Here is a 72089-nt window from a genome sequence, read left to right on the forward strand (position 1 = left end):
AAACCAATGTAAGTGGATGTGCACAAACACATAGACACGTGGTGAGTGCCCTGGTGTCCCAATACCAGGGGGCTCTAAAATCATACCCCGGAATTGGGAGAATAAGATAGCTTAAAGTTTACAAATAGATTTTTTATACTATCTAATATACTAACTGATGTCTTTTTTTGATAAGAGATTTTTATTGCCTTTTTGTAAAGATTAAAAAGGGTACAGAATAGAAGAGAATGACTCTCATTTTCATTGACACATACCGTATTTCCCCATGTATAAGACGCACCTTTTTTCAAAACATTTGGGGTCTAAAAACTGGGTGTGTCTTATACAGTGGTTGTATATTGTAGAGGGGTGGCACGTTTCAGGGGAGCGGCAAAAAATGCAGCTTTAAACGCCCATCAAACGTACCCACAGCAGTTAGTACTTCCCAGTCCCTCCCTGCAGTCACACTGACGATTAACCCCGCCCCTTTCCTCATAGCGTTCACCCTGCTCAGCAACTCATCTAACAGTAAGTATAAAATTAATATTTGGGCTGCTGAAAGTTAGGGGAGGTGGGGGTTAATTTAGGGGCAGTTATGGTTAATGGGGTGTTTAGGTTTAATTTAGGGGCAGTTATGGTTGATGAGGTCTTTAGGGTTAATTAAGGGGCAGTTATGGTTAATAGGGCGTTTAGGGTTAATTTAGGGGCAATTATGGTTAATTGGGTCTTTCGGGTTAATTTAGGTGCAGTTATGGTTGATGGGGTCTTTAGGGTTAATTTAGGGGCAGTTATGGTTGATGGGGTCTTTAGGGTTAATTTAGGGGCAGTTATGGTTGATGGGGTGTTTAGGTTTAATTTAGGGGCAGTTATGGTTGATGAGGTCTTTAGGGTTAATTAAGGGGCAGTTATTGTTAATAGGGTGTTTAGGGTTAATTTAGGGGCAATTATGGTTAATTGGGTCTTTCGGGTTAATTTAGGTGCAGTTATGGTTGATGGGGTCTTTAGGGTTAATTTAGGGGCAGTTATGGTTGATGGGGTCTTTAGGGTTAATTTAGGGGCAGTTATGGTTGATGGGGTGTTTAGGTTTAATTTAGGGGCAGTTATGGTTGATGAGGTCTTTAGGGTTAATTAAGGGGCAGTTATGGTTAATAGGGTGTTTAGGGTTAATTTAGGGGCAATTATGGTTAATTGGGTCTTTCGGGTTAATTTAGGTGCAGTTATGGTTGATGGGGTCTTTAGGGTTAATTTAGGGGCAGTTATGGTTGATGGGGTCTTTAGGGTTAATTTAGGGGCAGTTATGGTTGATGGGGTCTTTAGGGTTAATTTAGGGGCAGTTAATGGATGGGAGTGATGAGGATGATGAGTATGAATTTTATGATGAATAAAACTTGAGTTCAATAACTTTATGTAATATATTTTTTTTTTCAAATTTCGGGCCCCAAAATTAAGGAGCATCTTATACATGGTGAAATACGGTATTTCTAAGTGTTAATGTTACAATAAGGCTTGTATAAAAATATAGACAATATTCATTTAGTTTGGGATTAGTCATTGTAACAAATTGCATGTAGGAAAAGAAAAGCAATATGATGGTAGCTGGTACCAACCAGCAACTTGTGCTAGAGGAAGTGTGGAGATGAAGGGTCTATGGCGCACATAAGGTAGACATGTCCCCATCTCAAGACATATTGGTCATTAGTGGTTGTTAAAATAATTAAATTGTGCACACAGTTGCATGTACCAGAAACTCCTGAATTAGCCCTATTGGGCATTTTTTCACCAACTTTCTGACCCAAGTAAGGAAATTAATTAATGCGATATGTATAGTAGATAAAGCTATAATCACTAGACATTGGAAAAACCCCATGAGAGCATGTTTTACAAAATGCAGAACCAACACCAAGCATTTCATCATATATGGTATACTTGGTTACATTTGAACCATCAAACAACAATCAATGTGTACTTCATCTGACAATGTACTTTCAATTATACTAGGTGTTGTTTTTAATCAAAAGTTGCCTTTAAATACTGTCCAATTACATGTGAAGAACCCTTCTCAACTTGCAGGCACTGTCCTGCCAAGCTACTTTACTTTCCTACTTTTTTGGGCAGTTGGTATCATAGAAAATTTGAAGAGATGCTCTGATCTCCCCTGACAATCCCACCAAGCAGTAAAATCAATTCAACAGCAAAGACCTCAGCTCCTACATGGCCACTTTGTGTCACTAGGTGACCACATCACTTTAGCACACTTCCAACCCCATCTCACCCTGCCTCCAGCCACTCTGCCGAACTAAGGTGTCTTAATTTGAAGATTTGAAATGTTGGGGGCTATGAGATACCATATAGTTATTTATATCAGTTGTGGATTCACTGATATTCAAAAACACATCATTGAGATATCTGAAGACTATTTATAGATCTCAATGATATTTTAAGGAATATTTGTTGCAGCACAGACCTCCATTGCAGCTCCAACGTGGCCTCCTTGCAACTCTGGAGATGAGCGCCACAAGCTGACTCTTTGGGTAAGGTGAGAGGATGGTCCTGGCCCATGCCCACTCCCTCCTTCACCCACATCTGTATGTATTTCTGGCTGTACAACTCCCTATTTCTAGTTACACCTTACAGCTTGGTGTCCCAATTTAGAAACCTGTACATAAACTGTGAGTTATGCCATAAACTAAAGAAACACCTAGATATACATATTTAGACACATTCTTATGTGTTGCAGAGCTGACCTTCTTCATGACCTAACGGGTTGAAATTGTTGTAGCAAGTTTAATAAATAGTACGGAAAACAGGAAAGATGACAAATGTGCACAGCAAATTACATTTTACAGCTGGTTGGCTGAACGCTTTATAATTAATGTCTTCAGAAATGGCCTTCATATGTTGAAAATGCCAAACACAACATGTAAGCTGTTTTGATAATCTGTTTATTAATGTAATGTTTACTTTTTATGACAGAGCCTCTTTGATTGTTTAATTATTGCATGAGAAGGAGATTTCCATCCTCTGACTTCAATTAATAATCTAGATTTTTCCCTTTAATGTTTAGACATCTTTATGAGACACGTGTGTCATTAAAGCTGTACAAGTAAGTGTTGTGGGGCAGAACATCAAAGAACACTTAAGCCATTTCCCAATAACAAAAAAAATACCAAACACCCAAACGATTTCTGATTATGTGTTTTGCGGTCAAGTTTTTGAAGAATAAATGACAACAGAATTTCACTAAAAGTCTGAAGAACCTTTTTGAAGTTCAAATATGTTTTCTTGGAAATTGATGTAAATGGTTGATCAAACATTATCTTGAATACGATAATCTCTACAGTCACATAAAACCCAATACTCCCCTTTATATATTTAAGAAAATGGGATAAAACCTTGGACTGACAGCTTTGCAAACTACCTTGAGCCCTCCCTCTACAAGAGGAGTGTCGTGGCGATGGGCAGAGTTGCCCACATGAGAGGAGGGGCTACTCACATACAGTATAGGGCATGGGTAGATGTGCACATGGGTGGGACTAGTCCCAGATATCTGAGATTTGTGAGGTAGTGGAATAGAGCAAGTAGTGGATGTGCCTAAATGCTGCTCCCGTGACCTGGAGATTGAGGCCTATGAACTGTAGAACTGGAGAAACGGTGCTTCCCCAAGAGCCTACAGGCAAAACCCAGAGAGTTTCCAGCTATGACCAACACCAATAAATAACTGAATAGGACACGTTCTACTACTAGTACTTTAAGGTAGCCAAGCTGAATAAATAGGGAGAGAGGCACTGGCGTAACTACAAGGGTTGCAGAGGCAGCAAATGTGATGGGGCCCGTGCATCTAGTGGCCCAGTGTAACCCCTTGTCCCTATCTCCTTGTACTGGTTCTATATTGTTTGGAAAGGGGCCTTTTGACCAGGACCGCACCATTCTAGGTCAGAAGGGCCCTTTCTAAACTATTTTGAACCGTCACGGGGAGACAGGAACTTACCGGGGTCACGTGACCCTGCGGTGAAACCGAGGCTGCTCGCTGCAAGAAGCCACAGAGAAAGCTGCAGGAGTGGTGAGAGGTAAGTGGGAGGTGGGATATATATATGTGATGTATATATGTTTCTATACAGTATATTTATATGTATGGATGGATGTGAGCATGGATGGGCATATGTGTGTGTGAGCATGGAATTGCTCTTGTGTGTGTGTGTGAGCATGGAAGTGCATTGTTGGGGCAATGATGGCACAGACTAACTATTGGATGTTTGGACAAAGAGACAGAGAAAGTTCAAAAAATGAACTTATATGCGTCAAACTTCTAGTCCAAGTTCATTCGCATGCCTATTTTTTTGTTGCATGTATGATGTTATCTTTATAAAAGGATAATATAGAGAGGCTTTCGGACACAAAGGCCATTGACACAACCAATTGGTAAACACCATATTCTACTAAACATTGGGTTATTCTTATTCTAAGGTAAAATATGTAATTACGGACACGCTATTACTGTCACAGAAACATTTAGTAGTTCTGCTTTCTCAGACAAGGGCAAAAGTTTTTTTTTAAATTACTGGGGTTAATCTGATTCATTAATTGTTTGTCTTAAATTACATTTAGTAAACCTTTGTATTTGTATCTGGACCAAGGTATTCAGTGGCGTAGCCCAGGTGTCTGTTCTTTGTCCTCTTCTTTTTAATTTGTTTATTAATGATCTCCCATATTGCATTGAGAGCTATGTCTCAGTGTTTAGCGATGACACAAAATTAGGTAGGGTAGTACAGTCTAACCTTCAGTGTAGGAGGATTTAGAACAGACCAATTTAAAGTTTTGCATTATGGAAAAAATAACAATTCATCATATACTTGAATGGTATCTCCCTGGGAAAACTTCCAATGATTTGGGAAAAATTGTAGGCAACAGTGCACAGTGACAGTCAGCAGCTGCATAAGCCAATAAGATATTCCCATGTAGACTTGTGCATTCGTTTTCAGGCGAACATGAAAACGAATGCGAAGAGTGCGTTTTTATGTTCGCAACAAAGAAGTGAAGATAGAGGCGATAAAACGTACACGAAGACACACAACACGAAGAATCTTCGTGTTAGTCTTCGTCTTCGTCTACTAATCTCCCTGCTCCCTTCCCCACCTAGCCTACCTTATCTCCGCAGCATCGCAGGGGTTGACGGAAGCGTAAATCCGTAGGTTCGCCGCCAGGGGCTAAGGGGCCGTGCAAATGACTCTATTGGTCGCCTGCAGGGTCCTCCCCTGGCATCAACAATTGCCAACATGTACTGTGATATACTGAAGCAGAGCATGATCCCCTCCCTTCAGAGACTGGAAAACACCCAAACACACCTCCAAGACGACCACTGCCTTGCTAAGGAAGCTAAGGGTAAAGGTGATGGACTGGCCAAGCATGTCTACAGACCTAAACCCTATTGAGCATGTGTGTGGCATATTCAAATGCGGCATCTTCAAATGCTGGAAATAATGGTGGCCATGCACAAAATATTGACACTTTGGGCCCAATTCGGACATTTCTCACTACTTTACATTGTAGCAGAGTGTCATTTCTTCAGTGTTGTCACATGAAAAGATATAATAAAATATTTATAAAAGTGTGAGGGGTGTAATCCATTTTGTGAGATACTGTATACAGCAACCCAATCAGAGAGAGAGATATCTCTTTTACAACACTGCCCAAAACAATTGCTCAAATCTATCCAGTTGTTCAACCTTTTTTGTTACCATGTTTTTTAATGAAAACTATTTTTTAAAGTTACAATTATAGCCTCTTTCTAATTTAATGAATCAGTATACAAAATGTATTTTGATGCTACTCCCACTTGGCAAAATGGAAAATCTTAAAATAAATACAGACATTTATCTTACCTGGACTTGTCTGCTGTTAATTCGTAGCTTTACAAATCGGCTCAGCTTCCTGAGTTACCTACTTTGATTAATTATTCTTGAGGGTTGTTTCGTTAAAACAGCTTGAGTTCTGATAATTTTCATGTTTCACCATCTAATTGTTGGTTATTTTCTTCCTCTACAAATGCATCTACTTTGGCAACTTGAGTAGAAAGTGAGGAAACATCAAAGTGGTAATTATTTTGTTATTAGAGTATGATCAGTGCACCCAGCCTTTTATTATGTTCTGTACACAGACTTGGACTGGCCATCTGGCACACGCCGCTGGCCGATAGCACCTCATACTCTTACTGCTACTCTGCAAATCAAATCCTGCAGTATGTGACTGGCCGCAGGATACATGTGGCCACATGTTGTGGCTGCCATACATACATCATTTAGCTCTGCAGGTAGGGAAGTGCCAGGGCCCTTTTGATCCCCAATCCGGCCATGTCTTTATGTGTTGGCCAAAGACTAAGTAGAATTTCTTGTAACACATAGAAATGATTCACTCCGGTTCTATAACCCATGTGTAACAGGATGAACTCATTTACCCTTATAATATTGGTTTTCTAACATGAAGTAGGAGTAACCACCCAGAAAAGAACTGCCTGAATAAAGTGTACTATATACTCTTCTACTACATTTAGCTAGATACATACACTACTGTTCACAGGCATGGGGGAATTTCTAGATGTACTAACATGATTGCAAAAGGGTTATCTAATGATCAATCAGCCTTTTAAACTTATACTTGGATTAGTAAACACAAGATGCCGTTGGCACACAGGAGTGATGGGAGTGATAAAGGACCTCTGTACACCTATAAAGAGATTCCATTAAAAATCAGCCACTTCTTGTTACAATAGTCATTAAAACATTAACAACGTCGGCACTGTGTTTCTTCATGTTCTTTTCTTCATGTTATTTTTAAAAACAAAATTTGCTTTTTTTTTCCTCAAAAACAAGGACATGTCTAAGTGACCCCAATCTTTTGAATAGTAGTCTAAATACAAAAGCCTTTATAGCAAAATTATAGGAAAATTGGAACCAATGGACACCTCGTGGCTCTTTTGGCCCCCATTTAAATTACAAAGAAGTTTACTAAAGATGGAGTTGACAGGAGAGTTTGAAGGACAATAGCAATTTAATGTACCTCACTATACTTTACATAAAAAAGGATAACTCTGGCAACATTAGCTGCAAAAATAGCTTATATAAGCAGGTTAAAATCGGTAAGATGTGTGATAGGACCAGCTTAGTCCTTATTGCAGATCAATTAGCTAGGGATGGCTGTTTCTAAAGCAAAGTGAATTCAGGTAATTGAAACCACAACTGTTCTGCTTTTGTTTTAGTGTCCCATTCATAGAGTAAGAATGCATCATGCTTGGGGACTAATTCTTGGTGTTTTAAATGCGGGGTTTTGGAGGAGATCTGTTTCATGGCCTCTGGGTGTGTCCGGCTGTTGGGAGGTTTTGGGGAGAAGTCCATCATTTCGTGGTTCGGAAGTTGGGCAACCTGTTTGATTTGACGGTGGAGTGGGCCCTGTTTGGGATTCTGCCGCCGCCAGGGGGTAGGCCTTTCTCCGCCAGGGTGAAGACACTTTTGTTGACTGTATCGGCGGATAGCAAGAAGGCTATCTTGGCTCAATGGATACAATCTAGTCCACCGACTCTTGCTATGGCGCTGAGTCAGCTTGATTTTCTTTTTCGTATGGATTGGCTAGAGGCGACCCTGCATAGGGAGGTGAAGGCAAAGTCCTTTTTTTTAAAAATGGTCTGCAATTCCACTGTTTTAACATTCTTGAGCTGCGTTTGGGGCGGTGTGGGTTGTTCTTTCTGTTGTTTCTCCACACTGTATTATGGATTACCTGCACTGTATGTTTTATGTTCATATGGTTTGATCTGCTGTACTGTGCTGTTTCCGCTGTGTGACCTTTGTTCTTTGTTTTGGCTTGTCTACATTGTATATTTTGTAAATGCCCTATCCTCTTTGAATAAAACAAGAATTTAATATTTTTTGTACTCTCTATCAGTATCCATTATTATCCAATAATAAGCTTCTCCTGCAAGATGAATGTTGACAATAAAAAGTATTACCATAATGTATGGTCAAAGTGATTCCTTATGTTGGCCAATAAATAAAAAGGTACAGCCACATAAGCTTTTGGGACATTAGATGTCTCAACTTCAGATGGAGGGGATGAACTTTTATAAATCTCTATACTTGGTTGACGTATTATCAGGGGTGAAAAAATCACGGTCACAGGGGTCGCAACTGAGACTGAGCCCACCAATCTAGGGGCACAGAGAAGCTGTTTGGCACTGAAAAATGATTTGGTGGCAAAGCAAGCACTCTGAGGCATGTTGTTTGGTAAAATCAGGGGAGGGATTTTTGCACCAGGCCCCGTGGTTCCTAGTTACGCTCCTGCATTTTATATTGAACTTTTGAAATGGAAATTAATAATGCAATTTATCATTTTAGGATTATGACAAAGAAATCATAACACTGAGATGGGAATTGTTGCCAGGATCAAAAATTAATGACAGTTTATATATTTGCCACGGAAGTTGTCCAACTATCCATTGTTGAAAGAGGAATATTTGCCCAGCTATTAAAATATAATTTTCAAAGAAAACAAAGATTAGCTAATCTTCATAGCTAATTATTTCCGATGGGCTTTGAGAATATATAGCACTCGCTGGGCAAAGGATCAGAAACACATTTGCACTGCTACAAAGGTACCAAACGGTTGAAAGAAGGTAAGTGCATTTTTTGACGATATCTACAATACTAACTCCAATCATATGCACTGACAACACTCATGAAATGGACTTTTCAAGTTTGTTGTGCAAGGAAGACTCATGGTCTTTCTGAAAATGCAGAAGGTAAGATTCAGTGAGAAGTAACAATGTTCTCAAACAAAGAAGCAAATAATGTGTAAGGACAATGTACATAATGTATAATAGTAATATAATATTTTATAATAAGACTCTATGTACCATTAGCATGGCAAGAGGAAGAAAGTTAGGGTGTAAAGAGAGGGTCAACAGAACAATAGGGCTGGGATAGAGGAGCAGCAGAAGGTAAATGACCTAAGTAGTTCATACACAGGGCTCTAATAATTTTACATGCTTCTGCCACGATGACATGGAATTTTCAAGATACAGGTATTATTGTTCATGTTGACTAGTTTTGTCCAAGATAAATTGGTCCCTTTTCATTTTGAGACCATAGATATCTGTATAGATGTAAATAACATATACACCATACAGTAGGGTTTAAGTATACTGTAATGTTTCTTGAACTAGAATAACATTTGTGCTGCAATTTTAAGGACAACAGTGAGTAGCATATTCTGTATAACAATACTAGATTGCTTTCTGGACAGCAGGTGGATTTCAATGAAACTCTTGACTGCATGCATTAAAAAGTCCACAAATCCATTAGGTGAACAGAAGGGGAAGTGGTTGTGAAGTCTACATGTTTTGATACAACATTGTCAAGGACTGTTAGTTGTATTCATATGTACTGGACTTGTGCGGTTTCTGTTGTAAGTGATATAATGTTTAACGTCTTGTCTTTCAGAGTAGCAAATCATGGCTCACTTACTTGCCTGTTTGGGGAAAGCACTGGTTCTTCTGTCAGTTTTGATCCAGTTTTCTACACCTCTCCCTGCCCTCGAGAGGTGAGGAACACAACACTGTATTAAAAGAAAATGTTTATTGTTCTTTTATACACAGTACAAATAGTATTATGTCTAGATAAGCACAATATATCTCTGTGCATTTCAGCAGAAGTCGTAGACATGCAGATGGTCTATTCACCAGTGAATTAAGCAAGATAAAGAACGATGTGGCCATGAGAAGCTTCCTCAGGTCTCTCCTCACTTCCAAACGCAGGTATGCAGCCTACGATATCATGGCAGCCTAACAAATTAACGGTCTACTAGCTCAGAAAAATAGCTGACTTTGGATAAACTGTTACTGAACAGCACATCCTCATTTGGTACCCACATATTAACCTAACATCACTTGACTAGCTCAGTTTTACAATTTATTTTGTGTCCAACAAACCTGGATTCATTAAATACTGTTAATAGAGTGAAGAAAGGATCCAGTTATAAGACAATTTCCTACAATAGAAAAAATATACCAGCGCAGATAACATCATCTGCCCATCCAGCCCATAGTCTACCCTTGTGAAACCTTATAACTGTATGTTTCAATACATTTTCACTTTTATTGTATTTATTTTGGGTTACCTTCTGATTAGGCCTCACTTTGGCTACTTTGTTTAAGGCTGATTTAGGATATTTATATGTTTTTTTTGTTTTACTTGTTCAATGATGGTAGTGTATCAGAATCCTACTTTCTGAATGGCTCTCAGGAGATTGATGGAAAACTCGAACAAGCCTGCTTCACTTGGCTGTACCAAAGCTTTCAGAGTCAGAGGTAATTATGAGAAGGAAAGATTCTTCTTTTGAAGTTTTGAGAATATGTGCAAAAAGATGTCTTATCTCATTACTTGTATATTTTTTAGGATATATTATATTTTACATTTTGATATTGGACACAGAATTGAATGGCAAATTCTACATTTATATGTACAATGCATGATACATGTTTGGGGGATTTAAGAGCCAGATGGATGTTATGAAGGGCAAACCAGATTTGTGACGAGCCAAAAAAGAATTAAATTCATATACAAAATTAAAAATGTTTGGAACCAGCAATAAGATATTAAGACATTTTGGATCTTTAAGTATATCTAGGAATCCTCCATAATGTAGCCACACAGATTTGTTTATTGCACAATTGTTACCATATATAGTTGTTATTATATATATATATATATATATATATAGCTGTTTGAATAAAGTTTCTAATTTTTAGATTGCACACAGGTTTTTGGTAATATATGCTTCAAAATATTTATGGGGGGGAATTACGACATTTTTAATTATTGTCAACATTTTTCATGATAAAAAAATAATAATCCTGTATTTACCTATTTTGACATGTGATTGCTTTTTGTTAGTATCTGAAATAGTGTTAAAGGTCTCAAATGTTTCATGGTCACTTTATCCATCCTTGTGTATTTCAGCTTCTCCGATAGTGATGCTTTGGAGGCTACTCAGAAAAGCTACAAGTCGTTATGTCCAGCCATTGCTCACCTCATTAACAGCCTTAATGACTTCACCTCCTTACCAAAATTTCTGCCATGAATGTAGGCGCTGAAATCTTAATGGAGTACAGTGATGCTGAAAATTGATATGAAAATGTTATTTATATTTTAATTATGCACCATTAATCAGGGCAATATATTTTCTATCAAAGTATGGGTGTGGTCTGTAAAAATGTATGTGCAACTATAACGAATAAAGCAAAGTGAATATATTACGGCCTTGCTGGTCACACTGTGTCAAATGTAGTTGCCAATCAACAGCGGCTCTGACGAGACATATTCTGCCTACTCCCTGCCCAGTTCCTTGCTACTAAAGGCTCTCTAGCCCTGTCCTTACGCATCGCTATCTTGCCCCTACATGCAGATACCCTTATGCAAAGTCACTCACCAACAATAGGGAGAGCTTTGAGGAATCTACAATGGGAACAATGGGCATAGTGTCTAGATAGATAGATAGATAGATAGATAGATAGATAGATAGATAGATAGATAGATAGATAGATAGATAGATAGATAGATAGATATACTGTTAGAAATCTGGGCAATGTGTTATTGCCAGTGAATTAGTAAATGTAATATAGTGTGGTCTGTGTGTTTTTCTGTCCTAACCTATTTTGAGGGGTTGTAGATGGAAAGCATGCAAAAGCTAATGTAGGAACTGATTCCATTGGATAAAGCTGTGTGAATAAAGCTATAAATCCCTGTTCAGGTCCATCTTTAACCTGGAGGAAAAGGTTCAGCTGTCCTTAGCCCAGGCTTGCCTTCAATGGTTACCAATGTGTGGAGGTGGATTTTTTTTGAGCCACATGAGAAGCTCTATGCGCTAACACTTGTTTCTTCAAGGTCTGCCTACCATCTGCTACTACAGAGCACTAACATATTAAGCCAGGGGTGTCCAAGTTTTTTCCGCAGTGGGCCACTTCATCAGAATTGTATACGTGCGCGGGCCGCACTCATTTTTCACTGTGACAAAAAATATGGCCTTTAATAAAATATGCAGATTAAAATAAAGTAAAATGACACAAAACCTTTACCCTTCCTCTCACTGATTTCTGGGCCTAGAAAGTTTTGCGACTACAAATTCAGGATTCCCTAGATTTATTCTAGGGATGAACTAAAATGAAAATTCTGGACCAAAACATTCAGGGTTCACTTAGCCAAAACCGAAAATAGCCCCCACCTTTAAAAATAATAATAAAAACTCACAGTTTTAATAAAAGTAGGTAACACACAACTGGACAAAATTAGCAATATGACTTGGCAACCAGTAAATGCTGGCAACCCAGGCAACCAGTAAATGCTGGTACCTAGGCATGATGGGACTGTGCTCGCTGTGATTGCTGTTAGCAATCACACTCCTATCATGCCAAGTCAGCCAGTACATGGCATGATAGGAGTGTGATTGCTAACAGTAGTTACAGTCCCATCATGCCTAGGTTCCAGCACTTACACATCCATCCAGTAAATGCTGGAACCTAGGCATGATGGGACTGTGATTGCTGTTAGCAATCACACTCCTATCATGCCAAGTCAGCCAATACACGCTGGTACAGGGTGGCTGTAAGTGATGTGCAGACCCCATACTGCTGGCAGCATCAATACAGAAGGGGGGCAGCTAGCCAGGTTTCAGCATGTACTGGCTGACTTGGCATGATAGGAGTGTGATTGCTAACAGCAATCACAGTCCCATCATGCCTAGGTTCCAGCACTTACACATCCATCCAGTAAATGCTGGAACCTAGGCATTATGGGACTGTGATTGCTGTTAGCAATCACACTCCTATCATGCCAAGTCAGCCAGTACATGCTGTTACAGGGTGGCTGTAAGTGCAGACCCCATACTGCTGGCAGCATCAATACACAAGGGGGGCAGCTGGCCAGGTTTTTAGCATGTACTGGTTGACTTGGCATGATAGGAGTGTGATTGCTAACAGCAATCACAGTCCCATCATGCCTAGGTTCCAGCACTTACACATCCATGCTATCACACACACACACACACACACACTCATTTATTCATATAATCATTCATTCACAGATTCATTCCCTCAATCACACACACTCATTCAAACACCCTCCCCACCCCCTTACCTGGACTGCAGCTCCTCGATGCCGCTTACAGACTTCAGCAGGGGGCGCGGCCTCCCTCTGCCTTCTCTGCTAAAGCACAGAGGAAGTAGGATGTCACGTGAACTCCGCTTCCTCTATGCAGTCCAGAAGACCCTCCCACAAGTAAGTAGCAGGGCTTGAGGTGCGGCTCGCGTAAGATCGGTTGCCCTGGCTGCCGATCTTATGCGGGCCGCACCTCGAGGTCTCGCGGGCCGCATTTGGCCCGCGGGCCGCATGTTGGACGCCCCTGTATTAAGCCATATCTCAGAGCCCAGGCCTCCATTTCCCTCACATTCACCACCTAGGAAAAAGGTAAAAGAGGTAACTTTTAGAGCAGGTATGATTAGGCTTGGGGAGGCTCCAAGGAAAGCTTGCCTCAGGCCCAATTGTATGTAAAGAAAGCCCTGTTCCTCTCTACACTCCAAATTGCCTTAACATAAATTATGCATTACAACACTAATAGGAATGGATATTGCCTAGATTTATGAGGAATGGTGTGTCACAGTATGATAAGTTGGAGAGGTTTCTTTCCAGCAACCATAACACCAGTTTCCTGTGTCAATGATGTAAAGGGTCACTTCACATTCAGAAGTATAAGCTTGGGAACATACATTTAATGATCACATTCAACAGGATATATGGGTGGTACATGAAGGATAAGGACAATTCTTACAGCCTTGAGGGAACATGGTCTTAAATTCAGGGCTGAACATAGAGATTCGAGTACTAGGTGATCCATGGTCCTTGCACCACCTGCGACATGCTCCACTGGTCAGTAACATATGGGGGAAATGGTCCTGCATATAGGCACTGTAAAATACCATAGGCGCCAGTTTTATTTTACTTGTCTGAAAATCCTTCTTCTTAATCCCACATGACCTATTTTATACAGCTGAATGTCCTTGGCATAGACGGGATTAATAAATATTTTCACGTAAAACCACACATGTCCAGAGAGTTTAGCTTGATTCTATTATTAAAAATGAAAATACCCCTTTACTAAACCATAAAGATGTTTTTAGTGATTTGGTCATGTTAATAAAGCAATTGTATTGTTATTCACAAGAGTCACACATATGATTTCAATGTTATAATACTTCAGGAAATGTCTTTGTCGCTGAAAATAAAAGTTTATTTGTATGAAATAGAGGCTGTACTTTGGCAACCACTTTATAATATGCATATAGCCCTACATATTTAATTGTACACTTTAGCACATTTTTAACCTATATTATTTGTGACCAACATATGTTATCATGGTGCCTTGCTGTGCTAATAACTAAAATGTTTAATTTTTACTTAAATAAGCATATGCCATGATTGAAATGTGCTTATAGTTTTTACTAGTAATATCAGCACAAAAACTGTGTGGCGGGAGCTTCATGGAATGAGTTTTCCATGGCCAAGCAGCTGCATGCAAGCCTCACATCAGTACAATGCCGAGCGTCGAAGTTAATGCCGCCACTGGACTCTAAAGCAGTGGAAATGTGTTCTGCGGAGTGACAAATGCCTGGAGAATTTTACCTGCCTGACTATGGTGGATAATGGTGGAATCAACCAATTGGTTGATGCCAGAGGAGGCCCCTGCAGTTGACCAATAGTGTCGCTCTCACAGCCCTTTAACTCCTGAACCTACGGATTTCCGCCCCCGTTAACCCCTGCAATGCTGCGTAGATAAGGTAGGCTAGATGGGGAAGGGACCAGGGAGATTGGTAAATGAAGTGGAACAAGAAAATTCTTCGTGTTGTGTGTCTTCGTCTTCGTATAGGTTTTGCTGCCGCCATGTTCATTTCTTCGGTATTCAGGCTGAACAATGAAAACACACCCTTCGTGTTCGTTTTCATGGTCGCCCGAATACGAATGCACAAGTCTAGTATGGGGCTGTTTTTCAGAGGTTGGGCCTCTTACTTCCAGTGAAGGGAGATCTTAATGCTTCACCATACCAAGACAAATAGACAATACTATGCTTTGTGGGAACAGTTTGGGGAAGGCCCTTTTCTATTCAAGTAAGTTCCATAAAGACATGGTTGGATGAGTTTGGCATGAAAAAACGTGAGTAGCTATCAGAGAGCCCTGACCTCAACCCCATTGAAAATCTTTGGGATGAACCGGAACGGAGATTGCGAGCCAGGCTTACTCATTCAGTGCCTGCCTCACAACTGCTCTACTGAATGGATGGAAACATTCCCACAGAAATGTGATGGTCTGGAAGTGGACTGTGAAAATTACTAGGAAACAAATATCCTTTTTATTATGATCTTATTAGTCAAGTTCTGGGAGGACTGTAAGTATTCTTTAAGCAGGCTGTTGGATCATTCTACACTGCTGTGATCATATATAAGACTCCCAACTGTTGCCACCAGCATGTCATGGGTGATATCCCTTCTTTTTATTGGATTAATATAATACTTAAAAGGCAAGAGCCGGACTGGGAATGAAAAGCAGCACTGGAAACATTTGGAAACCATTATTTGTATTAAAATGACAGAAAGCAAAAGTGTTAAAATGCCCTAATAAATTAGACATAATGGAATCAAAACATTTGCTACTGCAAAAATTTTTCAATGAAAAAGTTCCATTTTATTCAGTGATCACATTATTCTTGACGATATTCTTGTAAGAAACTTTTATTTATTAATTCATGTAAACATTTTTTTCATATTTAAGAAAAGCTATGATTGAGAAAAATATTTTTTTTGTTTTTATTTCCTTTTATTTGCCAACCTGCCCCCCAGTTATGCACATCTGCCCCTAGGCTTGCCACTCTGCCCCCAGAAATGCCTTATACCCCCCTATATGCCACTCTGCCTACCTGAAATGACTTTTAACCCCCTATATGCCACTCTGCCTCCAGAAATTCCTTATAGCCCACTATATGCTACTCTGCCTCCAGAAATGCCTTTTAACTCCCTATATGCCACTCTGCCTCCGGAAATATCTAAACTAAATGGCTGCTGCGTGCTGATGCCACTGGCCGGCGCTACTATAAGACTTTAAAAAAAAAAATCTGTGTGTGTATGTAAATATGTCCGTGGAGGGGATCAAACAAAAAAAGAAATCTGTGTCTGTATGTAAGATTGTGTGCGTGTGTATGTAAGATTGTGTGTAAGTCTGACTGTGGAGAGGGACAAACAACATAATGTTTTTTTTATTCTTGAATTAAAAAAATCTGTAAGGTTGCGTGTGTGCTGGGTGTATGCACATGTGTTTAAGTCTGTGTGTAAGTGTGTCTGTGTGTGTAAGTGTGTAAGTGGAGAGGGACAAACACCTGCCCATAAACACACACATACACTGCCTTTACACACACCTGCCCATAAACACACATATACACATACACAGTGCATTTACACACACATATGCACGTACACTGCCCTTTCTACACAACTGCCCATATATACTGCCTTTACACACACCTGTCCATAAACAGAAATATACACATACACTGCCCTCACACGCTGAGCAGGGCTGGTTGGGATCACAATCTTACACCTGCCTCGGCGCGGCCCAGTGTACCCATATGTTTAGAAGGCACTGTGCCAATTGGTCCTGCAGCTGGGGGGGATAATCTAGGGGGGGCAATTGCCCCTGTAGCAACACCTATGGTCATTAGTCAACATCTTTGCATAAACTCTTAATCGGCTGTTTGCGTTTTATTTTCAATTTGCTTAATTGTGTTTCCTGTACATTCTAAAAATTAAGCAAGAAATAAAGAATTATTTAGAAATCCCATCCAGTTTTGTTATTAGGAAAAACAAATATTGATATCAAAATTTTGAAATTGAATATTGAAAGCAAAACTTCTAACGTTCTTGATCATAAGACCATGTCCACTTGTGTTATCCTTTCTTCATAGTTTTCAACAATCTGAAATTACAATGCAAATCAAGGTAAAAAAAGAAAACAATAAAAAAACAGCTGCCACCATAATCCCTCAGACTGGGATAAAATATATGCATAATCCAGCAGCAAAGATAAGATTTATTTTTTATCTTGTTAATGTTAACCCAATATTTATTAATTAATTTGTAATTTACAAACTCAAAATTATTTTAAATTCATTTTTTATTCAACACTTCCAATAAATCTAAATATAGTGATGACGTTATTATCCGAAAGAAGGATTGTTGACTAAACATGCCATGACTTTTTTTCTTAGGCATTTCTTATGAAAACTGATTTTTTTGTACAGACATATTTTGGTCTATGTATTGTACAAAAGGTTTCCTTTTCATTTGTGTTGCCCAACTGCTTTAATGTGTTTGTATATATATGTATCTATATGTATATATAAGTTATACTTACATAATATTGTTATAATACCTGCTCTTGATGGTATGAGCGTCTTCTTTTAGAACGATGAGATAGCTAACCATCTGCATAGTGGTTGTTCGCACCAGGGAGGAACTAAGTGTCAGTCTGCTTATCGACATAGCAATAAATAAGTGAACAAATAACTAGGATGGAATCAAAGGTTAATTCTGTATAGCAACGAGTAATAAGTTTGCTGCCTATTTTAGTACCAGCTAGAGGCCAGCAGATTCCCTGGACTATTTACCTAGGAGGCAGACACATTTCATTTTACAGAGTCTGGATTTTTCTGTTAAAATGGGGTCCATGTTGGCCCTATTTGTGTTGCTCCTAATTCCTTTGCAGTGTTTGGCACAAGGTAAGCAGGATGGAAGGAGGAGAAGCAGGAGTGGGTAGGGAGTTTGTGAACTATAAAACAGAGGTGGGAGGTTACTTTGATCTGTATATGCACATGAATTCAGGGTATTTAGATTGAAAGATCCATTTATCTATTTGTTTTAACAGTGTCAGAGGCAATTTAAGGTTTAGACTGACCCATGAAAGGCTGGTTGATATGAATGTACTGATTTGAGTGTGGGATATATGTGTGGCTTGTGAAAAAATAATGGAAAATAGACATTATCTTTTTCCAGACAGCCCGGGGCAAACTCAGCATTTTGCTAGTGTTTTTGTATCTTAATCAGAACGTGAGCCTTTTTTGAGGATGGCTAATCTTATGTGATTCTTTGAAAATGTTCATGTTGTCTATTTAACTTATATAGCGGTTTATTCATTTATTAATTGAATTAATATGTGTGTTTTATATAATCCACTGCTCAAATTGATATACAAGAAATATATTTTAGTGTTATGGGTTTTTGCTTCCAAACGCTATAATAGTGTATTCTGTGACTGGTATGGTATTTATCCCTGTTGTGGCCAGTTTTGGATACAAAGAGTCTCCTTACCAATGCTGAATAATATAACATAGAAGGTATGGAGTTTTTTAAAGCTAGGCCGCCAAGAGCCTCTCACACCCCTTCCTGCTAAACCCCTTGTCGGTGTGGTGCTATGCTGCTTAGGGTGCCCCTCATTAGGCTCTGTCGGATGATGGAGGGAAAATGCCTCTGACGTGTGTCACAGATTAAGTGCAAAAGTCATCTATTATTTTCCAAATTGACCTAAAAGCGTATTGTCCCTAAAACCCCAATTGTAACTAGCCCTTATTCTGCTATCAAGCTTGGGTGATGGAACTGGGGTTACCAACAATTAAAAATGAAATGTTTATCAGTCTGCTGGTTAACCACATAATAAGTAGCAGCCAGACCACAGTGGTTCCCAGAAAAGTCTAGTTTAGAAATGTATGAAAACCTGCTCTAGTGGAGTTACTAATGTGAAAGTAGATAAAATAAAGGTAAATAGTCTACAGCTTCTGTAGATACAAATTGTGTAAATGTTAACATTTGTTTAACCTATGCATAAAATGTTCTAATAAAACATTTCCGTATAAGTTGTTGAGGCCTGGCCCTATTATATAGAACTGAGCTGCACAACTCCAATCCTTGAGGGCCATAAATAGGCCAGGAATTCGGGTGTATCCCTGTCTGAAAAAAGTAGTTTAATTGTTATGACCTTTGCACCGTACTACACCATCATGAAAATAGAGGCCACATAAAAGAAAATGATCATTTTTTTGTGAACTGTTTATATAGTGAGAAATAAGAGAGAAGCCAACACACACTTCAAAATGATATGAGTGCGCTAATGTCATTAAAAAAGTATTAGTACATTAAAAGGCTGAACACACAAACGTTTGGTAATGACCTTTTCATTAAGATGCCTGTGCTGAATCTCTTTGTGGGAGAAGGGTTTACCCCCTTAGGTGACTGGGGCTGTTGTGCCATTTTTAGCGTTTCTTTGTTATTATTCCACTTTTTCCATGTTTAGTGTAGCCACACAGAGTATATACTGTTTTCTAAGGACTGGTAGGGCTTTTTCTTTATACTACTTTTTATAGTCTTTCATTTAGTATGAATAATATGTAAAAAATAAATGGAAACAAAATAGTTGTTTTTTTTCTTAATTTTACTTAGGATTTCTTCCACAAATTAAGTGACACTGATAAAAAAATGTCCCCAATTTATGTCCAGCAACAGCACCTGAGTAGAATGAGATCCCACACGCATAGGTTTTTTTCTTTTATAAGTGAAAGAAATGCTCCCTTATATACTACATTATTTTTACTTAATTTTGAATTACATTGATGAAATGTTTACGACAGAACTTATTATGAACAGATTGAGGAAGTGGTACATATTATTGGAAAAAGTAAAAACCACTATTAAGATAAAAGCTGTAGACTCATGGCAAAAGGAACTAAATCTTCAGATAGATAGAAAGCAATGGTTAAACAGTATGCAGGAAATTAAAAGAACTACTCACTGCTTAAATATGAAGTTCTGTTACGATGGTATTTAGTTCCTGTTAAGATAGCAACATTTACCCCAGGAACTCCATCTGACTGTTGGAGATGTAGGCTGGAGCAAGGCAATTTTAGTCACATATGGTGGAGCTGTTAATAAATATTGACAATAAAAAAAAAAAAAAAAGCAAAAATATCACAGTGTTATGGTCTTCCCTAAAAACACAAAATATCGGGCATAACTTTACTACAGGCAACACCATTATAGCAACACCGTTATAGCAACATATTGAGACAAACAAAACAAACAATCGTCTGGTCTGGTGTATTACAAAGTCTCAACCATATCAGAAGCATTATAATTTCTCAAGTTCCCACCCCACAAGCACATAAAGTTCTGGCACTTCCTTTTAATTACTGCTTTAAGAAGGAATCAAAGCCCTGTACTCCAGTCCTGACAACATTTTGATAATTTCTGAGCTAATAACCAAATCCTTTCCCAAATTATTTTGTATTTGGGTAATCTGTTGTTTCAAGAGTAAGTAAGGTGCTCCACGAATGCATGTCATGTATAGTTTATATAATTGACAACATCATTTTGGGAGGATTGACTTTTGCCTTTTTATTTGTTTCTTTTTCTTTTTTGGGTTCTTCTTTTTTTTTTTTCTTTTTCTTTACAGGGGAGTCGCGCCCAGTCACAGTTGCCGTCTTTTCCGTGTGTATCATAAGACTTTCTCATTGTGACACTCCTCTTACTATCATGTCAGAAAGTCAGGTTCCTTCTGTATGATAGCTACGCTGTATACCATTGACCGCTCCCAGACTCCGCGGTAGTTAAACATTCTTGTATATATGTTCACTTCGGGCACTCTGATGCCCTGGTTAGACCTTTGCTGGCACTTCATACGCATTACCCACATTGTATGCTACCTTAATTTTTTTCTTTTCTTTCCCAACGATGATGTACTGTTGTCTTCACTAATGTATGAGGGTGCCTAATGATTTTATACAGTCTGCCTTACTGCATCTCCTATGGTTATTGCTACTGAGATTGCCTGTATTTTGCCCATTGCTTCTGGGGGATATGTCTCCTTTCATTCCCTCCATGATTGTGGACTGTAATCTTTTTATTTCTACTTTATGTTCTAACCACTTGTCACTGCATTATTTGTCAATCGTGTCTTTTAATAAAGAAAAACTTTAAATTTTAAAAAAATAAAATAAAATATATATATATATATATATATATATATATATATATATATATATATAATAGGCAACATTTCCTCTCTCAAGGGAACCTGATCTTGATTCTAGCCACGCACTATAGAGTTTTTGACAGCATATAAAATAAATCATTTCAACCTATGATTTATGTTCTGGACTTCATTGGGAATCACAGTAGAACTGCTTCTAGGATGTGCAAGATGTCCTGATAAGTTTAATAAAAGGCAAAGGTCACCATATGTGGAGAAGTGTACCTTGTTCCTGACCAGTGTGACCACATCCAAAACACATGTCTGACCTATTTGGAAAAGATGTGTGCAGAACAACAGGTGTACTTTACCACCTAAATAATATTTTTTTTCTGTTGGTTTCCTGTTATCGGAGAATTTCAAGGCAATCCTTTCAATAGCTGCCTTGTAATCTTCTATGGAAGCCCTCTCAAGCTATCGTTCCCCAAGTGGTGACAAATGTTAATTTTTGGCATTTGTGAGACAGTATATAGACTAGGCAATACTAAGAAATTGCATGTTTAGCCAGCAAATCTGATTTACAAAGCCCCTCAACAGAATGTGAAGATTGCATTATTCTCAATAAAAGATTAGAGCTAGTTGTGTTATAATGTCTAATTTACAAATTTTGGTAAACTTACTTTTAGGACCCCCCACCCCATTTATCTTAAACTTCTACAAATGATAGCTAAATATGGTGCCTGCTGTTGCTACACCCATACTTTCCAAAAAAATGGCTGAGAAGTCATCTGGATGATACTTAGTCGACATATCATTCATAGGAGGTAGGAATGTTGCAGGGTCTTTAATCTATAGCAAAATATTTTCTGAAAATAAGATTAACTATGATTTTCTTTGGCTGACATTGGGTAACATTTTAAAATCTTGGTCACTAGTGATGCAAACATTTTTAGAGAGAAGCACTGCACTTAGATATAGCAAAGCCCAAGCAGTGTTTCTATTTGCCTATACAAATAATTTAGGCCAACCTCTAAGTTCTAATAAGGTATTTCCAATCCACCCTATTGAATACTTTTTCATCTTTGACTGAAAGCTGGAGAGCATGCTATATCAGAAATACACTGTAGAAACAATTTAAAATTACATTTTTAATTAAATGAATTTGATTGTTTAAATTAATTGTATTATTGATGGTATCTGGAATGACTTTCCATCATACACTAGATGGTGAATAATGAGACAGCTACAAGGAAATAAATGTAAGGGTGAGAATATTGCTTTATTAATATTTCTAGCAAATAGTCCAACATAAACTGTGATTGTGGTGTCTACAGTCAGATGTGTACAGGTTTGTGTAATCTTAAATTATCTAATTATTGTGGGTTTTTTTTCATTTTAGGATGTAGAGTAGAGAATGACCAAGTACATGTTTCTGAAAATAATAACCCTGGTTACATAGTGACTGGAATAACTGCTGACCCTGGATATGCAGTATCGATTTCTACAAATGGGGCACATAGTGCATTTTTTAAAATTCTGGGAAACGATTTAATACTCAATAAATCTATTGATTATGAGGTAAGTTGAAGAACATGAGCATTATTGGCTATACCAGTGCCTAGAGCTCCATTATTTAACATCACATGAGTCAAAAGGAGCAACTACACCTTTTCTTGTCCATAATCTGCCCTTAGTCCTCCCATAGATACATGCTGCTTTCACTCTTCACTACACACCATCTAGTTGCCACCCCATGTCCTACTGACAGACCATATATATACTGTATATACACAGTATATGGACAAAAGTATTGGGACACCTGACCATTACACCGTTGCATTCTAAATGTATAGACATTAATATGTAGTTGGTCCCACCTTTGCAGCTATAACAGCTCCCACGCATCAGGTAAGGCTTTCCACAAGATTTTGGAGTGTTTATGTGGGAATCTTTGCATATTCATCCAGATAGGCTTGAAGTGAGGGCTCTGAAGTATTAAGATTTCCCTACACTGGTAGTAAGGGACCTAGTCCAACCCCTGAAAAACAGCCGTATATCATTTTTCCTCCTCCAACAAACTTTACAGTTGGCACAATGCAGTCAGGCAGGAACTGCTCTTGGCATCCGCCAAACTCTGCCAAACAGAGAAGCGTGATTTGACGTGCTTTACACCATTTAATGCGACACTTGGCACTGCTGCTTGGCCATGGAAATCTATTTCAGGAAGCTCCCGCAGTACAGGTTTTGTGTGATATAAATTCCAGTGGAAGTTTGGAACTCTTCATCTCTATGGAACCTATGGAATCAGAAGAGAGTTGCATAGTTATATAGTTATATAGGCTGAAAAAAGACATGCGTCCATCAAGTTCAGCCTTTCCTATATCTTTTAATTTGTTGCTGTTGATCCAAAAGAAGGCAAAAAACCCAGGTTTGGCTCTTTCCAATTTTGCACTAACCAGGGAAAAAATTCCTTCTTGACCCCAAAATGGCAGTCAGATTTCTCCTTGGATCAATAAGCTGTTTCCCCAGAATTAAAGATTATATCCCCGAATATTATGATTTTCCAAGTATCCATCCAGTCGCAGTGTAAACGTCTGTACAGATAAAACTACCTCTGCAGGCAGAGAATTCCACATCCTGATTGTCCTTACTGTAAAAAACCCTTTCCTCTGCTTTAGACTAAATCTCCTTTCTTCCAGTCTGAACGCATGACCACGTGTCCTATGCATAGTCCTGTTTATGAACAGATTTCCACACAATGGTTTGTATTGGCCCCAAATATATTTATATAATGTTATCATATCCCCTCTGAGGCGCCGTTTTTCTAAACTAAACAGATTTAAATTAGTTAACCTTTCTTCATAACTATAGTGCTCCATTCCTTTTATTAATTTTGTAGCCCGCCTCTGCACCCTTTCCAGAGCTATGATATCCTTCTTTAGAATAGGTGCCCAAAATTTCACAGCATATTCAAGGTGCGGCCTTACCATGGATTTATACAGAGGCAAAATTATATTTTTATCCCGCAAATTGATGTCCCTTTTTATACACGACAATACCTTACTGGCCTTAGCAACCGCAGACTGACACTGCACATTGTTGCCTAGTTTGTTGTCTATAACAATTCCCAAATCCTTCTCATTTGTCATTACCCCTAAATCACTACCGTTTAGGGTGTAGGTTGCTTGTGCATTCCCTACCCCGAAGTGCATAACTTTACATTTATCTACATTAAATTTCATCTGCCATTTGTGTGCCCAGTCCCCCAGTCTATCTAGATCCCTCTGCAGCACAGTAATATCCCGCTCACACTGTATTACTTTACCTAGTTTAGTGTCATCTGCAAACACAGAAACATGACTTTCTACGCCTACTGCCAGGTCATTTATAAATATGTTGAATAAAATTGGTCCCAGAACAGAACCCTGAGGGACACCACTTACCACTTTTGACCAGCTTGAAGATTTACCATTTATAACAACTCTCTGTTCTCTATCTCTAAGCCAATGTTCTACCCAAGAACAAGAATTTGCATCTAGACCAATTTCCTTCAGTTTGAATACTAACCTATAGAGTTGGACTCTTCGTTGCTGAGTTGTTGCTGTTCCTAAACACTTCAGGGATCATATTTCACAAAGTGACTTATTGCAAAGGTGGCATCCTATCAAAGTACCATGCTAGAATTCACTAAGCTCTTTGTAAATGCAGACTGCATGGCTAGGTACTTGATTGTATGCACCTGTGGTAACGGGTCTGATTGAAACACCTAAATTAAATAATTAAGACATGTGTCCCAATGCTATGTCCATATAGTGTGTATATATATATATATATATATATAATGATTTTTTCATATTTTACTGGGTAGCAAAGCTACATCAAAGTCCTACTTTTGTTACCTCTCCCTGTAAAACAAAGGTGTTCCTGTTTAATCACTTCAGATGTTAGATAATACCATTTAGATTCAAAAAAATGTACATATGGGATTTCTTATGTGAGTGTTTACATGTACGAAGGTAGTGGGGGGACAATGCTGTGCACCCACTGACACAAACCAGAACATACACCTGACGCTCTCCTAAATGAACACTGGGCTATAGATATAAATAGGCCACTGCATTTATTGAAGATCTCACAAAATACTGTATTAGCCAACAACAATGCAAACCTGTGAACATTAACATTAATCATTTTATCCTAAATGACCCAGACTCATATAAATTACTTAATGCCATGATTTAGGAATATGCTAATACAGTAAAATAACTAAAAACTGTTCTTGACAGCCATCCACTAAAATCTCCCACAGGTGCTCACCTCCTTCATTATCTGCCACAAATCCACATAACTCCAAACACCTTCCAATCACATACTAACCATCAGCTGGCATGAACCGTGGGCACATCCTCTGATAACCTTAACACATAAAAGATAAGGGGAGGATTCGAGACCCAACTTGATTCCATACCACTTGCTTTCTTTGTCCTTTATTGATTATCCCTGACTGCCAAGGATATGCTAAACACCTGCTGTGACAAGAAAAGTCAAGTTACACAAACACAGGAGAGCAGGAAGGAGGTAAACGGATGTTAGCTGTAATACCTAAGTGGCCCTGAAAAGCCACCAGACAAAAAAAAAACATGCGCACACAGACAATGACCAATCACACAGCACTCACCCCCACTCATACGTGTGCCCTATCCACTAAGCTATGCTAGCCCCCAGTGGGCTTGCTTCTCCTCTAGCAGTGGCAAGGTTTAGGACTGATCATTGCTTTGACCTATCCTTGATGTTGTTACACTAATCTGCAAAACAGGCCGACACCGTCCAAGGCCAGTGGGGCTCCCAAACTAGGTCCCGCACTTAGGAGGGTATTGTAATGCCACTGCCTACTGCTTACTGCTCTTTCCCTCATGCTTGTGGTCTCTGCATAGTTGAGTGGAGCAGAGTGTTGAGAAATTAAGTCAAATACAAACAAACATGAGGGAGAGCAGGACCCATCTTGGCCGTTTCTATGGAAAACAAGGCCCCCAGCAAATTTTATTTGCCCCAGACACGACAAACCCAAGGGCATCCCTGGAACCATGAAAAATAAAAAGGGGTTGAGTTAGGCAGCCCTACATATTTTATACACAGAATGACATGTTCTGAACTAATGAAAACTAATTTTTACCTTACAGGAAGGACCTACTGTTTTAATAGTTCAGCTGCTATGCACAAAGGATAATGTTATTGTAAGTAACAATCTCAAATACATAAATATAAATAAAAAAAATGCATTTCCATAGATGTACTGCAGACAAGCATACTGTTTTAGACCAGGTTACCCTTATCCTCTTACTTAATGTGTCAGCAGAGATAATACTGATGCAGCTTTCTACTGATTCTTTAACATAAAATACAGGGCTGTATACAGTAATATATATTAATACGCAAGAAAACCCGGTTTTATTTTCTTCCAATAAACTCCCTTTATCTGCAGACCTGGAGGCTGCCATTGTTTTCAGTCAAGTGATATTTTTGATGATTTTTGCGTTACAGTATATAATGCTGAATGCCAGGATATGACACCATAACCTGGTGTTCTGCTTTTGAAGATATACAGTGCCAGGCGGAAGTAATCTATGGAGGCTGTGCCAAATCGGCATGACCTCTATATTGTTAATGAATCAGTTGGCGAGATCAGTGCCAAAAGGGCATTTTTTTCCTGGACAAGGTCAGAATACGCCACTGACGATGATGATAAGCGGTCAGGGCGTTTGACTAATATACTGGGCTAAGAAAACAGAGCAATTACCCTTACATATTATTATATTATATTGCACAAGTTTGTTTATAAGCAAGGAAATTATGAATGGCTGCAGAAAATAGGGAAAAGATGCAACCCACAAATGATGGCCTACTGGGGGTATCTTACCTGCAGGATGAGGTAGGTAAGCCCTTCCAATCCACCAGATACTTTAGTCTGAACTGGAACCTCAGTGAGTCCAGGATTTTGGCTGCTTCATATTCCTTCTGGCTGGGACCACAACAGATCCTGAGGAAGGACAGATGGAGAAACAGTTCAAATGATGAAAGCATACAAAATTCTTATGGTACAAGGAAGACCAAATCAATAACAGACAATGATCACTTTAAAATGGATTCTTTATAGACCAACAATGCTAGGTCCCAATTTGGCAGATGGTTGCCAGTAGAGAGCCAAACAACTTCTCTGGAGTAAAAACTGGGGATAGGACAGCGTCTCTTTTCTGCCGCCTTCTCATACAACAAAACTGATCTCTACATAGGCATAAGGCTATAAGATAGGATAAAGCCAGGGACTAAGGAAAGTATTCAGAGGTTGGGCAGACTGGATGGACCAAACGGTTCTTATGTGCCGTCACTTTCTATGTTTTTATGTTTCTATGTCTGGCAGTACAATGTAGGAAAATCAGGACTGTCCTGTAGATTGTAAGGTATGCATTGCCACATATATATAGAATTGCCATTATGTTTGAGAAACACACTAAAGTTTCCAATTTCACACAAATCCCTCTCTAAAAGACCAGTATTATATTTCTTTTTTTAATTCTCTACTTAACAATAAACCACCACAAAGCAATTCAAGGATTGATTGTGCATTTAAGCTGACCAGCAAATTTAACACATGATGTTCTATGCCATCACCATGGTCCTTAATGTATCTCTTCACCTGTGAGTCATTTTGAGGCTGAGTACTTTGTCATGACATCATGCCCAAGCACTCAAAACAGAGAATGCACAGCACAAGGAAAAGGCCCTCTTCAAAATTATATACTTGGGATGGTTAGGGGCCAGGGTCATGGCTAGGGCAATGACTCTCATAAATACAACACCGCTGGCACCTAACAAGATGCTCTAACTTTTAGTACTAGATAAAATGATGATGTCATGGGTCCCAATAAATGTTGTTTCTGATTGTCAGTAGCCTGGTCACATCAGCTATTTTTTCAGGAGACCTTTACATCTCGTCATGGAAAGGCCTGCAATGTGTGAGAAGTCTAACAATAGCCACAATACAATCCAGTAGAGTATGTATCCATAGAAAGTCAAAATCTTGAAATGATGTGTTGAAACTTTCCATGTATGCTGGTCTTTACAGAGTTTTCTGTGTGCATACATAGCTTTAGTCACAAGTATTATAGAATGGGTAGAACTGAGCGGGGAGAAGAAGAGCTAATCACTCGACTCACCAGGAGATCATGCTGCCCAGAATCCCAGCAGGTATCTGGTAACTTTAAAGTGCGTGTGTATAATGTTGACACAATGTCAAGAACACAGGATTAACCTGATTTTTTAAGAGATTAATGCCAACTTTATAGGTTATACATAATGTATTTAATTTTTTTTAGGTCAATACAATACCAGTTACTGTGATAATAATTAATGAAAATGATAATGCACCGGAATTCAAAGATACACAGTTCAATTTTAGCATTCCAGAGGTAAGTTATATTCATTCAGTTATCATTAATGCAATGTACATGGTACTGTTCAATCATAACAGGTCATTCACGTACGCCTCAACCCCTATCAGTGTTTGGAATAGTACAGTCTTTTAGATTTTAGATAAGGCTAGAAGGTCAGTACTCTCTAGAATGATTGAACTCTTAGCCTTAAAACACATAGCTGGAATCAGTGCAAAAAAAGGAATTATAAATCAGAGTGAAGAGAAAAATGACTCACAATATATTAAATGAAATCAGTCATTGATGTTTCAGTTCTACTCACAGGACTTTTATCAAGATAGACATGGAAAGAAATACATAAAGATAGTTAAATAGATGACGACTGGCTATTCTCATCTTCACTTGTATGGCTCTCAAGGCCTTGCATAATAACAACTACAACAACATTTAAATATACCCTTTTCCAGGATATCAGCGTAAACAGCGCCATTGGTTCAGCAATTGAAGCTACAGACGCAGACAATGATCCGATTTTCTACGAACTAAGAAATACTAGTATGGTGAGTGTAACCGCTTAAGCAATGCTGTGAATCTCCAAATAAACAAGACATACAGAATTATAGCATATTTCTATACATTTTAAATAAAAAACATGTTATACTTAGTGCAGTACACAATTTACAAGATCACATAAAGTGTAAGTTAAATGTAATATATACAATGTACAGTGTGGTAGAGAGATATGGCCTCTATATAGCGCTACATTGACATTATATTTATTTAGATAACGGCAGCACTGTTACAATCAATGGAATAATTTAAAATCACACTCAATAAAAAACTTTCTGATCTCTAATTTCATGCATACAAGTGTGCAAGGTCACATGACTACATGGTGATTTCCCATCTCATTGTCTCTCTTTTTTGTTTGCTTTAGATGGAATCTGAATATTTTAGGTTGACCTCAATTAATAACCCAGTCATTCTAGTGAAAAAGTCTCTAGATTACGACCTGCATAAAAATATGCAGCTGTTGCTGTTGGCCAGGGTAAGTTTAACATATTCTTGGGCGAGTGTAATCTTCAAAGGAGCCTTTAATAATAACATGGTAGTAAATGACTTTGGAGGTATTCAGCTCTGGATCAATCATGAATCTACAGTAAATGTATTTCACTTTGTATAGAGGCAAATCATAGAAGATGGTATTCAGCAGAGTTTGGGGAACCCTTTTAATGGAATAAGGTGACCACAATAATTTTTTTTCAGGGTACACACTTATGGCTGACATAGCCCTCAGTGTCAATGCATTATCCCCCAATAAATGGCAAAGACAAATGGAGGTGAAGTAGCCATAGCTTTAATAAAATTAACAACTCATCACCACCAACATAACCAAGAACATATATTTAATGACATGCCGGCCAATGGCTCAGCTTTGTGGGCAAGAGCACAGACCTACATCATCAGACTCATCACTGACTTTCTCAGAGGAGATCAGATGATTTCCCTAACCAGTTTATGATTCTCTTTGCCTGTAAAAGTGTACACTGGGGTAGCTCTTTGTGACAGTACCAAAAAATCCTTGACTTGGTATGTATAAACTATAGATGATATGACGTATAGATTGTAACGGTTGAAAAATTTTAAGGATTAGTATAAACGTGACACTTTTTACTATATTAATGTCTTAATTTCCATGTAGCACTTTGAACCCAAAAAATAACATAAAATAGCTCATGGTGTAATATGTTAAGGAGTTTATGCATATACAACCATAAAGAATCCCCCCCCCCTTTTATGTATGCACTCAAAAAAATGAAGCCTATCACATCAAAGCTTTCGATAATCTGAAGTATGTTAGGACATTCCACCTTTTTTTACGTGTCTGGAACTTTAAGGAGCAACTTCGCAGTGGTTTATATACGGTATATATATAGAAGCGATGTCAGATATAGTGGAACCAAAAACGAGAAGAGGATAGCCAATGTTACTGTAACATAAAGTAGTATAAACTTCCATTAAAGGTTGTAAAAGTGCAAGATTGTGGCGGTAACTTCAAATTATATGGAAAATATACCTATACACACACAGCTTGTCTTCATTCATTTTTGAGTCAAACGATATTGCAGAAGTAACAAGTGTCATGGGTAAGTTGAGAAGTTACAAAGGTGTGTATCTTATGACAGACAAAATAACAGAAAATATCTCATGTAACAAGTATATCACACTTCCTCGAAAGCACACATGCAGGTCTTTTTAATTTGTTTGCTTATTACCAGATGTTCAGATTACAGACAGTTACAACTATACAAAGAGTATGAATGGAACCGACTTTGGTAAACTTTTACTCAACTGTTTTAATTGACTTTGTTCCATCACAGGATACAAATGATCCTGGAGTAAACGGAAGTCACACAGCTACAGCAACAATAAATATTGCTATCCAAGATGTGGACAATTTACCTCCTCAGTTTAGGCCCTGCACTGATATAGGAAATAAAATTTGTATTAGCGGTGGTTACAAAAGCAGTGTCAACCGTTCTGAACAGGCTGTAAGTATCAGAAACCAAGTTACATCATTGAATGCAGATTTTTACCAAGCAATATGACAGTGGTCCTGAGATATGTTATAATCAGGACAGAGGTAGAACAAATAGTGCGTCACTCAAACTGGGTTGCAGGTCTGGTTGACCGTAAAGAATTCAACACAGTACCAGAAAAGGAGCAGACTGTAGACAGGGTAATCAAGGTCATATACCTTGAGATCAGGGCAAGTGGCAGATAAACATACCTGGGAACTGCTAGAACACCCATGAGACATTGGACAGGCAAACGGTATACCCCCCAATATTTAAGGTGTCCAAAGCAGGACGACTGTGTTGAGGAGTGTGGGGCAGGGAAGGGCAGACCCAGAGCTGGAATAGGTAGAAATGGAGGAAGGATCATCCCCTGGCTTACTCAAACAGCCACCTTGCAACGCTTGGCTTCAGTCATCTCCCTTTAACTACTCCATTAAGCAATGGTGCTAGTGGAAGTCTAATCCCTCAAAGGGGCTGTCACTCTTTAGGCCTGTCTGCCTAGTCAAGAATACGTCACTGAGTTCCAACACTACTTTTTCTACTGAAACTATTTCAAATGTGACCTTCCTTATCGGAGATCATTTCTGTGTGTGTCTGCTAAACCTTATCTCCTAGTTAAATGCATATGACGTCTTGTGAGACATGAAGTTAATAAAAAACATGAGGTTAATAAAATCTCTCTGCTCTTATCTCTACTTGGTAATGTCCTTTAATCCTGAACTAAAGTATAACTTTAAAGCCGCTGTGAGAAACACATTCATTTTTTGGGTGTGGTTAGAGGATTAAGAATGATAGAGCAAGTTCAATGTAACAACGATATATATTCGTAAATATTCCGGTGGCTAAGGTTCTAGGTTGAGGAAACTGGCTGGAGTTCAAAGCACACTAGCAGCAAACAGGAACTTCAGGAAACAACAGGTACACTAAAAGTAGTTTAATAACTAAGCAAGGAAGGGATAGAGGTGTGGCAATATATATGCATCAAGGTAGGTATCTCAAACCCGGAGAAGATCCCCTTCTCAAGGGAGCTGGGGACAAAAAGGAATACACCACAGGCAGAATTCCAGGAAATGCTATGTATTGAATATTATGGCGGAACAAGCAAATACAGGTTAAACAGTATGTATGGCAGGAAGCCAAGGCCCATGAAACCTTAAGCTGTCCCATAAGGAGAGTACTTAATTAATAAGCATTAATTACTGGTGAGGACATTTGGGGCAGTAGTATTATTAATTTTAACATGATCGACTACTTTATTCCTCAGACAGGAGCGCTAATTTTTTCACCTGGCCCAATATACGCAGTGGATGGAGATGTCAGTTTTAACACAGTCATCTTATATAACATTGTTAGTGGTGAGTATATGTAGTCTCTTAAAATATGATGTTTATCATTTTAGGTAACAATTCAAGTATATTATTGGACATATATGTAGTCTCTTACCCATCATCATTCCTCCAAATATGTTTTAGAACTCAAGAAAACACTGTCCTCCTCACCTAATACCCTTATATGCTATTTTATAAAATATATATTAAACAATCCATTGAACACAGGTCATTTGGCAAACATATAAAGTAAGTTAAACTGTGTATAAGCACACATATATGTATAGACAAAATAACAAACAATAGTACTTGACTTGTCTATGAGTATCAAGCAAGAGTGCTTATGGCATACAAGAACCTTCCCCAACATATAATGGATAATCCCCAAAACAAAATGAGTATTTGTTTTAAGTGTTCAATGTATTTACTGGCAGCAGGTATTATATAGTGTATTGGTATGTACTCTTGTCTAATGGTTTCACTACGTACATTAAATAATATGCATAGATGTACTTGCTGTCTTTTTTATTTGTAGCCATGCTTTATCGCACCATCTAAAAATGGTTACATTTTGGCCGCACAGAGACTTCATAATTAGTTTTCCATTTTTCTATAAAAGATGGGTGGGATATGCTTTAGTAGACACATTCTTGGGTGAAATGCATGCCCCCCCCCCAAAGAAAGGGATAGGTGGAAAATTATAGGAACAACAATCTCCTCATAACCAAGGAGGTAAGAAGTGCTCCAATTGTCCCCAGACACCTTCTGTTGCAGATATGGAGGTCATACAATACCCTCAAGTGAGGTATGGAACCCACTCAAGCCCTTATCAGATTTTCCAAATTTCTAAAATTAATTGTTTCCTTAAAATTAAGAACACATGCATCACTTTCCTTCTCACTTCTTCTTATTTCTTAAAGGGAATGATGAAAACATATTTTCTATGGACAGTAACAGTGGAAACATAACCATGCTCAAAAAAGCTGATCAGCTAGGAACAATTTTGTTACAGATCATGGTAAGTCTCATGGTAAGGCCCAAATGAGCCAAAAGTCCCTTTGTTAAAAGCTGTTTTTACAAAATTCTGCACTTAGGGTCAAATTCAATCAAAAAGTTTAACTGTAGAGTATCCCCTAAATATTTAAATAGCCATCTGGGCCAATGGACTTACTTTAGTGTCAAAACCTGCTGCAGCTACTCACATCTTCAAGTCCTGTGTATTTTAAGCAACTCAAGTAAACATATCAGATCCCAGTAAAAAAAAAAGGGGTATTGGGAAAGTATTTGCAGGATATGCTCCAAATTAGTCAGGATCAAGGGGATAGATACTCAGTATAGTTGAATCTAGGTTATTAGACAAAATAGCAAAATTCAGAAAATATATTCAGCTGGTCCATCTCTTATGCATCTTATTGGCTTCCTTATGCACAAATGAAATGCATGCTTGATCTTATAGAAAAGGAAGCAAAACCCCTTCTGTGGGTGAAAATACATTTTAGGAGTCAAATATATACATGTTGCAGCAAGATAATATACAAATGCATGTTCATATGTTTAAACATTCACCTAAGATCCAACTGCAGATCTTTGGAACATATCACACACATTTTAAAACTTTTTTCTTCTTTTAATTCAGGATTACAGATCCTCTTGGTGAACCTTGTGTCTTGTTTGCAATTCATGTATTTACTTTTGTTCCTTTGTTAAATGCAGGCTTTCCAAGAGAATGACCCCCTTCAATATGCCATAACAACAGTCCAGATTGAGGTGAAGGAGAAAAACAGTTACCCACCTACCTTTGTGAAGAGCAGTTACTTTGGGCAGATCCAAGCTTTTTCTGAGATTGGCAACTTTGTAATAGATCTTAGTAGCCCAAACAAACCGCTCCAAGTTTTTGCTACAGACAAAGATTTCCCAAATGTAGGTATCTCATATTGTGGTATCATGGTAAGATTAACATTTGACAGTAATGCAAAATAGTTCTTTGGTAAACCTCCTTCAAACTCTTTCAAGAACTTAATCTTGATCAGGAAAAAAATATTATAATATTGTAGGACTTTAACAGTTTTGCTTCAGGTTAATTTTCAGGCAAATGGGAGATTTATTTTAAGAATTTATGACTGCAAATTATTGGAGTTTGCCAGCTAATTCATTGTTTAGGAAATATGGAGGTCTATTCACTAAAATGTGACTAACTGTTCAACTTTTTTAGTTATAGACCTAAATGTCTAACGTTGGTAGCATGTGGTTAATCAATGTCTGATGCAAACTCAGTTGCTAAAAATGTATACAAATCCTATATAAAATGCAAAACAGTGTGTACTTTTCTTTTCTCTGTAGGAACTGAACCCAAGTATCATCTATAAGATTGAAAATAACAATAACTTCACTATCTCACGTGATGGATATATCATAACCAATACAGAATTACTCTCTCCAACTTCCATAGAGTTTTTGGTATGTTTAAACATTATTTCATCCAAACTGCTCAAGTTATAAACTATGTTATAATTGAATTGAATTATATAGTCCTCAATGTAAGGGCTATAAATATATACACCAAGATTTGCTACCTTGAACACCCTCAGTAAATGGCAAGTAGACCATTGAGCCAAAAGAGAGAAACAAGATCAAATACTGATCCTGATTCATTGCAGTTAGTCTGCTTGAGGCAGTATAGTTGCCCGTCAATTATTATACACTGAACTCATCTCCCTGTGATTTAACATATGCTATCTTAATTTTGTAATTATTATTAAAGAATGACCTTCATTAAAATCATATGAGGTAGAGGTAGTGCGTGTATTCTAAATGTTTTTCTAACACAAAAAACATGGATAATATACTTTAGCCCTTGCTTGATGTGAAATATTACACTTAAATATCCTTATCCCAACAGGTTATAGCAATTGACAGTGTAACCAATGATGAAGATAAAACCACAGTCACAGTGGAAGTTACCCCAGGTAAGCCTCTCAAGTATGTTCACCAAGATTTTGACTGTACTTTTGTATAATTCGAAGACAAACTAACTAAAGAAAAAAGTTGTTAAAATCTCCATTTATTCTAAATTACATTGTGATGGAGACCCATACTCGGACTCAGTAGTTCCGCCATAGAGATCTTCCTTGCCGCTGGAAGCTCAATTGCTCAAGGGATTAACCCATCATATTCGGCCAAGCACTAGTCATGACTTAGTGTAGGGTACAAACAGAAGCGCGTTTATTGAGGACAGCACAGATATTTATGCAGAAATCATAAAAGGTCAAAGGTATAATGTCATTAAACGCAGCCCAGCGCTGCCATACAGTTCTATGGCCAGCAATACCCACCCGACAAAGAGTCGCCATTTCGGTTTGATCTCAAGGGAGCGGCACAATCCCAGGGCACCAATGGAGAGCTCAGGGCAAAAAAGGGTAGCTGCGGCTGTGTAAACCTCGGTCCTAAAGATTGGTAATAAAACCAGGATTTCCAAATGAGCTCCCTCTCTGTAACCACCATCGTGTGTTACCCACCACAAGCTTAATGTAACCTCAAAAGAGCAATGTGGTGGGACAAAGGGTGCCCGTAGCTACGCAATTTCAATGAATTTGCGGCTAGGTGCCGGTTAGATGCATTGATTGTTGCTGCCTGCATCCCCTTCTTGGTGCTCCTGCTGCCACTGGGGAGATGGGCCGTCATCATGACGATGCGGACAGAGGTCAGCGGCTCTCTGCCCTGATGCCAGCGCTTCAGCTGGGGTGGCAAGGATGGATGGTGTGAGATCATTGCAGTCAGTCTCTAGGGCACACTGTTGAGCACGGTTGAACAGTTTTTTTATATGCCTTCTCCAGTTCCCACTTCTGTGTAATTAAAACATTTAGATCACCTCTCAGTCCGAGTGTATCTAGGAGGTCCAACTCCCTGAAATCCCGGATGTCCTCAGTCCGCCACTCCGCTGTACTGCCAAAGTCCGGATCCTCCAGAAAACTGTCCCATAATAATCATGGGCTGTCAAACACATAGCCCTCTGGAGAACATTCTGTCACAGTCCCCCAATATGCTTGCTCTGCATGCCACTGCAGAGCCCGATACCGATTGTCCAGCTCTACCTCCTGTTGGACCAGCTTGTCCAGTTCGGATACCCATGTCTCCAGGGGTCGCTGTCCTAGTAGTTCCCACTGGTCTCTAATCCTTTGCCCGGAGCTTGGAAGACACTGGCCCTGGGATACAACAGCCTCCTGGAGTGACCATTGAATCTGTTGCCCCAGTTCCAGGTATTGTTCCGTAGGCAGACCAGTGGTGTAACAGGAGAGGATGATCCGCAGCAGCCCCTGATATTCTGATGCCATGTTCATGTTCCCGTCAAGGCAAATGAAGTCTGCCGGCCTGTCGATCAATCCTAGTAGAAAGGAAGCGTTACTCCACTGAGCTTCTTGTAGTGCCTTTCCATCAGATGTAAATCATCAGAGGATGAGGAAGGTATCCTGGTGGCTGTTTGAATGTCATCTAGGCAAGGACGTGAGTAGCTCTGTCGTAGAGGCCTTTCTTGCCGCTGAAAGCTCAATTGCTCAAGGGATCAACCTTTCCTATTCACCCAAGCACTAGTCGAGACAACAGCCCCGCGCAGCCATACAGTTCTATGGCCAGCAATGCCCACTCGACAAAGAGTCACTATTTCAGGGTGATCCTGAGGGAGTGGCGTCAATGCCGGGGTACCAATTGAGAGCTCAGGGTCCAACGTCAGTAGCCAGAGCGACTGTGTTGGAAACTTACCTGGGGATAGTCTGCGCGCTAGCAGTAGAGTTCCATAGCGACAGCTGGGTAAACCCTGGTCCTAACCCAGGGTTCCCAAATGTGCTCCCTCTGCGTAACCACCACCGTGTGTTGCCCACCACAAGGTTAATGGAACCTCAAAAGAGATATGTGGTAGGATAAAGCGTGTCTGTAGCAACGCAGTTCCAATTGCCGCCGGGCATCGCTGCAGTTCCTAGCCACCGTACAGTTGCATGAATTTGCGGCTAGGTGTTGGTCGGGCGCATAGAGCGTTTCTGGGGTTGGCCGGCTAGTTGGCCGGAGTCTGGTTAGGGCAGACCAGATGGGGTTTTCCTTAGACATAAGAGGGGACTGGGCAGGCAGGTAAGGAGTCTCCCCAGGAATCCTTCAGTGCCCCCTCCCAATCTTACCCCCATGTGTCATCAGCCTTATGGGGTTATCGTAACATATATACAATGAGATAAATATAGAAAGTGGTGGGAAATTAACTTGCCCCTAGTGTTGGCTATAATCATACCAAAATGGGAAATCGCCAATTACCGGTAAATATTACCCCAAACTCAGTCCCCTAAGGTATCAGGTAGACTCATCTATTATATATATATATTATATATATTTTATATATAATATATATATATATATATATATATATATATATATATATATATATTATATATTATATATATCACTCCGCCAAATTCAGCAGGCTCATCTCAATTAGACTGCTCTCTAATTGCGGAGCTTCATTCCTAAACACTAATGCAGAATATCACTTCCATAGAATGAGGAGAAACCAAAAAAGGAAATAAAAGATCAATTATTAAATAGAAACGCACCCCGACATGCGTTTTTCTGAGACCTGGCTCAGCTTCGTCAGAGATATAGTAAAACTGTACGTTTCCAATACCGGATACTTATAACCACAAAGGTCCTCTCATTGGTTCCCAGAAGAGGCTTGATCGGGAGCTTGCGGACACATGACCACTAGGATGCACCCATAGTTTGCTGCATATAATAAATCCATTGTAATGTCTACACTGGACCGTCCTATGAAATTGCCCAAATTGATAACAAGTGACATTATAGTGTGTCTACATCTGAGATCGAGTTAGTGTTGGGCATATTAAAGTTATCAATCCAAGAGATCCCATCCTCACTATCTTTCCCCCTCGACACACAGTAATACACTGGAGCTTCGCACACACAGTCCATAGGGTAAATAAAGTTCAGGGGTGAACTGTCAGACCTCATTGTTGCATTTATCTTTATCATGCCACCTATATGTTCCTAACAATTTAAATAATCCAGTGAGGAACATATGTTCTTTGTTCACTACTGGTATATTATTCCAGCCATATAACCAGCAAGGGTAAATGTTTATCAATGGAGTAAAATGTAATTCTTTGTTCAACCCTGAAGGAGTTAATGTGTTAAAATGATAAATCTTCCTGAATTTTGGTGGAAATTATGGTTTCCGATTGATAACTTTAATATGCCGAACACTTTAACTCGATCTCAGATGTAGACACACTGTTATGTCACTTGTTATCGATTTGGCCAATTTGATAGGACGGTCGAGTTATGTATTACAGACAATTCACCTCTTTACCAATAAGGCTTAGGGATTTAATGTTGCCGTGTAGACATTACAATAGATTTATAGTGGTCATGTGTCTGCAAGCTCACGGCCAAGCTTCTCCTGATAACCTATAAGAGGACCTTTACAGTTATAAATATTCAGTATTGGAAGCCGGCAGTTTTTTACCCTTAGGTCTCAGCTGAACATGCATCAGGTTGCTTTTCTACTTAATAATTGATCTTTTATTTCCTTTATTTTTTGTTTTTCCGCATTCTATGGAAGGTGTATTCCGCATTAGAATTTAGGAACGAAGCTCTGCAACTAGAGAGCAGTCTAATTGGGACGGAGTGATATATAGATGTTAGACTCCCCTACCTGATACCTTAGGGGACTGAGTTTGGGGTCATATTTAATTGGCTGAGGATAGCAATTGTTCCCACCACTAGTTTAGAATAAACAGATATTTTAACAGTTTTTTTTCTTTAGTTAGTTTGTCTTCGAATTATTAATAGGGATTTAGTTCCCACATTGTGTACCCTTATACTCAACTAGGGTTTAGTGGCTATGGTCTATGTGTTCTGTATTTTTGCATAAAAGAAATCTCCACCTCGCATAGATCTGGCAGTAAAATGTGCTTCAAATACTGAATAACCCTTGCAACTTATGTTTCATGTCCCAGTTCTCACCACGCCTGTAACAACTACTGCAAGTCTATGGACAACCACTTCAATTGGGAGCGATACCTCTATACTTACTAATCCTGGCCCAAACAATACAATAACTACCAGTTCTGGAACAGGAACCAGTACAAGTTCCAATCCGGGAACTGGTACCACTACATCTACTACTCCTGGAACTGGCACCACTACATCTACTACTCCTGGAACTGGCACCACTACATCTACTACTCCAGGAACTGGCACCACTACACCTGCTACTCCTGGAACTGGCACCACTACATCTGCTACTCCTGGAACTGGCACCACTACATCTACAACTCCTGGAACTGGCACCACTACACCTGCTACTCCTGGAACTGGCACCACTACATCTACAACTCCTGGAACTGGCACCACTACACCTGCTACTCCTGGAACTGGCACCACTACATCTACTACTCCTGGAACTGGCACCACTACACCTGCTACTCCTGGAACTGGCACCACTACAACTGCTACTCTTGGGACAGGTACCACTATGACAACCACTACTCCCAGGACAGGCACCACTATGACAACTACTCCCGGGACAGGCACCACTATGACAACCACTCCCGGGACAGGCACCACTATGACAACTACTCCCGGGACAGGCACCACTATGACAACTACACCTGGGACAGGAACAACTACAAGAACTATTCCTAAAACAGACATTACTTCAACCACCACTCCTGGCACAGGAAGCACTATGACAACCACTCCTAAGACAGGTATCACCACTAATACAACACATGCATCAGGCACAATCACCACCATAACTACCACTCCTAATACAGGCACCATTACAAATATCACTCCTGTAACAGGAACCGGTACAACTACTACTCCTGGAACAGGTACCGCTATGAAAACCACATCTGGAAGAGACTCCACTACCAGTGCAACTCATGGGACAGGCACTACTACAACTAGTACTCAGGTTTCAGACACCACCATGACTAGAACAGGAACCAGTACCAGTCCTGGGGCAGGCACTACCATCAACATCACTCCTGGAGCAGGTACCACAATTTCACCTCTTGCATAGGGACTGATATTAAAGTAGTCCATGTGCATTTCCCAGACTGGCCCAAGCTAGCCCCAGTTAGACTTTGAGGACATGGGAAATTGGAGGTGAGTAGGTTTGACTGTAGGTACCCTGGTGGGAGTGAGTAGAACTTTGCTTGTTGTTGGCATAACCAAACGCTAACTTGCAACCGAATGGTGAATCCAACCCAGTTACTTCCCTTTTAGAATGTCAAAACATACAAAAGGCAATTACATCAGCTAAAGTGGCAAACAAATCCATCCTTGCAAAGTATTGTTCACAAGTATCACTGCCAACTCTAAGCACAAGCAGTTCTTTAAGTATAGTAACACAAAAATGATAGGTAATGTAAATAATGGACCCTTTAGGAGTTGTATAGGAGAGGTAATTAGTAATGAAAAAGAGAAAGCACATGGAATAATTTATTTTCTTTTTGCCCATGTTTGTCCATTTAGGGAAAAAATACATTGGAGACACAGTCCTCCACAGACTGCATTTAAAAGCACCACATGCCTTTAAGACACTGTGTGCCAGGATATGATGTCATTTACAGGCGCTCCATATTGAGTATGATAGTTGCGTAGGGAGTGGCTAGGGGGCACTACCTTGGGTCAGGGCTAGTGCAATGCCAAATGTAAATACGTCTCTGCCTATATCCTCTGGCTCAGTACCACAGGGCTGGAGAAGTGCCAACGCGACCATGTTATTTAAAATGGTATCGCAAAAACAATCAGAAATGTATAGACTGATTAGTTTAGCACGAATAGTGAATAAATGGCTTTAACAAATTATATGAGCTCTCTTCTATGATGAGCTAATTTGAAATTTAGGTCTATGTAGAGCTGTTGATGTTAACCAAAGAGGGATATGACATAAGAGTTTGCAGGAGAGTGTTTCAACTACATGAACATTTTTCTGCCCGAAGCTCTGATTTGTCGTTGCAAATGTAATCAATTTGATGACTTTCTGAAATGTCCTATTTAAAGATGCTTAAAATAAGGCCAACCAAGCAGGCATTTTAGGATTTGTTAAATGTATCAAACATTTCATGCTGTATTTAGTAAAATGGAGCTAGAAAGCGGCATTGATTTTAAACCATGGCTGCATTTACTTTATCATACAAAAAGTGCTTGGAAATGTATTAAGACCAGAGTTTGCCCCAGATATTGCTCAACCTACATTTTTTTAATTAGAGGCTTTATTATTATTTATTTATATGCTGCTAACAATTTACTCAGCGCTTCACACAATAGAAATGTACATACATCCATGTGTACTAGATAAAGATGACATCAGTGCTAGGTAGATAATATAGGATAGAATTTTATGTGATGGGATTGGGAGTACATCAGTACACTAAAAAAGTAATCATACACGGGATACCACACCGACACCCAAACACACACACCAGGATATGCTCTGCCACACCGACACCCAGACACACACACCAAGACATGCTCTGCCACCCCGACACCCAAACATACACATACCAGGATAGGCTCTGCCACACCGACACCAAAACACACATACCAGGACGGGCTCTGCCACGCGGACACCCAAACACACACACCAAGACAGTCTTTGACACACCGACACCCAGACACACACACCAGGACATGCTCTGCCACACCGACACCCAGACACATGCCAGGACAGGCTCTGCTACACCGACACCTAAACTGACACACACCAGGACAGGCTCTGCCACACTGACACCCACATCTGGACGTGCTAAGCAACAATTTTAAAAAAAGTATTTTCCACACTGCTTTGTCGTTGACCCCCATTTTTGTGTTTTTGCCCCTTGTATATTGCCCCCAGCCAGCACTATGTGTATGCCCCATCCTGCCCCTCCCTTTAGTATTGATGCATGTATTGGCCTCAGCTGACCCCTTTGTGTATTACTGCCGCCAGCCTTTTTGCGTGACCCCTGGAATTTATTATTTTTGTTCCCGAATGATCTAAACCCATCTATGCTGCTGATTCTGCTGTTCTTTGCACACGTCTCCGTTGCACTGGTTGCTGAGCTCTCCATCTCCGCTAGGAGGCGCCTTTTCTCATTTCTGCAGTGCGGATCCACAACCAGTACTGCCACAGTGACAGCCGCTCACAGACTTCCATAGGGGCTGCTGCTTTCCTCTGTGTTGCTCACACTCGTGGTTGCTGTAGACTTTTGCCTTGCATCAAAAACAGCCTTGGCGGTTGTACGGCCGCATCAGCCACTTCAGTACGTGGCTGACCCACCGGGAAATTTCCCAGTGAGCCAGGCCCTGACTGGGCTTATTTTCAGGTAGAGGCCTGGAGCTGCAGCTCCATCAGCCCCAATGTCAATCTGGCATCCGGGGACATAATTTGTCCTCAATCCAGGGACTGTCCCCGGAAACCAGGAACATCTGGTCACCATACCTGGGAACTTCTGACAACCAGCTACCCAGAGCCATCCTTTGCGGGATGCGGCCAGGACTGCCCACTGACGTCAGGGGGTGGTCCCGCCGACGTCAGTGGGAGGTCCCCTGACGTCACTGAGCGGGATGTGTCAAGACCCCACTCCCGCGACCCAAAGACCGGAGAGTTCCCAGGTATGCTGGTCTCCCTAATGTAAATGGGTCGGATGAAAGGGACAACTGGGAGAAGGAAAAGGGAGGGAGGGCAGATTTGTGAGAAGATGGAGGAATGTCTTGTATGCTTTAGGAGGGCTTTTTGCAGAGGTGTAGTGGTTTGCTTGGGGTTTGCTAATAAAGCTTTGATATATATCGTACACTAGAGTTGTAACTAGGAATCTTGGTATCACCCCAACCTTCTAAAAGCAGAAGGAAGCGCAGAGGCATTGTTGTTGGGAGACTTGAACGTACTCCTTTGCTGCCCCTCTTGCCCTGTGAAAGTTAGATCCCTTCTATTGTAATTTAAGGTTAATCAGCGTGTGTTTTTGAGGAATTCTAAGCGGCTAAGACACAGGAGTGCTTGCATTGAGAAATGTTTCTTGAACAAAATGTCTTTAGGTTTTGAAGTTTGTCTTTGTGATACATTTGATGGCAGATGCTCACTAGCTCACATGGTTTAATAAATATGTGTTATAATTCAGAGGGATTATTCTTCGGTTTCTTATCATTTGCTTAGTATAGATAGAGTATATCTATTGGATAGATCTATTGGATATTTTGTTAGAATACAATAGAAATGTTAATCTTTATAAAAGAAACTTGAATTTTAACATTCAAGTCTGACTTTAAATCTCCAATTGTTATTTACATTTACATTTAGTTTTGGTTTACGGCACCTTTTTCTAAGGCACTTTATAAATAAAAGTACAAAGACTGTGACAGGCTTATGTCTTCAAAGAGAAAAACAGGTATAGGTATGCTAAAAAGGGCCCTGGTCACAAGTTTACTGGATACAAGATATGGGGGCAGGTCAAACACAGCGCATAGAGGAGGTGAAAGAGGTAGCTGATACCATAGTTAGAGATGAAAGGATTGTGCATTATAGGCTTATTTGAGGATCAACTTATTTGCATGATGTTTACTTCACAAAGCTATTGGTCAAGTTTCCTTGTTTACTTCACAAAGCTATTGGTCAAGTTGTCTAAATATATCTTGACCCTGCAAGCTTTTGCTAGGAGGCAGTAATATGAAATGTAATGGAAACTATATGTAAACTACAGATCAAAAGTCATCAAATAAAGGATCATGAGAATCATGCTATATTCTGGTTACCAGCCACACTACAATTATCTTTCAATTCACTGCATGCAGGTGATTGAGCCAAGATCTTTGACAGGAATAGTCTTTATCAGTTCAGAATGGACTTCACATTATAATGAACACATATTACACAGTATGTACACATTAATTCCACTTCACCCTATTTGTTGAAGAACGTAGGGATTATTCATAGAAAAACAGTTCATTAAACAAATCCTTTACTTTGGCTTTTCTTCATCTGCAGTTTTCCACGATAGCACATTTGTAGTTATACCGTATTGGCCTGAATATAGGCCGCACTTTTTTCACACTTTTTAAAGACCTAAAGTGTGGGGGGGTACGGCCTATATTCGGGGTTTTGCGCAGGGATGCGCAGTTCGTGTCCCCCGACGCCGGGCGGGTGTTTTTGTTCCGTTTTCATTTATCCCTGCTGCGGGTAAGCAGCAGGGTTAGGATCCAGATCCCCCGCAGCGCTGCAGGGGACCTGGATCCTTCTCTCCAGCAGCCGTGGACGTCTGCGCGATGACCTCCACTGCCGGAACTTCCGCCTATGGTGGAGCACCGGCTGCGGCGATGCGCGTAGACAACCTCCGCTGCCGGCACTTCAGCCGGTGCGTCTCTGTCGCTGAACTGCCGGCAGCAGAGGTTATTTGCGGGCATCACACAGAAGTCCACCGGCCGCCCCTGTTAGACACCAGGGAGTCTGGGGGGTGCATTGGTAAGTTGGGGGGGTGGTACTTCTAGGAAGCAGAGTGGAATATCAGGGGGGCAGAGTGGATCTTCTAGGGGGCATAAAGCATATCTAGGGGGCAGGTGGCCATTTCTAGTGGGCATAAAGCATATCTGGGGGGCAGGTGGCCATTTCTAGGGGGTAGGTGGGCATATCTGGGGACATAAAGCATATCAGGGGCATGGTGGCATACCTGGGGAGCAGGGTGGCATATTTGGGGGCAGAGTGGCATATCAGGGGGCAGAGGGGCATAGCTGTAAGTAACGTGCATTATGAATTAAGGAGGGACCTTAAAATGGCTATTGGGTCTCTGTCTGTATATAACATATGTTATACCAATAGATACCAAAAATGTTTAAATACATGTATTCCTGTTCATTCATTAGACAAAATACTGTTTTACCATTCCACTAATGTGTATTTTTTCTTTAAAAGTATTTTTTTCTTTAAAATAGCACCAAACTTTAAGGTTGCGGCCAATATTTGAGCCAATACGGTACTTACTGGATTTATCTATTGATACATCCATAATTCCCATGCTGCCTGGTCCTAGAATTGTAGATATGTCTGGTGCATACCCTTTACATGTTGCCCTTTCCAAAATGTGTCTATGTGATCATGTATCCATGACCGTTTACCTCCCAATCCCTCCAGTCCATTTCCCCTTGACAGTTGTAATCTATGTGCTTAAAATTATGGTTTTCTTGCTTCACTCGCTTAATTGTTTGCTTCATTCACAATTGTTTTATGTCTCCTGACTACCATTAACAGAGACTTCTTCATTCCCCAGGTGTTGGCTCCTCATCAAACAAAATCTATTCTGTCAGAGACATGGCAGCAGTCGGGGCCTCCCTGGGAGCAGTCCTTGCAGTATGCCTGGCTGGACTAGGATTCCTCATTTACAAGCAATATGGAGACAAACTAAGGACAAAGTTCAGAAAAGGCTATGGAAAAGTGAGTAGCATACTGATCTAGAATTAAACTAACCATAGTGTCATACTTAAGACCTTTCTAAATAAGCTATTCCTAATATTCATCAGAAATAGTATAGGGTCTATAAAGTCAAGCGGTCAGTTAAGTTGAGGTTTAACTTGACTGACCAGACAAGCTCAGTTTCAGACAGGCAAGGGCATGTAAGTTCAATGAGAACCTGTATGTCTCACCTGTATACAATTGCCTATAGTAAGCACTCACCCCCTTTTTGTTCCGGGTAGCATGGGGGTAATTTTTCTTTGGGGCATCCTTGCCACACCTTGACCCCCTGCCTACTTGAGTGAGAGGGTTAAAATCCTCCAAAAACGCCTTCAGATGGACACCTTCTTCATTTCTAATTCTGTTTCTTTTTCGTATAAGGATTTTGGCTCCTCTGGCGACGATGAATCAGGGAATAACTCGGGTTCAACAACAGGGACCCCTAACAACCTGAACGATGATCTGGATGGTCCTTTAGTGGATACCTTGTCTAATAGTAACCTAACGACAGCACCACTTGCAACCAGCATTGCAATATCAGGTAGTCTAGCAGATTTTGGGGAAACTGACACAACAGATAGTATCTCTGACCCAGATGACAAGAAGGAAGTGAAGTCTATCCTTACTAAAGAGTTCAAGGAAGACGCCGGTTACAAGTCTGTTTGGTTTCGAGAAGATGCAGCTCCAGAAGTTGTTGTTATTGAGGGAACTGAAGAAGGGGAGGCAGACGATGAGGAGGAGGAAGAGTATAACAATCGTGAAGATGATGATGACGATGATGATGTACCAAGACCCACTTTTAGTACACAGGAAAACAATGTCAACATCACTATACTATAATATTATCTTCCTTTTCCCATTTACCAGTTTGAGTGATTGATTGCATAATGTTATTTACTTGAAAAATCATGTTACTGATGAAACATTCAACCTTTGGGTTTTTATTAAAGAAGTATTCTAGGAACAGAGATGTAAAAGCAGTTCACAAAAACATCTTCTTCATATCATAACACTGCTAGTATCCATGTAATTTACATTGACCTCAAAGAGATTAATTGCAGAAAAATCAAATCAATTATTGTTTTTGTATGTTATGTTTTATGAGATTGTGTACATAATTGTTATATGATTTTTGAGCGTGGTCTTAGTGTGAATGGCATATGCAGGTGGTGATGATAGAGACTTTTTTTTACTCAAATACCTATATGAAACTCAAAATAATAAAAAGTGTCAGTATCATATCTGATCAAAACTTGATCAGCTATTTATTATACAATAATTCTATATATTTATAGTTAAGTAAAACCAAATGCCATTTACAAAAACAACATTGTCAGTTACAAAAATAACACTCAATACGACTGCTTTAAATGATCTTAGATTAAGCTTCTTGTTTATTAACGGCAATAATTAAAAGCTAGTGGTTGCATCAATGTAGTGTAGAACACTACTAGCCAATAAAAAGAAATGTACATTGAATTCTATGGAAATACTTGGAGAAGAAAGCTTCAGTAGTTGCTAGGGTTTTATAGAATCTGAAAATTGGTTACTTGGAATTAAAATGTGTGGGGTCAACAGGGTGTCAAATGGAGACAGACTTTAACATCACAGAATTATGTGATTTCCCATTGTTGGCAACTCTTACCCCTGCAAGATAGTTGCACATTGGCTCCACTAGGGGGCTCCAAAAGATTATAACAAAGCAATCACACGGTATTGATACCTAACATATCGTATAGGTTGACTGTACATATTTATGCATTATTGTAAGTAAAAGCATTTTATACTGCTACTCTGTGCATTTGCTTTTAAATGTGGTATACATCAGTTTAATCTAGGAATAAAAGAGCAGAACTGCAATCCATGTGAAGTTAAACATTCACAGTATATATTTTAAAGGCAGGCAGTCCTCATTTCTATGTTCATTTGAGTTGCTCAAAGGACACTTACTTCCAAGATCTTAATGCTTTAACTTGTTAAAAGGGAATTCTCATCAGGGCAGGACTGCTCAACCTGGGAAGCAAATTGAAGCTACTGACCCAATAAATCCTAACCCTCATACCCTGTTGCCTTTGTTGCTTTTAGCATAACTAAAGTATTCATTGATTAAAACTGCTATAATTTGTACTTTTTATTTTTCAATCGATTTAATTGTTTTGGAGATAATTAAAACTAAGGTTCCGTTTTACTTCATGGTAGCTGTGATTTGATCCATCAGCTGGGAAGGGGTGGCCCTGGCACTTAAGTGCAGGTCTGTAGGCGCCAATGGAGTCTGCAGAACGAGCAGACTGGGAAACAATAGCACAATACTCAAGGGTAATCCGAAAGGGGTAACAAAGGCCAAGCCAAGCATTCAAGATGATCAAATCACAGTACAAAGGGCAAACCAAGTTTAATGTCAAAGTCCAAGCCAATGGTCGAAATCCAGATAATAGGCTGCACAAGATGCAAACAGGGCTAGAAGCGCAATGCTCCAGCAAGGAAATTAGGACCATTCCCAGTTATTTATAGGCCCTTGATTGCAGATACAGGCAACAGGTGAGGCAGTAGCAGGCATGCATCTAATGCTCGTGGGGAGGCAGAGAGACCAGTAACACAAAAGCTACCAGGTGGCATAAAAGTTGGGTGTACTACCTACCATACGCTGTGTTTCTGGTTAAAACTTCCATGGCTCCTGACATCATTTAGCACAGGGCTAGGCATATGCAGCCAATGCCTGCATACTGCATGTGGTTCTGGGACATTTGCCTAGTGTGCCAGATGGCTAGTCTAGACCTGGGACCAAGCCATGACTTATCCAGTCCCAAGGATAATTGGTGATTGGTGAAAGTCCGCCGACGTCAGCTGGACCGCCCCCGACGTCAGTGTGCAGTCCTGGTCGTGTCCCGCAAGGGAAGGCTCCGGGTAGCCGGAGCCAATAAGTTCCCAGATATGCATATCAGTGGAGCAGAGTGGCATATCTAGGGGCAGAGTGGAATATCTAGGGGGCAGGGTGGTATATCTAGAGGGCAGAGTGGCATATCTGTGGAGCAAAGTGGCATATTTGGGGGGCATAAAGCATATCTGGGGGGGCAGAGTGGCATATCTATAAGTAAGGTGCATTATGAATTAACGAGGGGGGCTTAAAAGGGCTATTGGTTTTCCATATTTCTGCTTGTATATAACATATCCTGTCAAAAGCAGGACTAACTGTCTAATAGGTACCAAAAATGTTAAAATACATGTATTCCTGTTCATTAGCTAAAATACTGTTTTACTATTCCACTAATGTGTATTTTTTTCTTTAAAAATGCATTTTTCTTTAAAATAGCACCAAACCTTAAGAGTGCGGCCTATTAGCTGGTGCGGCCTATAATTGGGCCAATACGGTATATATATGTACACCATCCTTGTAATCAGAGGGTTAAAGTATCTTGTACAGTCCCTCAGGCAGTTAGTTCACAGACATGAAAATACTCTGTGAAAACACATTATAAATAAGGCAAAATGTTTCATGCTTGGGACCCTGATTCAAGAATGTTCTGCACTTAGCTTCAAAATGAACTATGGTTTGTAGCACGATAAAGAAAGCAGGATATGTCAGGATGCCAGGGAGGGAAGAATAAAAGTTTAGCTGTGCTCCCTTGCCCTAATGGAAATCAACTGTGAAAGGTGAAGCTCTACACAACCACTGCTTACAAAAGGGAACATTAGGAATAACTGTAGTGTACATTAGCAGGTGTATTGAGTGCACGGTACCCAGGCGCTTACTCAACAACGATGTACTTAGCAAGAAAATCATACGATCTTCCTTTACCGGCCCACTTTAATTTGGGAGCGCAAGTCTGTGAGGTCATGTCAAGTACCTTGCAGCTGTATGAGACACGCTTCATGTGATGTCATATCAGGCACTTCTGATACAGCCACACAGAATCTGCTGTGGCTTCTACACCAGACCACAAGTGGAATGCGCCCCTCTTACAAAAAGTGTAGGCAACTTGGTATGGAGATTATAGGTGCTGGTGGGGACAAAACAAGGGTAAATGGGGGCATGGCTTGGGTTACAGTGACATGACAGAGCCCGATGCAGATAATACAAGGGCTGGTGGGGACATGGTAGGGGCTGTGAGGACATGACAGAAGCTAAGGAGATGTAGCAGGGCTGGTAGGTACAATACCGGGGCTGATGGGAACATGACAAGGGCTGTGGGACATGAAAGGCGCTTGCGGGACATGGCAGGGCTGGTGGAGACAATACTGCATAGTTGCCATTTTGAAGCACAGCTATTAATTACTTACTTGAAAATGTACCACACCCACTGCCCCAAAGCTCTGCCCACTCTTCCCAACCTGCATAATTTGGATAATTTAGTCCCAGTTATTATGGTGCAGATCATCACCAAATTCTCACTAACACTACCATACATTTGCTGCAAAACATTTTTAAATTAATAAAGAAAAAAATACTAATTCTAGGTATATAATAAGGATATAACAAATATAGATACAGGTCAAGATTAAAAATAGTTATTTTGATGATGAAATATACTATACATTCCCCTGCAATACCAACTTAATGCACAGTACATTAATGAGGAAGTTGGTTACCCATGTAGAAGCCAATGATGCAATGAAACTAGCTGACTTTAAACAGCATCACATGAGAAATGAAACTGAAAATTATAGCTGCATGAGTAATCCATGAACTCCTCCTTCACAAACATTCATTAAAACGTCTGTCACTCACTAGATATTAATCAACAGAGAAATTGAAAATACCACGTTAAAGGGAACCTCCAGCCATCAGGAGGCTCCTGTTTTATTGTGTCCTCCTTGCAAATGCATGGGCAGGTTTTGCAGAATCCTCTCACATGCATTTGCTTCTTTCCAAGACCGGATTAAAGAGCTTTGGGCCCTGGAGCAATTACACAGGAATGTCCCCTTCTCCGGACTTTGTGCCTTTAGCAACCCCCTTTTCCAGTTTACGTTTTTGCTTCCGTCCTATTTTTTTTTGTTTCCAAGAAAGATGTATTGGTTATGGTGGATTCAATAACAGCACGGTTAAAAATAAATATCCTCTACCTCTCATTCCCAAACTGTTTGACCGATTACGCAAACTCTACTATTTTTTCTAAATTGGATTTACGGGGAGTATATAATTTGATTAGGATCCAAAAGGATGACGGATGGGTCACTATGAATATACGGTCCATTTGGGATGTGCAATGCTGTATTTTAAGAATTCATTAACAATACTTTTCGTGATAGAAACATAGAAACATAGAAAGTGACGGCAGATAAGAGCCAGAAGGCCCATCCAGTCTGCCCAACCTCCGAGTACTCTCCTTTAGTACTTGCCCTTATCCTATATCTAGCTTGGCATTATGCCTATCCCATGCTTGCTTAAATGACTTTACTGTATTAACATCTACCACTTCCACTGGGAGGCTATTCCATGCGTCCACTACCCTTTCCGTAAAGTAATATTTTCTGATGTTACCATTAAACCTTTGCCCCTCTAGTTTATGCTTGTGTCCTCTTGTTGCGGTTTTATTTCTTCTTTTAAATAAACTTTCTTCCTTTACTTTGTTGATTCCCTTTAAGTATTTAAATGTTTCTATCATATCCCCCCTGTCCCGTCTTTTTTCCAGGCTATATAGGTTAAGATCCTTTAACCTGTCCTGGTAAGGTTTATTTTGTAATCCATAAACCATTTTAGTAGCCCTTCTCTGCACTTTCTCCAACATATCTATATCCTTCTGGAGATGGTCTCCAGTACTGTACACAATACTCCAAGTGAGGTCTCACCAGTGATCTGTACAGCGGCATGAGCACTTCCCTCTTCCTACTGCTAATACCTCTCCCTATACAACCAAGCATTCTGCTAGCATTACCTGCTGCTCTACTGCATTGTCTGCCTATCTTTAAATCCTCAGAAATAATTACCCCTAAATCCCTTTCCTCACTCGTTGAGGTTAGGACAGTACCAAATAGTCTATACTCTGCCCTTGGGTTTTTATGCCCCAGGTGCATTACTTTGCATTTATCCACGTTAAATGCCAATTGCCACAGCTCTGACCATTTTTCCAGCTTACCTAGATCGTTTGCCATTTGGCTTCTTCCTCCAGGAACATCAACCCTGTTGCAAATTTTTGTGTCGTCGGCAAATAAACATACCTTTCCATCAACACCATCTGCAATATCACTAATGAAAATATTAAAGAGAATGGGTCCAAGTACAGATCCCTGAGGTATCCCACTGGTAACAAGACCTTGTTCTGAATATACGCCATTGACTACAACCCTCTGTTTTCTGTCACTCAGCCACTCCTTAATCCATTCAACAACATTGGGATCTAAACCCAGAGATTGTAGTTTATTTATAAGTCTTCTATGTGGGACAGTGTCAAAGGCCTTACTGAAATCCAGATACGCAATGTCTACTGCACCACCGCGATCAATTACTTTAGTCACCCAATCAAAAAAATCAATAAGATTTGTTTGGCAAGATCTTCCTGAGGAAAACCCATGTTGTTTTTGATCTTGGAAACCATGTGACTTCAGATGTTCAACAATCCTTTCCTTTAACATTGTTTCCATTAATTTTCCCACTACAGATGTAAGACTAACTGGCCTGTAGTTGCCCGACTCCTCCCTACTGCCTTTTTTGTGTATAGGCACAACATTCGCTACTTTCCAATCCCCAAGGACAACTCCCGTTACCAATGATTCGTTAAATATATCAGTTAACGGTTTTGCTAGTACACCCCCAAGCTCTTTTAATAACTTGGGGTGTATCCCATCAGGCCCCATCGACTTATTTGTCTTTACCTTAGACAACTGAAGTAAAACCTCCGCCTCGATAATGTAGCCTTACAATTTGTCATAGTATACCTAGATGACATATTGATTCATTCTCCTGATCTGGAATCTCATCGTAAACATGTACGCATTGTACTACAATGCCTTCATCAGAATCATCTATATGCTAAACTAGAGCAGATTGTAAGCTTGCTTGCCGGGCTCTCTCCACCGAATGTATCGGTTTGTCTTAGTCTGTCAATTTTCGTCTTATCATACCCCTTCAATTTATGTAAATTGTTGGCGCTATATAAAGTTCCTTGTATTTCTGCTAAATTAACCGCTATCTCTGAATGGCCACAGCCAGGTGCATCTGCAACGATTTTTAGGCTTTGCTAATTATTATCTTGTGCATCCCAATATGTCTAATATGCCTTTTGTGATCGAGGTGGATGCCTCTGATATCGGCATAGGGGCAATATTATCTCAAACAAAGGACTTTCAGGGTAAACTGCACCCTTGCACATATTTTTTAAAACGGCAAGCCTGTGGTCCAGGTTGGAAGGGCCCTTTCTAAACACATTTGAACTGCTACGAGAAGACAGGAACAAGGGGTCACAAGGCTCACTGGTTCATTTGCATTTGCAAAGGGTTACACGTACTCTCTGTTTAGTGAAGAGACCTGTTCATTTGCCGGAGGCAGAGTGGAAAACCCCACCCTCTATCTGGGTCATTTCCTTTCTGTCACACCCTTACAAGTAACACTCATGAGCAACCTCTCAATTTGGGAGCAATGACTTTACAATATAAAATAGTTGCCATGTCTAACCTTGATTCTTGTAGCAGAAATTATCAGATAAAGCTGTGTGTAAATTGCAAGCTGGATGACCTCATACTCCTGCATAACAATCCTCCCGCTTTAAAATAGAAAACTGAAGGCCATAGCGCAGGAAGGGCTGGGACAGTGTGATAATTAATGCATGCTCTCTATGAAGCTATTTCCTTTATTTAAGTCAGCTTAGAAAAACATGTGTATATACATATAAGATGTCAGAGGATTCTTCTTCAGATTGAATAACATCTTGCATCAATATGCTTATATCAGTTTTCCTTATTAATGCACATTGTGGGACATAAGAGTGAATATCTCACTAATATATTGTCTGTGATTAAAAGGGTGTTTTGTAAATGACAGACAGACAGACATTGCCGTTGGAAAATAATTTCCCCAGTTCAAACCAGATGGCTAGTTCTAATTATACCCATTATAGTAAAGTAGTGGACAGTTGAGAGTAGAGAGAGGTAGCAATATAAACTAGACTTGTGCATTCGTCTTCGGGCGAACATGGAAACGAACACGAAGAGTGCGTTTTCGTGTTTGTTCCGAAGACACGCCGAAGAGAAGACGGCGGCGGTAAAACGTAGGCGAAGACGAAGACACACACCACGAAGATCTTCGTGATTGTCTTCGTCTTCGTCTACCATTCTTCCCCCCCTCTTCTAACTTACCTTGTCTTCGCGGCTTCGCGGCATCGCGGGAGTTCCCGGAAGTTCGCCCTCACGGGTTACAGGGCAGTGCGAATGAGCCTATTGGTCGCCTACAGGGACCTCCTCTGGCATCAACCAATTGGTTGATGCCAGAGGAAGACCCTGCAGGTGACCAATAGGCTCACTCACACGGTCTTTGTAACCCCTGACAGCGAACCTATGGATTTCCGCTCCCGTTAACCCCTTCGATGCTGCGTTATCTAACACAGCATCGAAGGGGTTAACGGGAGCGGAAATCCATAGGTTAAAGGGCCGTGCAAGCGACCAATAGGCTCACTTGCACGGCCCCTTAACCCTTTAAAAAAAAGTTAACCCCTAACTAATTGTTCAATTAGTTAAATGCCCGTACGAGCGACTTTATTGTTCGCTCGTACAGACATTTAATTAATTGAACAGGGAGGGAGACCAGTGGGATGTGCCGGGTAAGTTGCAGCCCGGCACAGACTAACTAATTGAACAGGGAGGGAGACCAGTGGCATCGGTCTCCCTCCCTGTTCAATTAGTTAAAGACCAGTGGCATCGGCAGGGCAAGTTGCAGCATTGGGGTTTTAAAACCCCAATGCTGCAGTTTACCCTGCCGATGCCACTGATCTCCCTCCCTGTTCAATTAGTTTAATGTCCGTACGAGCGACTTTATTGTTCGCTCGTACAGACATTTAATTAATTGAACAGGGAGGGAGACCAGTGGGATGTGCCGGGTAAGTTGCAGCATTGGGGTTTTAAAACCCCAATGCTGCAACTTACCCTGCCAATGCCACTGGTCTCCCTCCCTGTTCAATTAGTTAAATGTCCGTACGAGCGACTTTATTGTTCGCTCGTACGGACATTTAATTAATTGAACAGGGAGGGAGACCAATGGCATGTGCCGGGTAAGTTGTAGCATTGGGGTTTTAAAAGTCTGCACAAGCGACCAACAGAGTCGCTCGTGCAGACTTTTAAAACCCCAATGCTGCAACTTACCCGGCACATCCCACTGGTCTCCCTGTTCTATCAGTTAAATGTCCGTACGAGCGACCAATAAAGTCGTTCGTACGGACATTTAACTGATAGAACAGGGAGACCAGTGGGATGTGCCGGGTAAGTTACAGCATCAGGAGCCTAAAAGTCTGTACGAGCGACCAACAGAGTCGCTCGTACAGACTTTTAAAATCCCAATGCTGCAACTTACCCGGCAGGGAGACCAGCGGGATCTGCCGAACAATTACGGCACCAGGAGGATAACAGTCTGTACGAGCGACCCTATTGGTCGCCAGCAGGGGGCTCGTCTGCCATCAACCAATGGCAGACGAGCCCCCTGCTGACGACCAATAGAGTTGCTCATACGGACATTTAAACTCCTGGCGCCAGAGTGGCTTTAACCCCGTTTTAACCCCTTAACCGGGGAAAACGAAGAAAACCCGAACACGAAGAATGTCCGCGAATATTCGCCCGAAGAGAAGACAGGACCAGGCGAATATTCGCGGAGTTTTTTTTTTTGCTGAAGACGAGCACGAAGACGAACACGAAGAGCCCCCTGGTGCCCAAGTCTAGTATAAACTGCTTTGTGTGCCCACTATGTAGGAGGTAAGAGTAGGTTCTCACCCTATTGAGAGTGTGCCTTGACGTGGCGGGTGAGCTTAATTATGCTTTGGCCAATTCATATAACCAAAAACTCTCATTTATATCTCGTTTATATATTTGTTGCCAACTTTATTAGGGTGAGAAGCGCAGACAGTATTTTGTTTTTTGTAAGTTGAGAGTTATTGTTCTTCAAAAAACCATTATATTTCAGGGCCGACCTGGACAGGCCACTTGCAGATGGTGAAACCTGGAGGCTGGGACGTACCTAGAATATTGTGCACCTGGGGCGGATCTTATATTTGGCATCCCACACACACACTTTAAAATGTACAAACACCCACACTCTTTCAGACTCTCACTCACTCTTACTCTCACTCTTGCGCTCTCTCACACTCTCATACTCTCACACATTCTCTCTCTCAATGTCTCCCTAGTTTCTCTGTTGACCGCTTCCATAAGGTGTAAGGTGAAAGGGGAGGGAGGATGAATGTATGTTAGCTTGAGAATGTGTGTTAGCATGTATGTATGAGTGTGTGTGAGAGTGTGTAAGCATGAGTGTGTAAGTGTGAGATTGTGTGAGAATGTGTGTGTAAATGAGTTTGCCAGTACATATGTGAGTTACATAGGGGGAGCAAGGGGCTGCCACACATTCTATGTTTGATATTTTGTTTCAATGGTCTTGTGTTGGCAGTGTTAACCAAACAGGCAAAACTGTCCCTCTTTTATGGGCACTGGTGAGTATGGGCCATTTTAGCATTGCAAGGTGGCTATGAAGGGGAAAGAGGTGGGTGGCCATACCACCTACCTGCTTCTGTGATCAACTCTGCCCAAGTCTGGGGAAGGCCTGACTCGTGCCACCAGCGAGTCTGGAGATTTTCTGAGGTGGATAGTTCCTGGTGGTCTAGTGTCATGTAGGAATACGTGTGTCTCCATTTGCAAAGGTTCTCTTTTCTCTTGCTACCTTTGCACTCCAAGTGGGTTATGACATCGTAACGAGATGCCTTTGTATCCCAAGAAGCTTGGAGCAGCATGAAACATGCTTTCAAATGGGCAGGTCTCCCCGCACCAGAGACAACAGCCACAGAGAGTTCAGCAACATGCTTTAGTGTTGGGGAACATTCAGGAGCACACCGTGGCACAACAAAGGTTTCAACTAGAAATGGGCATATGCCGCCATACCTGGTACCACTGCAACTGATATCTCTAATGTCAAATGTGAAGGATCAGTAGATTTATATATCTGATGCTCTGTATTTACATTTTTTGTAAACCCTGAATAAATATTACACAAAGGGTTACAGTCTGCTAAGACATAGAGGCCTCTATAATAATATACATATATGCACCTCTTTCATTAAACAAGAGATCTTCTAATTAGTAAGTTTTTCCCTGTGTGAAAGCACCGAAAGGGGTTAAGGGAGAAAACACAGGCATCCTGCCAAAGATCTATAACTTTCAGTTTCGTTTCCTGACAATGAAACTATAATAATATTAACATGATACCAAGCAATGTGGAATTTCCTCATACTTTCTAATCTGCACCATAGGCAGTCTTTGTTCTTGTAAGCAATTTCTCATGGTGATGAAATCGATGAAGAAACTAGCATTGTTAATCATTTGCAGGTAAACAAGATGTGTTTAAATAAAGAAAGCAGGACTAGATCACTTTGGGTGCAGCTTGTGCTGCGGATCTATAATGCATATGCCATACATACTAGGAACATACGTTAGTATGAAATAATTCAAAAAAAACTCACTACAATGAGATCTCAAAAGTCACGGCTATGCAACTTTTCTTTAAAATGATGTTTCGAACTCCAAATTGTATATTTTTCATATTTTATTGTGTCTATTAACATCTTCATCTTTAGTTTTATAGTTAATTTAATACATGCCAAGGTCTATGCCAAAAACTTGGATGGCATAATGTGCCAAATGTGTAACTACAACTATATCAGCTCCAAATAACAAAACTCACTGGTTCATTTACATAGCATATTAATATGTAATTTAGGCATATAAAAGATTGCTGGTTACAATCTGAAGAAATAGTCTATATCTGTGCAGATAGTGTTTCAATAAAGTACCAATGACTTATACTTTACACCAGTGGTTCTCAACCTGTGGGTTGCGACCCCTTTGGGGGTCGAACGACTCTTTCACAGGGGTTGCCTAAGACCATCGGAAAACACATATTTCACAATATGTAATTACATAATTTTATGGTTGGGGGTCACCACAACATGAGGAACTGTATTAAAGGTTTGTGGCATTAGGAAGGTCGAGGACCACTTTACACCATTCAATAGTAGCATTCAATATTTCCACTGTAGTTAACCATTTAACTCTTCCCAATCCACTCAGCTTAGAATTGCAAATGCAAAACTCAATAATTAGCTTGTAACAAAATCTCAGTACACTAGTCTGTTACACTGTTACTATTAACATCAATTTAAAAAGGAGCTGAGACGTATTAGTGAGATTAGATGAACCAGGAAATGGGTTGAAGGTGGAAGAAGAACTAGAGTGGGCGTGGCAAAAAAAGTGCTCCCCTGGAGCAAATGAAGAGTTATCCAGAGACCCAGGGAAACAGGACTTCACTCAGAGATTCTGGGTCAAACCCAGACAGTTCGCAAGTGTGGTTATCACTGAGTTTTACAAAGCATAATGTACACCACTTATGGAATGCACTGTGCAATGCAAAAGTAAATGTATGACACAGGATTGATTTGCCAACTACACATTTTTTTAGCAATAGTCCAATAATGATAATAGTAGGCAAAAATTTAAATGCATACTGTTATCTTGTCAGTAGCATGCCTAAGGGGGCAAAGTGTGGTCCACCCCAGGTGCCACCAAACGGGAAACCACCCTAACGTGGACCCGCAGCTTACTACTGCGGAGATTGCATACTGTACGAGGAAGCTCTTTTTCCCGTCCGCGTTCCTGCTTCCCCTGGGTGGGAAAAAAGAGTTTCCTCACACAGTGTGTGTCCACCACAGTGTGTGGGGGGTGCCACATACAGGATCTGCCCCATGTGCCAAATACTCTAGGTATGCCCTGGCTTGTTGTTTTTCACAAATTATGATAAATCGTATAGCTCCTCTCATATTCTATTAGATGGAAATTATAGCCCCAAAAGCCTATATAACGTGCTGGGCCTCACAGTACCATGCTGTATGGGTCCCATGAAGAGGCAAGGGCTGACATATGATATCACTCTCAGCCTAAGAAGGACCCAATTAGAACTCAGCAACACAAAGTAAATCAAACTTCTGCCCGTCCATTCACTACAAACCTCTTGCACATATGTTAGTGTCGGTTTGTCAGGGTATGTACTGTAAGTATATTAATGCAATTTTGTATGCATTTGCTTATTACCTACACATATGTTTTCACTTTCAAAATCCAAAAACCTTTGGGTAAAAGTAAGAGAAACAATAGTGTAATATCACACTAGAAATGTCTTACTGCTGGACTCACAGACCTAATATTTGCCCAAGTATTTATAGTAAATCCAAATACGGTGAAGTGATCGTCACATCTACCCCAAAAGCAATACCACTCGAACAAAAATAATTCCCCAGGACACAACCTTTAAATGTACTGTAGTTTTACATAAATATTTGACACCTAAATGGGATGATGTTTTTTGGGGGGGTTTTTTAAGAGAAACGTGAAAAAAAACATAATTATAGCAGAGGTAAATGAACACCAAAGGAAACAACAACAGATATAAAATATCAGTCGTAATGAGCTTCATTTGTGTCAACTTGCATTAACAGAAAATATAATTTTTCCTTTGATCCTATAAGACAGGTTGTGATAGAATAGATGTGCACACAGGGCTGTAATTATGAGATATGGTTGCTAAATGTGTATGTTTATTTAAGCACTTATTTTTTTATTTGCGCCCTATGAGTTGCTAATTAGCAACTATGAAATCTTTGCAAAGCCTCTTGGCCACACCTTTTCACCTCAATGGCAGAATAGCTTGTCTCACATACTTGCAAGACATTAAAACAAAATGATAGGATTTAATCCTGAACTCTACTGATAGGAGGGAGTGCCTTGGGAGTGTGCAAAGTGTCCTAATGCCTCTGCAATCACCCAGGAGACGTGGCCTACAAGTAAACATACAGTGTTCCTTAATGATAAATTACTCAAGAAGGAAACCCCAACGAACAAAAAAGGTCGTTTGCCCATTACACTCATGTTGGCTTCAATATGATCATAGACTTCAGACACTTAAAAATGCACCTTACTTATTTGTACTGATGCCAGGAATTCTTGGTTCTGTGGAATCGCAACAATAATTCAGATTGTGTGGGAATTTGTCGGTGTCTTTAAAATACACGATTCTAATTATTGAAAGGGGAAATGTCAATGTCACAAGCTTCAACCGAATCAATTTATTGAAAATACCTATAGCTTGTGCTTTTTGTCTGTCACTCTCCAATTGTTTTGGAGATAGTTAGCTTACACATTTGCATAATTGAAGCTGAGATTTGTGGCTGTCTGTGACAGAATCACATTTCCTAATGACTTTCCTGTCAAATTCTCACTTCCCTCTCTGTATTAAGCAGCAACAATCAGCAGCTTAGTAATAAAGAGTTGTGAGTTACTAGGCAGGAATGATAATGGAGGACCGGAGAAAAGGAGATTGTTTTCCCTTACATCACGTAGGAATAACACATTTCTTATTAGTAGGTATTACCCATTACCAATGGTTATATAGTGTATACAAACAGAAAATATTTGATACTGCATTAATTACTGAGAACTACAAGGTTGGTTAATTATTGAAAACAAGGGTTCCGAATTGCATCACACAAGCAAGCCACTAGAATGGTTTCAATGAGTAAGCAAGCTATTGATGCTTCCTTTCGGATTGTTATTGGTATTCCCTATTAGTCTGTATTTTGTTAGTTGCTTTATATTCAATTGTTGTAGCTTGAAACATATTTAGGGTTTATTGCTTACAGCTGTATGTCTGGAATCTGCCTACTCCTTCTTCGCACATAACCCTAGATTTTACCCTGGAAGCCTAGCAACGAGCTGTCATACTTCTTTCTGATTTTTCCCACCTAAGCAATGGAGACACACTTGGTCATTATGGCACTTACCAGAATAGAAACTCTCCAATAAGGGCCGGCCTTAGGTGTTCAGGCGGCCTGTGCGGACTACTTCTCTGGCGCCCCACTCGACAAAAAAGAAAGGGAAAAAAAATCTATTTTTCTATAATTAGAGATTATTTATGTGCAAGTGCAAACAAGCACAATAATATATAACTGGAAACACTGGCAACAATAATGTACCTTAAATACATTAAATATAGGAAAAAACAGCTAACAATGCAATCTTTGTAACAAAAACATTTGGAAAAAAATGGACCCTAGGCAATTATTTCCTTTGCACCCCCTCTACGCACCCTAGCATGCAATGACTCCTGCTCCCATACCAAAAAAAAATATTTGCCACACTGACTGCAGATTAGGGGAAGACTGTGAGAGTCAGTACAGTCCTCCCTCCTTCTGACTCTACCGTGATATTGAGAGGTCCTCTCTCCCATACTCTTCCATATGTCTAATATGTTTATATTTATTGGTTATTTATCTATGAACCTTAATAACAGTTGATTTTATACAACTATAGATACAATGTACTTATTTATAATCTTAATTACACAACTTGTCATATGATGGGGTACCGAAAAGAACTTGTGAATTTTTGTTTAGCCACTGAATTAGTTAGAAATCACCATGCACTGGCGTCACATTCCTTGATGTTAATATGAAAATGGAAATAACTGTATTAGGCCAATGGAAAAGACAGTATTTAATAGAAATCGATACCCTTTATTGGGCCAACTTAAAATAACTCAGTTACGCAAGCTTTCACCACCTCAGAGTTCTCTTTTTGAAACTCCAGGAACTCAAGCAAGAAAACCTACAACAACTGTTTTTAGAAAAAGTTCATTCAGAAATACTGCATTAAGATCAGATAGTTTTCACTTTCTTTAATTGATTGACGTGTGACCTTACTATAGTGGAGAGAAGCTCTACTGAGCCACAGGATCAAAAGCATAGTCTAGAAGACATTTTCAATATTATATATTATGTATTATTATATTATTCAAATCTGTAAATTAAATGAATTAAAAAAAACAAGTTGGAAAGATTTTCTTGTAAAAGTGGATCATTGTAATATTTATCAACATGCATATTGCTAGGTAAGTCTATCATAATGTGGTCAATACTGTTTCGTTACCATTTTGAATGTCTTATTACTCAGAATTTAGTGGATCCTATAATACAGGTACCTTAAGAAAGAATTTTATATAAATAGTAAGGTCTTTCGTATTCAATAATCAAGGATATGATAAATTAAAGGAATATGCGAATTTCATGGCTATATGCTTATTGTTATTGACTATATATAAGATTAAAAAAATGAAATTAAATCCATCAGAGTATATGAAAGTAAGTATAATGCTTGCCAACAAAGATAATAAATTTAAACATACTCTTAAAAAACAGTCTCACTGTAATTGCAGAGTTTCTCCCTCTTTTCTGTGTATGATATATCCTCTATCGTGGCCATAGGTTACTTGGATAATTACATTATGAAACTAAAAGATGACATCACATCTCTCTTCCCATAAACATGACATGACCTTGAACATAGCACACACTGTACATAACTCATACGTTCAAGGTCCTGTGTGTATCTTTAGAATAGAATAGAATAGATTTATAAACTAATGGTTTAAATGATGAAGAAGGTCTTTACTTTACTGACAAACGTTGATTCAAATTATATGTGTTTTGCCGCCTCTATAGTTGTCCCCAGATAGCTTATTGCTCATATTTTGTATTCTTCCACAAATCAGTAGGAAGTAAGTACTCTGTGGTTATTTTTTATTTTCTTTAACATATGATTAATAAATATTTATAAATATGTATGCAGATACTGGTTAGTCTCCTTACTGACTTGCCATATTATTATTTTTCTTATTCATATATTCAGACTGTTTCATTCTTCTTTCAGAAGGTGCTCGTCAAGCAAGTCATCACCAGCATTTTAAAATAGTATGGTTTTCTATTATGACAGTGAGTATGATTAATATTAAAAATAAAGTTTAGAGGTCAAGACAATCCAGAAGGAACTGCACCTTCCCAACACAGAACACTATTGATATCTACAGCTGAGACATTTTAAAATCCACAAGCAATATCCACCAACCCAGTCCCCATTGACACCCTTTGAACAAATATGTGTTGCCAAGAGCAACCCAACAGGGACCACATCCAGAATGGACGCTCATCTGTTAAGGAGTGCAAATACTGAACCACCCAGGCACCAACATTTATGGGAGTCAAAAACTAAATGACTCTCTGCCTCCTGAACAGAGGGTAGAAATCTACACTAACACTTGAAAATTAACAGCTAACTTGTTCATTAAAGAAAACAGCTAGATGGCACTTAGACATTCATGCTTACATACACTTATGCATGTACATCCATGCTCACATTCACTTTTACATAGACATCCATGTTCACATACACGCAACCCTACTGCTCTCCTGTCTCTGCATGCTGGGTCAAAATTGCTTAAAAACTGAACAACTTTCAAGCAGCACGAGCAGACAGGAACAAGTGGTCTCCTAGAGTGACAGGCTCCATTGCAGTTGCGACAGTTGAGACCTCTGTAGTTACGCGACTGCCTATATGGAATGGCTGGCCCTGAAATGCTAATTTTGGCTTAACTTACCATGGATCCTGGCTCCCATAAGGTAAAATAGTGTAGTTGCAGTTACCTATTATAGGTAATACATTAATTCAATAATAGTATTGTAAATTAAGAACTATGTATGTAACTTTTCCATTTGATATATCAAATAATGTAGGCACATTGTAAACTCCATTGCTGCTTGTGCGGATAACCTGTACAAAACATTCCATCTGCCACCCACCTGTGAAACCAAACCAATTAAACCACCCACTCATCTCAGACACTCCTATCAGTAACTTTTTATCAAGGACAAGTAAACAGGCTTCATGAATGTTCATTTTTCAGTGTGCAGTTTGTTTTCCTTATGCTATATTAACCCCTTCGTGACAATGGCTGATTGTATTTTTTGTACCCTTCGTGATAATGGTTTTAACATTTCTGTGCTGCTTGTGTTTAGCTGTACCCACACAAGTTATATCTTGTTTTTTTCAGGACCAAAAAGGGTTTTCTTTAGATGCCATTGTTTTGATTGTATCATATTACCGTATTTGCTCGATTATAAGACGAGGTTTTTTTCAGAGCAAATGCTCTAAAAAATACCCCTCGTCTTATAATCGGGGTCGTCTTATAATCAGACCTCAAATAGGTCTGACTATGAGACGACTAAGATCTAGATCCCCCGCAGCTGCAGGGGACCTGGATCCTCCTGTCTCCAAACCCCCCCCCGCCCCACTTACTGGTGCTTCTGAGTCCCCGGTGTGTAGCCGGGGCAGCGTGTAGATGTCTACGCGATTCGCGTAGACAACTTATGCTGCAGCCGGAAGGAGGTGTGGCTAGTAGCGGGGGTTGTCTGCGTCCAGCGCACAGGAGGAGACAGGAGGATCCAGGTCCCCTGCAGCTGCAGACACTCGGGGAAGGTCTGCGCGATGGACGCAGACAACCCCCGCTACTAGCCACACCTCCTTCCGGCTTCAGTGTAAGTTGTCTACGCGAATCGCGTAGAGCTCTACACGCTGCCCCGGCTACATGACAGGGAAGTCAGAAGCACCGGTAAGTTTGGAGGAGGAAGGGGGAGGGAGTGTTAAATGGGGGGCATGAGGCATTTCTGGAGGCAGAATTTTCTATGAAATGCCTTTTAACCCCCTTAATGACACTCTTCCTCGAGAAATGCCTTTTTAACTCTCTATACGCCACTCTGCCTCCTGAAATGCCTTAAACCTCCCTATATGCCACTCTGCCCCATAATATGCCTTTTAACCCCCTTAATGCCAGAGTGACATATAGGGGTATAAGGCATTTCTGGAGGCAGAGTGGCACATATGGGGTCAAAATGCATTTCATGGGGAACAGTGGCATATAGGGTTAAAAGGCATATCATGGGGCACAGTGGCATTTAGAGGGTTAAAAGGCATATCATGGGGCACAGTGGCATATAGGGGGTATAAGGCATTTCTGGGGCAGATGTGCATAACTGGAGGGGGCAGGTTGGAAAATAGAAGGAAATAAAACCAAAATATTTTTCTCAATCATAGCAGTAGTATTTTTTTTGTGTGTATTGTGATGAGAAAGCTGGGCTCCATTGATTCGCATGGTTGAATGCAGTACCTGTATTCAACCTGCAAGTGGAGCCATATTCTCAGGAGGGTCTTTTCAACTCCATTGTTTTTTTTTTTAAAGACCCCGCCATCTTGCGAGTGGCAAAATCACTTGCAGTGGCGGTTGTGAGTGCTCTCCGGAGAGGTCACGGTGTGTCCTGGGGTGGGAGTTCGTGTCACTCAATGCCTTGTGATCTGCCTCATTGATGTTTAGGAGGTGATTGTTGATTAAGAAACCTCATAGTGTTAACAAAGTTGGATTCTAATTAAGAAGACAAGTGCACTTCAAAGAGTCCTACTTGATACACCCAATATAGCTGACAATATAAAGAGGATGGAGAGGAGGGATCAACATGCATCTGAGGAAGCCTGATTGGGCAAAACGTGTTATGCACATTTTATTTCTGCCATTCAGGGACACACTATGAAACACACACAGGTATATATATATATATACCTATATATATATATATATATATATATATACAGTATCTCACAAAAGTGAGTACACCCCTCATATTTTTGTAAATATTTTCTTATATCTTTGACAATCTGCTACAATGTAAAGTAGTGAGTGTATAGCCTGTATAACAGTATATATTTGCTGTCCCCTCAAAATAACTCAACACACAGCCATTAATGTCTAAACCTTGGCAACAAAAGTGAGTACACCCCTAAGTGGAAATGTCCAAATTGGGGCCAAAGTGTCAATATTTGGTGTGGCCACCATTTTTTCCAGCACCCCCTTGAACATGGAGTTTACCAGAGCTTCACAGGTTGCCACTGGAGTCTTCTTCCACTCCTCCATGACATCATGGTGCTGGTGGATGTTAGAAACCTTGCGCTCCCCCATCTTATGTTTGAGGATGCCCCACATATGCTCAATAGGGTTTAGGTCTGGAGACATGCTTGGCCAGTCCATCACCTTTACCCTCAGCTTCTTTAGCAAGGCAGTGGTCGTCTTGGAGGTGTGTTTAGGGTCGTTATCATGTTGGAATACTGCCCTGCGGCCCAGTCTCCGAAGGGAGGGGATCATGCTCTGCTTCAGTATGTCGCAGTACAGGTTGGCATTCATGGTTCGCCTCAATGAACTGTGTATGAACTGTGAAATTGATTATTTTCACTCTATATAAATGAGTTTGTATTGTGCAAACTAAGATAAGGTCACTCAGTGCCCTGTTTTAAATTTATCTCTGCCTTATTGGTTCAGCCAAAACTATTTTACATGAAGGTGTGTTGCTAATGAAATATGCTATTGGTGTTTCTAGATGCCATTAAAATATCCAAAAGCATCAGGTTTTCATAAGCAGCCTTTAGAGACGAAGCACCGACTTGATCCACATATCTTGTCTTGCTTGGACCCTATTGTTCATCTGAGAAATCGAAACCAAGGAGATTGAAAAGTTTCAGTTCTGGAGAAAGCATGGCTTAAAAGAAGGAAGTCTGATTTGTGGTTTTAGAAAATAGTACTCATTACTTATATATATAATTCTAGGCACATGGAAAAAATGATTTCCAGTGGCACTTTTACCTCTTGTGTAATACAATGTAACTTCCTCTACATTGTAAACTAATTTGAGCAGAGCCCTCCTTAACATTTACTAAATGAGTGACAGCTTACCAGAGACTGAGATTAATACTCATTGCTCAAAAATAACAATATAATTAATAGTAGACTTGTGCATTCAGATTCGTACAAATTGCAAATTTACAGAATTTTCATAAATTCAGCGAATTGTACAAAGCCCCAAAATGGGGCCATACCAGATCTTCCAATCAGGGAAGAGAACTTCACTGCAAACTCCGCCATATTGCTCTCAGTTGACAAGTGGGCAAAATGACGGTTCTTGCGGTGACATCCTCTACACCGATTGGAGGATTTGGGAGAGGACTCACCACAAGTGCTGCAATCTTATCCTCAGTTCACATGACGGCAAAATGACGGCGCTTGCAGTGACGTCCTTTTCCCCAATTGGCAGATTGGGCATAAGATGTCACGACAAGCGTGGCCATTTAGGCCAAAGTTCCCACTGGGTTATGTCTGTGGAGATGCTGACAAAGAAAGAAGATAGCAGATTGAAGATAGAAGATAAGGGAGAAGATAAAGACGAATTGAAAGTGGAAGAGGTCGGCAGAGAAGGTAGGAAAACATTTAGAAAGCGTCAGAGAGTGAGTGAATGTGGGCACTGGGCAACAAATTTTGTTCCTAAATCAAAAATGCCCTCAAATTTTCGGGTGAACCGAATGGGCAGGGAACAAATGGGCCAAAAAATAACCGAAAAATGTATCCAAACTGTTTTTGGCTGATTTCCTCATGTGTAATCAATAGTTTATTTTAGGGCAGAAAATGTACTGTTGTAGGTTGTTTTGGAGAAACTGTACTGTATTACAGGAAATGCAGTTTCTGAGTAGACTTTGACTGGGCCATTGCAACACCTTGCAACACCTTAATTCTTGTCTGTTTCAGCCATTATGTTATAAATTTGCTGGTGTGCTTGGGATCATTGTTCCGAATTTCAGCCAAGCTCTAGCTGTCCGACAGATGGCCTCCCATTTGACGCTAGAGTATTTTGGTATACAGAGGAGTTCATGGTCGGCTCAATGATTACAAGGTTCCCAGGTCCTGTGGGTGCAAAAAAATCTGAAATCATCTTCCCTCTACCACCGTGCTTGACAGTTGGTATGAGGTGTTTGTACTGATATGCTATGTCTAATTTTTGTCAAACGTAGCACTGTGCATTATGGCCAAACATCTCCACTTTGGTCTCGTCTGTCCAAAGGACATTGTTCCAGAAGTCTTCTGGTTTGTTCAGATGCAACTTGGCAAACCTAAGCTGTGCTGCCATGTTCTTTTTAGAGAGAAGAGACTTTCTCCAGGTAACCCTTTCCAACAAACCATGTTCAGTCTTTTTCTAATTGTACTGTCATTAACTTTAACATGCTAATTGAGGCATTGCACGGTGTCACGGAGCTGGATAGTCAGACGGATTACCTCCGCTGACTTGTAGTCACTTAGCCTCGGACAACACACTCTTTCCCCGGTTTCCCAGTCACTAGCCGACTACTTTATTTTTCACACTTATGGCTGAATATAGCCAGCAAAGCACACATTAACATAAAACAAGATATTGGGATAATCTGGCTCCCAGAGACAACACGGTCAGTAAAGGGATTAACATTACAACGGGGTCCCAACCTCCACTATCTATTACTGGCCAGAGATGGTTTGGCCGGGGTAAATGTCTGCAGTGGTAGAATTGGGGGGGGGGGCTGACTTATACAACATATTAGTGCAACATGGGGGGTGGGACTGATTATACAACATATTAGTGCACCATGGGGGGAGGGGTCTGACATGAAACTGAAACTCCCTGGTTGCATATCCTAGCTGTCTGCTGGAGATAATCCCCTCAGCAAGTGATGAGATGATATACTTCTGGGGTAGACACAGAAGTATTAACAAAGCCAGAGCCCATAGTCGGTAGGGAGGAGGCCGGCTGTCAGGCCTCTCCAGTGGCCCCAGTGATGGAGGGTTCCGTCACACACGGTCTGAACTTGGGGTCAATTTGTTGAAATGTCCACTTTTTCACCTGTTTAATTAAGACAGTTGCCCACTTATGCTACTAGCTAAACTTTGGTCAAGCAATTTTTTTAGATCATCTATTATTCTTAATTGATAAATAACCTTTGGTGACAAAACCACGCATTTTTCAAAACACAGGTTTGGCTGGTAGTGTAAATGGACAATTGTCTTAAACTGTCTCTCAGTTGTTTAAAATTTAAAACCTGTTCGTGAATAGTATAAGACAGTTGCCCATTTACGCTGCCAGCCAAACCTGTGATTTGTGGACAAGTTAATGATTTTTATTATCTTTCTATAATATCATCTATTATTGTTCATTGATAAATACATATTGGCCACAAAACCTGTCAATATAATACCGTATTTGCTCGATTATAAGACGATCATCTTATATCCGAGGTCGTCTTCTAATCAGACATCAAATAGAGGTCTGACTACAAGACTAAGATCCAGATCCCCCGCAGCGCTGCAGGGGACCAGGATCTTCCTGTCTGGTCTGTCATTCATAGAAGCCCTAGCGAAATGCCGGCAGCAGCAGCGGAGATTGTCTGCGCGCAGTGAGTACTTCCTTTGCCCCAAGCAGCTTGTGAGTGCCACATTTGCCATCAAGCAACTTATCAGTGCCCCCAAACAGCCTGCCTGTGCCATGGCTGAAATGGTGTTCAGGAGAAATGGGATTATGTAAAAGCTGTATTATTGAAGAAAACAGAAAATTGTATTAGGCTGGTCAGTAAGAGTAAAAAATTAAAGAAACCGCTGTGGTACTCTGCAGAAGTGGCCAAAATCGTAAAAGACAAGAAGTTAGCCTTTAGTAGATACAAAAATACCCAAAGTGAGGATAGATGGACAGATCTATAAAAGATCTGCGAAATCACATGCAGAAGAGCGAATTGCCCTGTCAGTAAAAAATGGAGATAAAACATTTTTTAGATATATAAATGAGAAAAGGAAAGTTAAACAAGGATTAGTTAGACTAAAAACAAAGGGAATGAATGTAGAAGAGGATAAAGGTTTAGCTGACTGAAGCTCAATGAATATTTCTGTTCAGTTTTTACAGATGAAAATGAGGGAATGGGACCTCAATTGGGAAAAAAGACTGAATCATTTGAAATATGTGAGTTTATCGAGGCGGAGGTTCTACTTCAGTTGTCTAAGGTAAAGACAAATAAGTCGATGGGGCCTGATGGGATACACCCCAAGTTATTAAAAGAGCTTGGGGGTGTACTAGCAAAACCGTTAACTGATATATTTAACGAATCATTGGTAACGGGAGTCGTCCCTTGGGATTGGAAAGTAGCGAATGTTGTTCCCATTCACAAAAAAGGCAGTAGGGAGGAGTCGGGCAACTACAGGCCAGTAAGTCTTACATCTGTAGTGGGTAAATTAATGGAAATAATGTTAAAGGAAAGGATTGTTGAACATCTGAAGTCGCATGGGTTTCAAGATCAAAAACAACATGGGTTTTCCTCAGGAAGATCTTGGCAAACAAATCTTATTGATTTTTTAGTAAGGCCTTTGACACTGTCCCACATAGAAGACTATAATAGATAAATAAACTGCAATCTCTGAGTTTAGATCCCAATGTTGTTGAATGGATTAAGGAGTGGCTGAGTGACAGACAACAGAGGGTTGTAGTCAATGGCGTATATTCAGAACAAGGTCTTGTTACCAGTGGGATACCTCAGGGATCTGTACTTGGACCCATTCTCTTTAATATTTTTTATTAGTGATATTGCAGATGGTCTTAATGGAAAGGTATGTTTATTTCCTGACGACACAAAAATTTGCAACAGGGTTGATGTTCCTGGAGGAAGAAGCCAAATGGCAAACGATCTAGGTAAACTGGAAAAATTTTGTGGCAATTGGCATTTAATGTGGATAAATGCAAAGTAATGCACCTGGGGCATAAAAACCCAAGGGCAGAGTATAGAATATTTGATACTGACCTAACCTCAACATGTGAGGAAAGGGATTTAGGGGTAATTATTTCTGAGGATTTAAAGATAGGCAGACAATGCAGTAGAGCAGCAGGTAATGCTAGCAGAATGCTTGGTTGTACAGAGCACTGGTGAGACCTCACTTGGAGTATTGTGTACAGTACTGGAGACCGTATCTCCAGAAGGATATACATAAGTTGGAGAAAGTTCAGAGAAGGGCTACTAAAATGGTTTATGGATTACAAGATAAACCTTACCAGGACAGGTTAAAGGATCTTAACCTATATATAGAAAGACGTGACAGGGGGGAAATGATAGAAACATTTAAATACTTAAAGGGAATCAACAAGGTAAAGGAAGATAGTTTATTTAAAAGGAGAAATACTACCACAACAAGAGGACATAGCCATAAGCTAGAGGGGCAAAGGTTTAATGGTAACATCAGAAAATATTACTTTACGGAAAGGGTAGTGGACGCATGGAATAGCCTTCCAGCAGAAGTGGTAGATGTAAATACAGTAAAGGCATTTAAGCAAGCATGGGATAGGCATAAGGCCAAGCTAGATATAGGATAAGGGCAGGTACTAAAGGAAAGTACTCAGAGGTTGGGCAGACTGGATGGGCCTACTGGTTCTTATCTGCCATCACTTTCTATGTTTCTATCTCCCCAACATACACTATAGCACACATATGTAAACACACGTATACAAATTTACACATGCTAACACACAAACTTACTAATACTCTCTAACACACACACATACACACTCATTCTACCACACACCCTCTCACACCACTCACGCTAACACACACACTCCACATACGTACATGCTTACACACAAACACACACACATCTATGCTCACACACATACACATCCATACTTACACACTTATACATAGACACCCATGCCCACACACACTTATACATAGACATCCTTGCTCACATGCACTTAAACATAGACATCTACACTCACATACACTTAAACATTCATGCTTACATACATAAAAAAAAAATTATACACCCTCCGGCACACTGTGTGAGCAGCCTTAGTTTCACCATAGGATCACGTGATGTAATGTATTGTGACCCCGCTGCGTTCCTGTCTCTCCGTTCCGGTCACAATTGTTTAGAAAGGGCCCTTCCGTCCTGGACTAGCCCAGTCAAGGTAGGAACCTGGGCCATTTACACTATAGAGGGTAGTGCGGAGTCTGCATAGCCTCCATGGAATGTATTACAAGATGCTATTTGCCATTAAGGCACAGAGCATCAGGATATGATGTCATATTGTGGCGCTCCGCAGTAAGGATGGCGGCCACAGAGGGGGTAAATATGCTGCTGGCCATGTAGTGAAGTAGTCACATCTATGTATATAAGTCACAGTTAACGTTTTGAATATCGATTCACATCTGGATGATAGTGCCACTGAATTTTAAAACTCTATTTTAGTTTT

General features: G+C 40.1%; 1 protein-coding gene across 3 annotated transcripts; it reads left to right on the forward strand.

Moving 5' to 3' along the window:
- The first annotated feature begins 17677 nt into the window (after positions 1–17677).
- Positions 17678–47139, forward strand: CDHR5 (cadherin related family member 5). 3 transcript variants are annotated; one of them, XM_053448710.1, is made up of 15 exons: positions 17678–17838; positions 22477–22655; positions 26258–26311; positions 28451–28543; positions 28975–29067; positions 29445–29555; positions 30889–31059; positions 32351–32441; positions 33335–33432; positions 34128–34334; positions 34755–34871; positions 35314–35380; positions 39428–40471; positions 45719–45882; positions 46282–47139. In XM_053448710.1, the coding sequence occupies exons 1-15, from the start codon at positions 17778–17780 to the stop codon at positions 46738–46740; spliced, it is 3009 nt and encodes a 1002-aa protein (XP_053304685.1). In that variant the 5' UTR covers positions 17678–17777; the 3' UTR covers positions 46741–47139. The 3 variants fall into 3 exon arrangements, with proteins under 3 accessions (XP_053304685.1, XP_053304686.1, XP_053304687.1); XM_053448711.1 differs by having other exon boundaries at positions 39428–40180; XM_053448712.1 differs by having other exon boundaries at positions 39428–39937.
- The last annotated feature ends 24950 nt before the right edge of the window (positions 47140–72089 follow it).

This window comes from Spea bombifrons, chromosome 10 (assembly GCF_027358695.1).
Source record: "Spea bombifrons isolate aSpeBom1 chromosome 10, aSpeBom1.2.pri, whole genome shotgun sequence".
In the NCBI taxonomy this organism is placed as follows: Eukaryota; Metazoa; Chordata; class Amphibia; order Anura; family Pelobatidae; genus Spea; species Spea bombifrons.

What these genes read in the sequence shown, in the direction of transcription:
- CDHR5 (XM_053448710.1), top strand. Translation starts at nt 17,778, where the DNA reads ATGGGGTCCATGTTGGCCCTATTTGTGTTGCTCCTAATTCCTTTGCAG. An exon ending in CACAGTGGAAGTTACCCCAG is followed by an intron (nt 35,381 to 39,427) that starts GTAAGCCTCTCA and finishes TTCATGTCCCAG; the next exon opens with TTCTCACCACGCCTGTAACA. An exon ending in TCAGAAAAGGCTATGGAAAA is followed by an intron (nt 45,883 to 46,281) that starts GTGAGTAGCATA and finishes TTTTCGTATAAG; the next exon opens with GATTTTGGCTCCTCTGGCGA.